Source organism: Tiliqua scincoides, chromosome 3 (genome assembly GCF_035046505.1).
Source record: "Tiliqua scincoides isolate rTilSci1 chromosome 3, rTilSci1.hap2, whole genome shotgun sequence".
Lineage (NCBI taxonomy): Eukaryota > Metazoa > Chordata > Lepidosauria > Squamata > Scincidae > Tiliqua > Tiliqua scincoides.
In genome coordinates this window covers 85701082-85773170 of record NC_089823.1, presented here as the reverse complement: position 1 = coordinate 85773170, position 72089 = coordinate 85701082, and the positions used below count along the sequence as shown (strand labels likewise).

General features: G+C 43.3%; 1 protein-coding gene across 2 annotated transcripts; it reads left to right on the top strand.

The window, feature by feature from the left end:
- The first annotated feature begins 34968 nt into the window (after window positions 1-34968).
- LOC136645729 (CD99 antigen-like) lies at window positions 34969-70563 on the top strand. 2 transcript variants are annotated; one of them, XM_066622117.1, is made up of 11 exons: window positions 34969-35271; window positions 50501-50539; window positions 52531-52572; window positions 53990-54031; window positions 57021-57089; window positions 57577-57636; window positions 58867-58890; window positions 62050-62088; window positions 63706-63816; window positions 64079-64132; window positions 67076-70563. In XM_066622117.1, the coding sequence occupies exons 1-11, from the start codon at window positions 35211-35213 to the stop codon at window positions 67102-67104; spliced, it is 570 nt and encodes a 189-aa protein (XP_066478214.1). In that variant the 5' UTR covers window positions 34969-35210; the 3' UTR covers window positions 67105-70563. The 2 variants fall into 2 exon arrangements, with proteins under 2 accessions (XP_066478214.1, XP_066478215.1); XM_066622118.1 differs by lacking the exon at window positions 58867-58890 and having other exon boundaries at window positions 34970-35271.
- The last annotated feature ends 1526 nt before the right edge of the window (window positions 70564-72089 follow it).

Here is a 72089-nt window from a genome sequence, read left to right as displayed (position 1 = left end):
TATTTAAGACTGAATTGCCTAAAAATAAAGCATTGAGAAAGATACAATGCTAGGAAGTTTCATAGATGCCAGTCTCCTAGTTGTATGATTTAGGGCCCAATCCTATCCAACTTTGCAGCACCGATGCAGCTGCAATGCAGCCCCGAGGTCAAGGGAACAAATGTTCCTTTACATTGATGAGGCCTCCATGACTGCCCCCTTCCAAGCAGGATGCAGCATATGCTCTATTGGCACGGCTGCATCAGTGCTGGAAAGCTGGATAGGATTGGGCCCTTAGGGCGCCTAAACATTATTTGAGGGATGCAAGCAGATGATAGCCACAAGAATGACCCTTGCAAAATATGGGGGGAAAAGTTGGCTCCAATCATGGAAGAATGGAGAAAGATTTTAGAACTGGCAGAGTTGAACAAATCAACTGATTTCAAATGTATATGAAAATGTGCACAAACAATTCATTAATAAATAATACCTGTCATTTGATTTTGGAAAATGTAGGACGAAGCACAGGACCATATTAGAACGTACCATTAGCAATAATATAAGGTACGGTTAACGACTTCTTCTTCTTCTTCTTCTTCTTCTTCTTCTTCTTCTGCCTTATAAATAAATGGTATAAATGGTTTGGACTTTGGAAACCTGGAGGTACTAATTTGATAGACTGTAAACAGAAAAGCAAAATTAGCTACTGATGGTCATATTATTCTGCCTTATTACTGCATACTGTCAGTGCTTATGTCTTGTATTACTTGTTTCAATTATTTGTTTCAATTCTTTTATTGAACACATCAATAAAACATTTTACCCTGGGGCATGGTTCTGCTGCCTAAGTGCTTCTCCTCAAATCTGAGCCAGCAATGCATTACTGAGGAGAGTAAAGAAGAGAAGAGGAGAGGGAATAGGGATAGGATCCTGGCATATGCCAGTGGGGCTGGGATCCATGCTCTCCTCCCCTGTTCTGCCTCTCACTCCCTGACTAGCTCCTCCCCTCCCCTCCTACCTCTTCCCCCCTTCCTTCCACTACCCATTCCTCATGCTTACTTACCAGTACTCCTGTTGGTGTTTGTGGCAATAGTTCTAAAACTTTTGCTGGAACTGTGTTGCACGTGCCATTGTATGGCCATTTACAACAACAGAGCCTTTGTTCTATTGTCATAAAGCCTTAGGATCAGGCCCAAGTTTTAAAAAAAATCCTTCATACTTTTGGTAAGATATTTCTGCCTTCTGCCTTCATACTTTTGGTAAGATATTTATGTCATTATTCACAAATGTGGGAATTCAGTTGCAAAATTGGTTTCAAGGTGATGTATTTGCCATTACTACAGTGAGCACTGGGTCAAGCACTCAAGCAGAAATAACTAGCTATTTCTGAAGAGTGTCAGCAGTGATGTATGCATTCAATTATAACATGCATTAATTAGGCCCAATGTGAAATATGACTATAATTTTCCTAAAGGGGAGGCGGGTAGATCAAAGCGAAGACGGGGGCAGTATCGGTGGCAGCACCACCACTGATATCCTATCCTCTCTCCTAGCCTCAGTTCCCCAACCTGTGTGAACATGCGCCAGAAAAATTACTGGTGCAAGTCCCAAAAGACCCAACAGGCTGGCATGGGCTTGCCCCAGGGCAAAGGAACAAATATTCTCTTACCCAAGAAGCCTCCAGCGCCTGAAATTTCCCTGTGAGTACAGCGCATGCCCTATCAGCACAGCTACATTGTCATGAATTGGGCTATTCAATAATTCGACCCAGAGGCATTACTAGGGTTTACATCACCTAGTGCAAGAGCTCATTATGTTACCCCCATGATGGACATCCTCACTTACCAGATCACACAGAATCAGTTACAATATCATAAGCACAGCCTAAATACAGTGACATCACCCATTAACTTTATTTCATTTATTTATTTATTTATTTATTTATTTATTTATTTATTTATTTAACAGTATAGGTCACCCAACAAATCACTAACCAACAAAAAACCAGTGGCCAACTTGATGGTCCTCATATAGCTGAATAAGAGCTCAATTCTTAGCTCTGATACATGGAAATGAGGGCTAACTTATACTAACATCTCATTGATTCCTTGCTGTGTCATAACACCTCATTGGTAGAACAATCAGTCTCACTGGTCAGTTTTGAGTTTAAAAAATCCACTTTTTGTTACATAAGGCAGTTGCGTTTTCCTTTTCTAGTTATTAGTCCATAACGTTTGATAGAATACAGTTACAGTATATAAATGCTGTTTGTTTCATTGCATTCTCCACTGAATGATATATAACATGATGGTATTATTCAAAAATACCAAGATTTCATCATTTTGGCTAGTACTGGTATCTCTCTGTCACACACACACACACACACACACCCTGACTACATCACCCAGTGTAGTCTGTAACTCCTGCACCCCTTAGCAGTGCAACTGATATAACCCAGCAGTGTTACAGCTTGGTAATTTCAGTTCTATAATTTAACTATATTCTAGTAATTCCAGGTTCCCACACAGAATGGTTAAGAGACAGTACTTATATACTCTTTGGAGCTGCTTAACTCCTCTGCCTTTCAGTTAACTCTTTGGTTCAATACCAAACTGTCGTTCCTTCCATTTTTTTAAACTTAAGAGTTTTGAAGGGAAACCCATAGCTGGATTTCTAACAATTCTTTAACCTTTTCCAAGACAGTAAATCTTTAAATGCTCTTGGTTGCACTTATCTCTTACATACCACTTTGTGGTTCGGTATCTTAAAGGCAGACAAGCAATATTACACTGCTGCTGCCTCACAATGAATACAGGAGTTTGGAGAAAGCCACCACTGTGTTACTGGCACACCTGGAGGGGTCAGGGGGTAAATGCCACTGGGCGCCACCATGACTGTCTCCCCCTGCCACTCCCTTTTTTGTTTGCCATTACAGGGCCTTAGAAAGCCATGCTCAGCAGGCCTACTGGAGACAGGGGAGGCTGTGCACAGTTTCTCTGGCTCTCAGAAGGTCATTTCCAGTCTTCTCCACAAACTGGAAGTGATATTTTTAGGCCTGGAGGTTTGGCAATTTAGGTGGCACAGGATCCTGGGCGACACAAGGGCCAGGATTGCAGTTGCAGGGTGCTGCTTATCAATAACCAGTGCATTGGTGAACGTTCTAAGGAGAAAACACAGTAGGGATAGCAAAACACTTCTCAGTTTCTCCAGCTTTTTCCTCCACTGTTTTCGTCAAGGTTTCAGGGGACATCTGAAAGACTGACATAGGCCACTTGTGGTTTATGGGTTTACCTTTTAAAAATTACTTCTCTGTAGCAATTTAGGAGGATAACAGCTAGGCAAATAAACAAGAGCTAAAATGAAGAGAATAATGTGCAGACTGTATGAATCCGAAGTGCATTGGGGGGGAGGATGCAAATCAGAGTCAGATGATTGTAAACATCTGAGCAGTTCTATAACCAAGTCCAGTTTAGCAGCAGAAATGCAGTACAGAAGTGCTCTAAAAATCTTATTTTCTATTAATCAGGTAAACTGTATACCAGCTGCCTAAAGACTTCCCTGATGGCTTCTGGGGATTGACTGTTGGCAGCCAGGGTTAACATATTGCCATGTTTTATATGGATTTTAAATATGCGTGGGTAATTTATCTCCCATTGCAGCTGCCTCATTCAATAACTGCATTTTTTTTTTTATCATCATGGTTCAGAAAGATCCATTTTATTTTTTTAAATGAGTTTGGGAATTGATTTCAGTCCAACACTAATCTATTAACAACAATACAAAAGTCACATGTCAGGTGATGCTGAAGGCAAGGTTGATGTATGCAACCAGAGCCACCTTATCAGGAAGTTTAAGATTTCTTTTGGACCCTTTTCCTTCTTCCTTCAAATATGAATTTGACACACAGCCCCCTTTCTGACCCTGGGCCCAGCTATGATGTAACCCCTGCAAACGTCCCCCCCCCCCCGGCCCTGCATATAATTGTAAGGGGCACTTCACAGTTTTAGAGGGTACAATGGCATGTGTATTTCAAGGGTAGCCAGTAATGTGTGAGAACCCTAAGAAGTCTTTTGGAGGAGCCAAGGCCAAACATGGCTTCTCCACAGCATATGCACCCAATTTGTTTATATGAACACCATGGCTAAACATGGGTACAGGCATTTACAGGTTTCCATAATATGTGAAGTAGTCCTAACACTTCTACAGAAGGGAACACTCAGTATGAAATCATCAAATACAGTGGCTAATGTGCTGCTCCTCTCTCTCTTCTTTGAGCCATAAGAACATTAATAACTGGTTCACTAATACAATCTCCTTTTACAAAGGGACTGAAACACAAATCCTCTTGGTAGCATCTGAAGCAAGATTCAGGTCTGGGAGGAACTCAGCTCCGGATCACAACAGCAAGCAGCATCAGGGCTTAATCCAAGGATTCGCTAGAGAAATCCACCAAGCCAGAAGAAGAAAGTGGAAAGTGATATCAAAGGCTAGATCAAGAGATTTGCCAGGCTGATGGAGGATTTAGGGGCTGTGTGATCAAAAACTGGAAAGGCCGTTGAAGGGGATTCAAGGTTGGAGTAAAGCTGATGGATTTGACAGGCCAGAACAGAGACTTCTCTGTGTGGTTTGAATATATCATGAAACGATAGGCAAACAGCACAAGCCTGTGCATGTCTACTTAGAAGGAAGTTCCATTTTGTTCAATGGAGCTTACTACTGGATAAGTGTGTTTAGCATTGTACCCAAAGTCTACAAAAGTATGAAACTGATATTCTAGCTCAGGGGTGCCCAAACCCCGGCCCTGGGGCTACTTGCAGCTCTCAAGGAATTCCAATTTGGCCTACAGGGAGCTCCTAGTCTCTAATTGGTCCTCTCAAAACTTGCTGGGAGCCTGTGCTGGCCTGATGCAACTGCTCTTAGCGTGAGGGCGACTGTTCAACCTCTCGCCTGAGCAATGGGACGAGGGCTCCCTCCACTGCTTGCTGTTTCACATCTGTGATGCTGCAGCAGCAGCAAAGGAAAGACTGGTCTTGCTTTGTGCAAAGCCTTTTATAGGCCTTGAGCGATTGAAAGACCTTCATTCATTCATATAAGTTCTATCTCTAATATATTCATTTATGTACATTCATTCAAATTTTGAAATGTAAATTCTTTCTTTTCTTTTCTTTTTTTCCTGGTCCCTGACGCAGTTTCAGAGAGGTGATGTGGCCCTCCTGCCAAAAAGTTTGGACACCTCTGTTCTAGCTATAGTGGAACATGTACAGTAGAACATGTACCTATATAGCTTAAGGTATATAAGGGCCTTGGACATGATGCTATGCAGTTTTTTTTTTACAGTAAGTTACTCTCAAGATATTAGATGTATAGGGTCACACCAACATTGCAGATGAAATGGTGTTGCTGCACTTCCAGTTTTACAGAACCACCTTTCTGCATAATTTTTGTATTCTACATTTTGTCTTTTCAGCCCATCCCACCTCACTCTTAATGTGACTATTATTCCCCTTTGCTCATTTCTAGGTCCAACATCCCTTGAGCCACTGTACTAATAAGTATACTAAACAGTCAATGAGCGCAGTGCTTAGTGCTGAGTCTGGATGTGGGAAAAGATCAGTTTCAAATCACTGCTTGGCCATGAACGTTACTGGATGAACTTAGGTCAATGTGCTGCATTCCTAACCTACCTTAGAGGGCTGTTCTGAGGTTAACAACCCAATCCTATCTGGTGGCTGCATCGTGGGAATGTGTGCCCAGCAGCACAGTGCACTGTATATAATAATATAATAATAATAAACTTTATTTCTATCCTGCCCTTCTCCCTAAAGGGACCCAGGGCGGCTTACAACATATTAAAAACAGATTAAAACATAATTTAACAAACAGATAAAAACATATTAAAAACACATTAACAGAAACCATAAACAGTAGTCAGATAAAAGTCAGAATAAAAAAGAGCATAAAACAGCAGTTCATAGAGGAATCAGGCCTGTAAAAAAAACAACTAAAAGATGTATAGCTATTGCAGAATGTGATGCGCTATAGATCTCAGTCTGCAAAGAGTGAGAGGTAGTGGCCAGGTGACGAATAGGAGCCCCAGCACTGGTAGTTGGCACAGGGGGTGGGTGGAATGAATGGGGGTTGGAGGAATTGGCTGGGGACAAGGAGGGGGATGGGATGTGTTAAGGGCGAAAAGTGGTGCTTATCAGAAGTAGTAGTTTCACTGATATCCTATCTCCTATCCTGGTGGCACTGTTGTAACCCAAACCTCTAACCCAGGGGTGCCCAAACCCCGGCCCGGGGGCCACTTGCGGCCCTCAGGGACTCACAATCTGGCCCACAGGGAGCCCCCAGTCTCCAATGAGCATCTGGCTCTCTGGAAACTTGCTGGAACCCATTCTGGCCTGACAACTGCTCTCAGTGTGAAGATGCCTATTTGATCTCTTGCATGAGCTGTGGGACAAGGGTTCCCTCCCCTGCTTGCTGTTTCACATCTGTGATGCAGCAGTGGCCGTGAAGGAAAGGCTAGCCTTGCTTTGTGCAAGGCCTTTTACAGGCCTTGAGCTATTGCAAGACCTTCATTCATTCATACAAGTTCCATCTCTAATATATTCATTTATGCAAATTTATTCAAATTTGAAATGTAAATTAATTCGGCCCCTGACACAGTGTCAGAGAGATGATGTGGCCCTTCTGCCAAAAAGTTTGGACACCCCTGCTCTAACCCAACCTGGATATGCCCCTAGCAGACCTCTTAGAGCCATGGCATAGATCTGAGGCGTCCCATTAGGGTCCATGTGGCAGCCAGGAAGGTAAGTAAGGTTTTTTTAATTTCTTGCCACGCTGAACAAGCCTGATCCCTGATCGGCACACTGGATGCAGTGAGATGTTGCATCAATGGCCCAGAATAGGATTGGGCTGTTAGAAAACTATCTTATTTCACCAAGTAAGCTGCTAAGTGTCAAGGATCATGGTGGCTATAACCATTTCTGGACCAACCTTAATATTGCAAGATATCATCACAAACTATAGAATTTATTATTATTATACAGGTGGGACCTCGGAATCCACTGATTTGGTATCCACTGATTTGACTTACCACTGATACCGAGGTCCACCTTTAAATGCCTCGTTAGAAGGGGGAAAAGCACCAAAATTCAATTTCCTACCTTTGTGCTGTTAAATAATTATAATTTCATTCCATTAGATTCCATTGTTCACCCCATCTAGTGGCTGAATGCAGTATAGTGTCTATATACCAATGCATTCTGGGGCGAAAATAGAGGAGCAAGTAACCTGGAAGTGGAAGCTATATTTCCACTGATTTGGTAGCCACTGATTTTTTTTTTTTTTATCCACCAGGGGTTCCAGAACAGAACCCCAGCGGATAACAAGGCATGACTTGTATTTATATACTGCTTTGCAACAAAAAAAATTCACAAAGCTGTTTATAGTGGATGTGTTGGTTGCAAACACAAATATGAGATGGTGAGTGGATTTTGAAACTGAAACAATTCCAACTGAGTTCACTGACAAATAGGAGTTCACACTTATTATGGCTCCAAGCGAATCAATAGGTCACATAATAGAGTCAAACACTATCAGCTTCCAGAAGGGGGAAGCAAAGAATAATATATAAAAAATAGTGTGTTCAACTTGTTCAACTGTTGGCTATTGATTATTTTGCAGGAGCGGGTACACTTGGCCACAACGTCATTTTTGTTGGCTTTTATGGTAAGTTAAGCATCCTGATGTGGACTTGCAAGAATTCTGAGGTCTTGCAAGACCAGCAACAATGAAACAAGAAACTCAACTTTCACCCATTTTTGCAAAAACATGTTTGTAAGACAAAAGTGATCATTTTGTAGCAATACTAAGGGTGCAATCCTAACCCACTTTTCAGTTCCCACATAAGGGCAATGCAACTCCTAGGTAAGGGAACAAACATTCCCTCCATGAGTGTCACCCAACTGCAGGATGCAGCACATGTCCCATTGGCACTGCTATTCCCGTGTTGGAAAGTTGGTTAGGATTTAGACCCAAGTGATGTTCCACATATGCTGTTTCAATAGTCATGAAACATGCAACATTTCCAGGATCACAAGCTTATCCTCTGCCAAACAAACTGCATGAGGATGCACAAACCCTTGTTGGCCCAACATAGGCAGAGGCTATGCATCTATCTATACAGACTTTATGCATCAGTACAAGGAACCTAGGTGGGGCAATCCTATCCTGCGCTGGAACAGGCAAGCCAGGAGACTTGTGCTGTATCCAGCGCAGGATAGTGGCCAGAAGCATTTATCCCTTACCTTTAAGGGAAAATAACATTTCCCCTTACCTCCAGGTAAGGGCTGCTGGCCCCTATGGGTCTCCTTGGACTTGCGCCACCTCTTGAGGTGGCACAAGTCCAAGGAGAGCAGAGCGACTTGAAGCCGCTCCGTTTTCCCCAGGAACGGGGTTGGGATCATAACTGCTGGATCCCAGCCCCACCTTCCATTCCCTGCCTGTCTGCCCACCACCCGCCCTCCCCCACCCAGGAATACCTCCCTCCTCTCTCCTCCCCACCTCCCCCACAGCTACCTTTTCCTCTTGCATCAGCTTCCTCCTGAAGAGGCAACCCTTCAAGAGGTTTGCGACCCTCCTGGGCCAGCGCAAGGGACTTGCGCCGGCCCAAACCCGGGTCAGGATTGTGCCCTAGGTCACACAACACACCTGTACAGGTCCAGCTCCACAATACAAAGACTTGGATGGTTCAGAAGTGGAGAGGAAGGGACCTGGGTGTGACCAGATTAGTCAAGATCCTATTCACCCTCAGAGAGTCAGTTTTGACCTTACTGACCAGACATGACAAAGAAACAGTACTGGAAATGTGATTCACTTATGCATCTGGCTGGCATTGCTTCCTGTAGCTTCTGAAAGCATTCTAAGCCATAGCAACAGTGAAAACATGACCCAGGACAGTCTTGAAGGGAAGGCTAAGGAAATGATGTGTGGCAAGGCAGGACCTTTGGAGAATGTAAAAGATGGAAGATACAACAGTAGTTATGCTGTTGCTTTCTTCTATAACAGAACTAGTTTACACAATCCTACCATTTAAGGCAGCGGTTCCCAAACTTCTTTGCACTGGAACCCACTTTTCAAAACTACACTCTATCAGGACCCACCTCGCCACACAGGACTAAAAAAAGTTTCACTTTACTAGCCGCTCAAGCCTCTATTTTTATTCTTTTTACTTATGGGGGTAGGACCATCTCCCGGAGCGTTGCTGAGCTCCATGTCCATCTGATTGGGAACATTCTGGTGGCCTTGCGAACCCCTTTGCAGTGGACCATGGCAAGGTCACCTCATCAGGCACATGTGTTGCTCCATTTCGGCTTCCATAGGGCTCAATACATTTTCCTTGTCAGCTCTCAGCTTGTCAGTTTTGCGAGCCACCAAAAATCAGGTTGCAATCCTCTGGTGGGTCCTGACCCAGAGTTTGGGAACCACTGACTTAAGAAGTTTTCAGTACTGTTATTGCCAATAGTAATAATGTAGATTTTGACTTCGTTTTATGGGTATATATTTAAATTTATTCTATTGTCAAGTTGTTTTTTTTCCCTGGATATGTGACTTTTACAATACTGGTTATTATAGAATTTATTTACATCTACATGGATAGATGTCTTATTATTTTTCTTGCTGTTTCATTTATTTAGGAGACTAACATATGCCATGTTCACTGGCATAGCTAGAGGGGGGTGGCACACTAAGTTTTGCAGGGAGCCTCCCTGCAGCATGCAAGTGGCTCCTCCCCCTCCCATTGGGAGCCATTCACCTCCGTCCGTCCGTCCCCCCGCCCATATGGCTCCAAAGGGAGGGGAGGAGCCGCTTGCACGCTTCAGTGAGGCTAAAAGGAGGCAAATTGCTCCAAAAGGAGGGGGAGGGGCCTGTTGCACTCTGCGGTGAGGCTCCCTGCAAAACTTAGTGCCCCACCCCCCTCTAGCTACGCCAGTGGCCATGATTTACAAGCTTTATTGAATAATGAAAACACAATCCATTTGGTAACCTCTGCCATTCATTAGTTTTCTTCTACCACTAGATCCAGATTGTGTGAATAAAAAAATTGTCAAGAAAATAGATTAATAATTATTCATGTGTCCTGAAGAAAGGGTGCGGAAAGAAGTACAAAAACCTGAACCATTCTTTAAAATATCCTTCTTGAAAAAATAATGTAAGGCACTGGCTGCGTGGCATTTCATCCACCTTACCAATAAATGTGAAAAATAGTCAGTTTTCATTCTCAGACATTCTCAAAATGTCATGTTTCTGACATCTTCATAAATTGCCACAGGTTTCTTAAATGCCAGTTGATAAAATACACTGTTGAGGCCTGAAATTTATGAATATATTTCCAAAAGTGAAGGTTTCTGTATTCATTGATGAGATTTAATGGAGTTTCAGGGGCTGGTCGGCTAAGGCAAGCCGCAAGAGTGTGTGACATGGTCCTGCCACATGTTCTATATGGAAACAACTGCCGCTAAACCACATGAAAAGTCACTCTGAGTTCTATTCCAGGCTCTGCTGCAAAAGGGTCTTACACCTGATGGCTGACGGCTATTTCACTACATGAGTTTGCTTACATAGAGAAGCATTCAAATGTGAAATACTCCCACCTGGGATCTAAAATGATACATCAGGTCCTGGAAGAAGCATCATGTGATTTCTCTGCAGATTGCTTTTAGAAGGGACCATGATTTTTTCCCCCTCCTACTTGCAGCCCTGTTGGTCACATGCTGAGCAGCTTCTGAAACTTGGGGGAATTTTACAAATATTTTGTTGTATTTTGGGGTACAACATGTTATGAGGAGTGGGGATGGGGGAGACTGCCTAATGGGGGAAAACCTTCCCTCCTGGACATCCCTGACGAAGTTCAGTGGATTCAGGGCACAACCCTATGAGCCATGGCGCTGGCGCTCTGCCAGCGCTGCTGACCTGGGCTGTTGCAAAAAGTGCCATAAGGCACTTTTGTGCCAGCACTCAGAACACACCACTGGCACTGAGCTCAGTACCAGTCAGTGCTGGGCCTCCCTACCCAAAGACAGGCACCGAGAATTCCCGGAGGTAGGTACTGCCGCCAACCAGTGGCAGGGCTTTTGGGGCTGGAGGACAGGAAAGGGGCAGAACTGGGCAGGGGGGGGAGCATATCCAGAAGGGGGGTGGAGACAGCAGCAAGCTCTGCCACCTATCCTAATCCCTCCCTCGGGTCAGGAAACCCAACATGGGTCTCCTCAGTTCTGCAACTGATCAATAGTGGGTGCAGGGGCCGCCTGGGTGTTACACGGGATAAGGGAACATTTGTTCCCTTACCCTGAGGAGACCTGGCACTGCTTCCCTGCCCCAAAAGATAGAGCAGTTGCCATTTGGGCACTGCTGTAGCCCTGGGTTCTAGGGAGGTTAGGATTGGGCTGTAAGGCCCATACATTTTGGAGGGATACACATTGGTCATATTTTGTGGGTGGTCCATAAGAATATTGTACCACAGTGCAAGTTGTTCACCAGCTGTTATTCTGCACCTGCTAACTACACTGATGTGAATGTTAAGGTCGGCGTGAGGAGGGCCCTTCGCCATCTAGCCCTGGTTAGTTCACAGGAGTTAACTATAAACTCTGATAAAACAAAGGTGCTGGTTTTTGCTAGACGTTATAAGGCCTTTCGATGGCTCCTAAATGGGAAACCCATTGAGCAGGTTAAAGTAATAAAATACCTGGGGGTGATCTTTCACTATCAAGGAGGCTGTTTGGCCCATAAAAACTATGTTGGTCAATCAGCACAGAAAACATCTAGTGCCATTTATCGTTTTTATTCATCTAAAGGCGTCAAATTTCTCCCTGCGGCTTTAAGGCTGCATACTGCCAAAACTAGGGTTCAATTGTTCTATGGTTCTGAGATCGCCCCGTATCTAAATAAAAGGTCTTTGGAGGTGATCCAGACCAAATTTTTGCGTCAACTGATGTGTGCCGAACACTGTGGTCAGGCTGGAATCCAGTACCCCAAGTATAGAGATGTCGATGTGGCTAAATGCCTTACATTATTTCTTGAAGACTCTCTCGAGACAGGATAACTTTACTTATTTGATCCTTTTGGATCCTTTCGCAGGCGCCTGGGAAAGAAGGTGCTTGGATCATTTCAAACTCTGCGATCTCTCCCCAGAGTCTTTAATGATGATGAGCCCGGGAGACGCAAAAGAAATATTGCATCAGAGGTTGGTGGACCTTGAAATGAGATCTGTGAGAGCCAGTCTTTCTGTGTATGTTTTTCTTTTGTACTTTCACCTGCCAGATATTTTTATAATATTGTTATTCCTAAATTTAGGATTGCTTTTACCAAAGCTAGGTGTAATGCACTTTTTTCAGCAGTTCTTTTGGGGCGCTATGCAAGGCGTCCCTGTTCAGAGAGACTGTGCCCCTGCCCTCAAAATGTGGTGGAGACAACTGCTCACATTGTTTTGCCATGTCCATATTACGATGATCTGAGAGCTAAATTTATCTCCTCGATCTTCGGTACTGGAACGGGGATGCAGGTGGAGGAGCAGCTTGCTTTTCTGCTTTCTGACGTATACTCTTCATTATTCAGGGTATATTATTCAGGGTTGCCCGCTTTTGTTATGCTGCACAGTTGGTAAGAAAGAAAATTGAGAGTGTAAACCTCTGATTTTATATATATGTAAAGGGGTGTTGGTTTTAAATTCTGTGTATTTTGTTTTGCTTGTCTGTCTTTAGCTGGTCGGATGACCATAAATAAAGTATCTATCTGATGTGAATGTTATGTATTTTAATTGCCAGCGACTCTCATTCATAGGTTTAGAAGTATATTTCTGACATGTCCCTCAGGACCCATTGTATGCTTTATCACATAGGATTGTGTCAACATAACTGAAGACGACTTCATGAGACCATTAATTTTCCACCAGTGGTGACTAATGTCAGTATTTCTCACTACCTCTAGCATCAAGAATCCAAAGAACAGTTTTTTTTCTTTTGGTCAGACTGGATTGATGTATGGCAAAGTGGTCATCTGAGCTATCTTATCACATGCCTATTTCTCAGCTGACAATGCCATATACCACTTTTTCAGCATTTCCATTTGGTGACAACTTACAGATATTGCCATCTGCCTGCCTTCAGAACTTTGGCTGAGTGGCACTGATGTCTTAAGCTGTCTGTTGTATCAACTCAACCTTTTAATGTGAAGACTACAACTAATGAAAAATTCAACGTTATCTGGCTTTTTTGATCTTGTTCAGTTATGATTCCACTAGTATGATTCCACCAGTCTTTGAAAACTATGCACATGTGAGGAGTGAAATAAGGTTATAAGTTGACAGGCCTGTTTGTCATACACAAACAGGTGTCAGGAACTATGGCAGCGTGAAGTACTATAAAATAATTATAGCTTGTTTGTTTGCTGCAATAAAAAGTAGCTGGAGTATTCACATATCATTAATATTTACTGAATGTTGAAAGAAATTCAGCCATCAGCATTAAAAGCACAGCAAAATATTACTGTACGAACACAATACATTATATTTTGCCTCTGCTTCTCTTCTCACCACACCGTGAAAAAAGACATGATATGCAGAAATAGAAAAGGGAAATACAAAACCATTTAAGTCAATCGTGTGCCATGGAATGAATGATCGTGTGCAATCCTGTCAATGGAATCAATAAAATGAATGAAATGACACGTCTGCTGGTTCATATACACTTGTAACAAGAGAATTTGAAAATCCAGAATTTCTTGTTTCAGACAAATAGTCCTTGTGCCAGAGAAAGAGACACTGTAGATGCCAGGAATGGGCGAGTCCAGTGCAGCTTGACTTGAGTCGAGTCACGAATCCCTGCTCCCAGGACTCGACTCGACAACAAGTCCTAAAGGACGGACTTCTGAGTTGCCCAGAGTGTTTTGGCGACTCAAAAAGATTTGAGTCATGAGTCTTTCCCTTTAAAAATCCAGCTGCAGTTCCACGGAAAAAAGTGAAGCTGCTGCCGGGCTCTGTGTGTGTGTCGGAGTTCTCTTTAAACACTCCCCTGATGTTCCCATCCAATCTGTACACAAGGTGGTACAGACTGTGTGAGAGTAGGGCAGAAGTGGCAAGACGGAGGAGAGTCATGTGCAGCAGCTGAGAGGCTTACCAGTATGACCCAATCCTTTGCAGCTCTACTCAGTTGTTCAAGGAGGCTTCCTCCTCCCAAATAACAGCAGAGCCCAAAGAAGCTATGTGGTTGGAAAGCCTGATCGCTACAAACTGCCTCCCCCCAGCTTTTTTGCCTCCTTCCCCCCCCCCCCCAGTTGTCCAGCCAATTCTAAGGCCAGAACCCTATTGGACTCCTCCTTTGCACTACCTCACCCAAGGAAACAAATCAGATCATCCATCCTTCATCCAATGACCATCAGTTCCTTCAGAAATGGACAAGAGAGCCTGCTCCCACCTCCTCACCCCTGCTTGATGCAAAAGCAAAACATTAATCCTTCTCTGCCTCCTGGCTGGAACTTTCCCAATGCTCACCTGGTCTGAATGATGGCCCCACAAGGTCTTTCATCCCGCAAAGAAAGTAAGCAAGAACACCCAGACACAGACTCCAGACTACATGTGTGGGGAATCAGTTCTGAGTCAGTGGCCTCAGACTCAAGTTAGTGCCAGAGTCATTGACACAGGTGACTTAAGTCTGCATGAGTCAGTGAAAAACACGTGTTCTTGCAATTCAGACTCAAGTCACCTAACTTGAGTTCCCATCCCTGGTGGATACTACCCCAAAAGTCCCAGTTTCAGTATTAGGGTCAAACTAAACATTCCATTAAGCCAGAATTGGCCTTCCTGATACCAGAGATGGCATGCCAAATGCTACCTATGTGGCAATATGCTAGTCATTGCTCATCTCGCTCCCTGGAATGGAAAAGGAAGCAGGAGATGAAGTGGAAAAGAAAATGGGGAGGAGAGGAGCATTGGAGGTGCTCTAACTCACTATTCTCTTTTCTTCCACACTTCCTCTTCTGTTCTGTTCCCTTATTCCTTTTCCAATCCAGGAAGTGGGAGGAAGAGGCAGTAGAGGCAAGTGGGTGGATAGTGGTAGGTGCCACCAGCTAATTGCTGCCTGAGGCAACTGCTCATGGATCCCATAGATGGACCAGTTCTGCTTGAAGCACATGATTTGGGCTAGCATGCATGTTTTTTATTCTGTAAATAGGGATTGGTTAGGATTCCCTGTAGATGAAGCTTGCAGTTCAGGGGAGGGGAGGAGGGATTTAAACCTTTTTCCTTCTTTGGTCCCTCACACACACACTTGCTATTTCCCTGGAGGGGGGAAGCTCCCATTGGCATGGCCATGGTCCCAATCTATAGGGAGCATGATCTAGTTGTTATTTGCAAAATAAAAACACAAACACTCAACCCCAATTGACGCTGTACTGCAGAATCCAAACTATTTTTTTTTTTGCAAATGCCGCTTCTCTAAGTGTCATCTTTGTGGGTACCACTGCCACCAGAGGTGACTGCTGTGTGCAGAAATGAGCAGCTTGGCCCCTGCCTCAAGGAAAAGATTTCTTTTGTTGTTTCTGACTTCTGCTCTCTCCTCTGCTCCATAGCCAACGCTTGCCCAACCCATGCCTCTTTTTCCAAGTCTGGCAGCTACCCAGCCCGCTACTGCTTCTGGTGTACCACCTCCCCACTTCGACCAGGTTTAGGTCAGGCAGAATAGTATTGACCAGTCTGCAAGTCAGCAGGGTCAAGCACCATCATTGGTACTAGTGCTACTGTTTGAAAAGCACTGCAATCACTGCACTACCCTGGCTCAATTTAGGGCCCAATCCTATCCAATTTTCCAGCACCAGTGCAGCTGCAATGCAGCCCTGAGGTAAGGGAACAAATGTTCCCATACCTTAAAGAGGCCTCTGGGACTGTCTGCCTACCCCAGAATGCAGTGCATGCCCCATTGGCATGGCTGCACTGGCACTAGAAAATGGGATAGGATTGGGCCCTTAGGCACCCAATTCCTGTGATCCTTTATCTCCAAAAAGGGGTGGAAAAATCACAGAAATCTGAGCCATCAGATGCTTTGATGCATGAGAGTGGTAGTTAATGAATTGATCTGTGTTTAATATTAAAAATGAACATTTTTAGAGTAATGAATTGACATACTTTATAAGCTTTTCATGGGTTTCCATCTGTTGGACATTTTTTTTTTGGTCACCCATAGTATATTTTAACATCTACAATATCAACTCATTTAAATGTATGCAAAAAGACTACCTTTGATTGCCGCTTGAAAGTCATTTTCCTGTTTCATGATGGAGTGAACTCTGCATCAGGACAGCCACATTGCTGCAGCAAAACTGCATAGCCAATCTCTTTTTAATTGAGGAAGGATGAATATTTGCCACTGACAGTGTGAGTCAGTCAAACTAATTAAATCCGAACAGGGGTATTCTTCCTTTATGCAAGCAGAACTCCACTGTTTAGGATTTTCCCTGATTTTTTAAAATAATCATAATAAAAAAAGACAAGCTCTTAGTGTACAGTCAGGGGAATGCTTAAATGCTGCAATCCAAAAAGCAAACATATTGACATGAATTTGGAATTGACTTCCAAGTATCATGATATGATAAGTCATATCATATCATCAGTATGATGGATCAGGCTTTTTAAAAGCTTACTGATATCCTACATGATATGTTAAACTTTTTGAAAATCACAAGACAATGGCTCTCGGTTTCAATCTTGGCAGATGTCCTAGAAAAATACTTGTGTTAGGTATTGCAGATACTATAAAACTAGCACACAAACCATTAAATAGTAAATTCCCCCCTTTAGCTCACACTTTTTCAGTGGGAGTAAAGGCAGATGGATGGTGCACCTGCAGTATATCACGTGTAAACCTTGTATTTTTGTCTGACCAGGAACTTACACTCTTTGCCTAGCGTTGGTGTGCGGTTTGTCACTTCCTTATGGGGCCTCTTTCATATCCACAAACTTACATGCCAGTCAGATGCTGCTCTGCATTTCAGCTCAACCCTCCTTCTTTGATCTTTGACTGCTGCAATCCTATTGGTAGGATTTGGGCCTACTGGAGTGTTTTTGGGCCGCAAACTGGAATCACCTGACACAAGTTGTCATCCCTGGATATACATCAGTTACATAGCTAGTATGGATCCAAGAAGACACATAAGTAGCTGGAAGGCCTACCAAGTTTAAAAAGTAGGTTTTTTACTTACCTCTCATTGGCCTTCTTATTGCCCCTCCACCATAGCATGCAGTGTGTGCTCTGTTGGCATGTTTGCATGCTGGAGCATGGCAGGGGATAGGATTGGGCTGTAAGGGCCCAATCCTATCCCATTTGCCAGCACTGATGCAGCTGCAATGCAGCCCCAAGGAAAGGAAATAAAGGTTCCCTTGAGGAAGCTTCTGTGACTGCTCCCCCACCACTGCTTGCAGCACACACTCCATTGGCACAGCTGTATCAGCCCTGGAAATGTGTATAGGATTAGGCCCTAAGTCAGCATAAGGGGATGCTTATAGTCACCTAGTAGTAAGGTTGGCCCTTGGACAACAATACACTGCTGAAAGAGCAATGAAGGTATATATTATGTATGTAAGTTATGCAGGATCAAAACCCTTGATGTGACCGTGGGTGGTCATGGTGGCAGCTCAGCAGATTTATCCTCAGCAGACTTATCCAGCTGATCCTTCTTTCTTGTCTGGGACAACAATTCCCAAGTGGTGAATCAGCTCTTGATTCTGGCGTTGTTAAGCATGGAGGAATCAAATCCTTCCCTTGTCGCCAGTGTTATATAGTGGGTCCATGCGAATAAAGGAAGGCACAGCGATAACAGCTCAATACATTTATTCCATCTTCAGAACAGAAGCTGGCAATGAAACACAAGGCAAAGACCCCTGGCTTTTATACCCTTTAGCTCTCTCCACACTCCTCATGATTGGTGCAGTTGAAACATTAACTAGGGGGGCCAATCGGATGGTAGGATTTTGATCCATCACCCAATTGGCCAGCCATAAGTCTGGGCCAATCAGTTATGCAGGATTTCGATCCTGCATGACTTACATACATAACAGTATATATCGTCAATACTGCTGGTTGACCATCAGTTTCTTAGGCAGATGGTTGGCTCATAGTCCAGGATGATTGTTTCATCAGTGGAAGCTTATGCTCTTCTGAGAGCATCTCTCTCTCTCTCTTTCTCTCTCTCCCCTGTGTGCATGTGTGTTTTGAATTAATACTCAAAAGAAGGCAAACAAAACAAATATAGTAATAAACATCTTTCAGATCTTATGTAAGAAGTGTGGGTATTCTGATTTTTTTTTTAAAAAAAAAAGGTGTCCAATTATCTATTAAATTTAGAGTTTAGATTTACCCAGTTCCTGTACATTAACCCAGTTTTCAATAACTGAGGAGGAAAAGAGTTTTTCCTTTTGATGAACTCAGACAGTTTTGGCTGCTAATAATGTTACATGAAATGTTGACACATACAGAATATTGTCTTCTACTACATGGAGTATTACCACCGCACAGGCCAAATGTTGCTGATTATTACGGAAATAGTTATTTCCACTTGAGTCTGATAATTTTGTGCAATTTTACAACTTTAGTACATATGAAAGAGATTTGCAGGAACAGAACTGGCAGTGAAAATGAGCTGCAGAAAACATCCGATTCAATCTCACTGGAGTTAAGTACCAAAGAAATATATGTTAGATTGAGTTAACTGTTCAATCTAATATATGTTAGATTGAGCTTAAAGCAAGGATGAATTCTAAATGGATATAGAAACTTGATTCTTTCTTCCTCTTAACTAATACTACAATATCTCCTTTATAGTCTCTTAAATGTTTGCCTGCTATGCCTAAGATTTATTAACAATGCATTAGTTTTCTTTCAGTTTTGTTCACGACTATCATTCCATGATGATAAATTCCTGATTGAGCTGTGGGCCAATTTCAGAACAGACAAAAGCAAATGAGTAGGTTAGTTGAGTCCAATAGCAGCAGCAGTTGAATAACCAAGCAACAGTTAGGCTCAGTCTTTAAAAGGCTTGCCTTGGAATCTGCATGGTGTCTTCACCTGTGAGACAGCTGCCTGTGGGGATAAAGATGTAATTCAGAGAAAGTGACTTGAAAACAGCATCAGTCACACCTGTTCGCTGGCTTGATATCCATACTCAGTGTTTGTGAAGGATTGTGGTGCTACCATACTGTTTATGCAGTGGTGCCCTGTAGGTGGGCAAAATCATAGTAGCTTGGAACATTACCTTTCCCCTGGGTGGAGTGTAGAGCTGCAGTGGAACTCTTCAGAGGATCCCATATCCCCCATGTTTCTGTCCCCCATGCTGTTTAACATCTACATGAAACCACTGGGAGAGGTCGTCCGGGGATTTGGAGTAGGGTGCCATCAATATGCCGATGACACCCAGCTCTATCTCTCCTTTCCTCCAGACTCCAGGGTGGCGGTTGAGGGCCTGGAGCGCTGTCTGGAGGCAGTGAGGATCTGGATGGGGGCTAACAAGCTGAAATTAAATCCAAATAAGATAGAGGCTCTCCTGGTTCGGAAATCCTCAATGCAGGTGCTGGACTATAGGCTTGCGCTGAATGGGGTTGCACTCCCCCTGAAGGAGCAGGTCTGCAGATTGGGGATCCATCTGGACTCACAGCTGCTCCTAGATTCCCAGCTGTGGCTGTACTTGGATTGTGCAGACCTGGCTACAGTGATCCATGCCACAGTGACATCGAGGTTAGATTATTGTAACACACTCTATGTGGGGCTGCCCTTGAAGACGGTTCGGAAACTGCAACTAGTGCAGAATGCAGCGGCCTGTGTAGTTACTGGAGGTAGGCGATTTGACTCTGTCAGTCCGCTTCTCTAGCGGCTGCATTGGCTGCCCATTTGTTTCCAGGCCCAATTCAAGGTGCTGGTTTTGACCTTTAAAGCCCTATACTGCTCTGGGCCAGGGTATCTTAGAGATCGCCTACTCCCGTACAATCCGGCTTGTCCTCTTAGGTCATCAGAGAAGGCCTTTTTACAAGTGCCGCCACCTAGGGAGGTACGTGGGGCAGCAGCAAGAAATAGGGCCTTCTCAGTAGTGGCACCAATACTATGGAATTCCCTTCCTGTTGACTTAAGAACTGCTCCCTCTCTTGAAACTTTTCGGCAAGGCCTGAAGACCCTTCTGTTCAAGCCTTCTGAGTTCCCGGCCTTTTTTAACATCTTTTCAACATCCTTTAATACCTTTTTAAATACTTGGTTACAGGCCTGATTCTTTTATGATTTGCTGCTCTATGCTCTTTTTACCTGCCTACTTTTTTATCTGACTACTGTTTTTATGATATGTTGTTAATATGCTTTTATCTGTTTTTAAATTATGTTTTTAATTTGTTTTAACCTTGTTGTAAGCTGCCTTGAGTCCCTCTGGGGAGAAAGTCTGGGTAGAAATAAAGTTAATAATAATAATAATAATAATAATAATAATAATGATGATGATGATGATGATGATGATGATGATGATGATGATGATGATGATGATGATAATTTAGCCTCTGTGGCAATGGAGCAGTTCTGAAAAACAAAAGGGGTTCTGGTAAGTGTTGGGCTGGCAGTACCAATTGTTGGAGCTCCTGGCATTTCCCAAAAGGGAGCAGTCACCCCCTGCTTTAGCTGTTGCAGAAGGAAGTGATGGTTAGACAACACAGGGTGCAATCCTAACCCCTCATGTCAGTGTTTTCCAGCACTGGCATAGCGATGCCAATGGAACACGTGCTGCATCCTACAGTTGGGTGTCACTCATGGAGGCCTCCTCAAAGTAAGGGAATGTTTGTTCCCTTACCTCAGAACTGCATTGCCCTTATGTCAGTGCTGGAAAGCACTGACATAAGGGGTTAGGATTGCACCCACAGTTGATAGCAGAGACTTATGGCCCAATCTTATCCAAATTTCCAGCACCAATGTAGCTGTGCTGATGGGGTGTGCACGGCATCCTGCAGCAGTGGGGCAGACATAAGAACATAAGAACAGCCCCACTGGATCAGGCCATAGGCCCATCTAGTCCAGCTTCCTGTATCTCACCGCAGCCCACCAAATGCCCCAGGGAGCACACCAGATAACAAGAGACCTGCATCCTGGTGCCCTCCCTTGCATCTGGCATTCTGACATAACACAAGGAAGCTTCCTCATAGTAAGGCAACATTTGTTCCCTTACCTTGGGGCTGCATTGTGGCTGTACCGGTGCTGGAAAGTTGGATAGGACTGGGCTGTCAGTTGATAATTCTTGGATGGTCAGAATGGGGGGACGGGGAATAATGAGACATCAATTATTGCAGCATCAATTCATTGCAACATGGGTTCCCTCCTCTACTTTGCTTACCTGTGTGGGGTGCGATGTGCTTGCTTCCCGTGTTTGAATGGTGAGGCAGTTAGGTGTTTGTGTTTTTATTTATATGCAATAAAAATTCTAAGAAGATGAAGATATCTTGCCATACATGCTGGGAGGGACAAGACTGTGCAAAGTGCTCCCTTTCTATGCCAAGTGATTCCCATCACCAGTTCCCTTTTGAGAGACCAGATAGCCACATGCCGTGCATCTTCTCATCTGTAATCTCTTTGGAAGGGGCTTTGGTGCTGGATCAGAGTACTGCATTTGGTTTCCAAATGTAGCCTGCATCCTATGCTCCACTGTAGCAAAGTGGGCAGGGCAGGAGGATGGCAAGAGGTATAATTTTCTACGGTTTTTCCTTTCCCCATAGTTCCTTGTGGAGTTCCTCCTACCTACACCGGCTCTCTTATTGGCAGAGCAATTTTCCAGCATCAGGGATGTGGTCTAAAGGGGCCACACCAACTCCTCCCTCCCCTATCCATCCTATGTACCTCCCATGTCTCACCCCAATATTGTTCCTGTTTGGGCTTCTCTGCTGGCAGAGTTGCACTGGCATCTGAGCAATGTCCAATCTAGGTTGACATGGCCTTTTTTGTGACATTGTGCTGGTGTCTGAGGGGTGTCCATAGGTGAACAGACTTCTACACTGGTGGGGCGGTCATTGTGTCAGAGTACATGGAGATGTACTGCCATAGCTTGAGGATAGGATTGGGCCTGGGCAGCCCAATCCTGAGCTACCTGGGGCGTGCGGCAGCCCTAGCACCAAAATTGCTACCATGGCATCCTGACTGCACAGGCAGCCCCCAGTGGCTCCTCAGCGGAAGGGAAGTAGCCGTGCAATGGGGCTACTCAATTCTGTGGTGGCTCTTTAGCTGGCACAGAATCAAGGAGTCCCATGTCGTGCCACACAGCCTAACATGGGGCTCTGGATCTGGTGCAGCTGAGCTTTTCTGCTCCCGCCCCTCCAGCCCTGCTTCCTCTCCTGCTATGTCTTTCCCTGCCCTCTACCCAACCCCAGATCACTTCCTCCCCACCACCCTTTGCCCCGTCTTACTTCTCCAATGTCCTGTGCTTCGCACAGAGCGCTGGGCAGTGGACTATGGGCCCAGCACCAGAGCTGACCCAGCACGGGGCTCGTACTGGGCTAGCTCCAGCACTAGGCCCATGGTAAAGCTTGCAAATGCACCCTATGGCATGTTTGCAACAGTGTGTGCCGGCGGCACATTGAGTTCAGAATTGGGCCTAAGTGAGGAATGGGTTTGAAATCATCGTCTCTTCATAAGCATGCCCTTTTAGATGATTTCTTATGATACACTGAACAGGGTGAAGGAGGCAGCAGTCACAAGACCAAATGTCCTTCAGTTCAGCTATGGCTCAGCATCACTGTGAAAAAGGCATTCTGACTCTCTAATGCAAATAAATTTCTTTATAAAGAATTATAACTTTTCCCCCACTGCTGCATGCTGATGCCATCTTTTCTATAACACCTATAGATCATATTTTTAAAAAATAACAAAAGGCATGCATGAGTCATGATTTGATGACTAGACTAATGTGACTTTGATCACCATGGATGGCTCGTTTCCGCACTGAAGTCAATGGATTAAAAATATCACAGATCAGCCCTTTGGAGCACTTTGTACAATTGTGGTTATGCTCGCTATTCAAACTTGGTCGCGGTTTGATGTCCCTGGAATGTACACTATCTGTATTTTTCTTTATAAACTTTTATCTGGCTTTGGGCAATAATTGTGTGCAAAAGAAAAGAAAAGCTGCAGGGTTGCTTTAGTAATGATCTTCTGTGCTTATCATTACTTTCTAGTGTAATGTGTACGGAAAAGGTCACCGGGCATTGTGCTGTATTTCTTCTTCAAGCTGAACAACTTGGCAATTTGCGTTCAGTAGCTGTTTGTGCTCTGCTCTTTCCGGCTTAAGAAAAAACAACAACAAAGGAACAAAAAAAGTAAAATGAAGGTTTTACAGCCTTCAGAACGTTCTGTATCTTTGTTGTGGTTTAATAGCAGATGAAAAAAGATCTCTTCACAATATTGGCACTAACGACAGCATTATTGTGGGACTAGCAAAACAGCCTGTCTTGCAATGAGAGAAGCCAGGAATTAAGCCATATTGTATTCTTCCAATTGCTTTAGGAAGACACTACAACAGTAATAACATAACTTGTGTTTCACTCTTTAACGGCTGATAGTACATCCAGCTATCTCGGCCTGCTTTGTGACAGGACTGGCTCTGCCATTTTCGTCATACATTTATACTGCAATATTGATTACAATTTCCTTAATAAATTCTGGTCTAGAGGTCTGGTCTAGAGGGTAGAGCTTCCGTCTGCCTGAAGATAACATCCACAAGGTCGCCAGTTCGAGGCCACCGGCACCGTGCGACCTTGAAGCAGCTGACAAGCTGAAGCCGAGCCATTCCATCCGCTCTGAGCGTGGGAGGATGGAGGCCAGAATGTGAAGCCAGATCGGAATGAAACACCTTGAATGTAGTAGTTCTTGAAAGAAAGAACCTTCTTTGAAATTGTAAAAATCCCTATTTAATAAGGGATTTAAATAAAGCCTGCCTACGTAAACCGCCTTGAATAAAGTCTTGAATAAAGACCAAGAAAGGCGGTATATAAATACCTGTTGTTGTTGTTGTTGTTGTTGTTGTTGTTATTAATACTACCTGGCTCTAACAGAATAGCAGGGACAGTGAAGATTTCAAGACTGCAGGGGTTGGGTAGATAAAACTGGGAAGCTTATTTTTCTGCAAAGCAAGCTGGGAAGCTGTTTAAGGCTCTCCTGCAAAGTGCTAGACTTGTGGGAGTGAAATGTTTATATTTCTGGATTGGTATTTATTTTTGCCTTTTCCTGCAACACTTCTCTTCAGCATGGTGCCCCAAGTGTCTCAGAGTCCTTAAAAAACATAATATAATCTCATAAAATGTGCGACAGTCTTAATATGTGACACGGCATAACAAGTCAGCAGAAAAGAAGCTCCAGGGGACTCCCTTTCCTTCAAACAGGACAGAATGTTTACCAAATGTCTGAAGTCCAGGAGGGACAGGGCAGCTCCAACTCCCTGGGGCAAGGGACATTGCTTGTACTGCTCCTCTTCCTCAGTTCTTGACCCTTGTTCTCGCCGTCTTCTAGAATAGGCTCTCAGTCTGCCAAAGACCTTTAATTATATCTGTTTCTGAGGAAGCAGCAGCGCCAGGAAAAGGCCTGCAAATTTTAGACTCTCCTTGTCCTGAGGCAGCCTCTCAGCTTGCTTGGTTTAGTGCACACTGTGTGGGGGGTAGGACATTTGTGGGGAGGTGAAGAGACATAGAAATGGGAACAGGTGGGAAAAAGTTATGCTTTATTTCAGTCACTGATACATCCAGAACATTTCGCTCCAGAGAAGTAAAGTCTATCCCCTAAACTTTCTCCAGATATTCTTAAGTACTGCCCTGAGCATTAGGAGAAGTGCAGACTCTAAGGCAGGACCTCCAAGAGGAATTTTAACAGGGGGTCCAAAGTTTCTTTTGGGCCCCTTTCCAAAGGGGGAGGAGAGGGGATGAAACAGAGTAAGGGTGGATGGTGACAAGAGTAAGCAGAACAGGAGTGACGACGGGGCAAAACAGGGCAGGGAGAGGATGATGGCAGCCAGAAGCCTAGATCTACTGGGCTTCCCAATGCAGAGCCCAGGTCTACCTGCCCATGCAGTGTTGGCAGCTAGATACAGTTATATGAAAAAAAACAAACCAAATGCACTCCTAAGTCTCTCTAAAATCTTTTAAATACAGCAAATCATTGCAGAAAATTAGCGCCTTCGTATTTAGGCTCACACTAGAATGGAAAGTGTCCTGTCTGCACCACAATATACTTCTGCAGCAGCTGTAGCCACTCTGCTGTGTCCCTGATCTTCTATACACTGCTTCATGACAAGCGGATCTACATGCCAAAGAGCTACTGCAGCAGGCCAGTTTCCTCCAGATTTGACACTGTGTTAAGGAGTGTCATGTATGCCTAGCACATATGGCTTTCGGTAGCAGCAACAACCACGCACGCAGCATCCTACACTGGCAGTGAATCCAGGTGGAATAGGAAAATATAAGATCCCAGGAAATTTCTGAGCCCCCATCTTTGGCTCCTGGGCCCCCTTTCTGACCCTGGGCCTGGGTACAAATTACCCCCTTTACCCCCCTCTCCTAGGCCCTGCTCTAAGGCCTAAGTTATATTAACTCATGGGCTGCAACCCTTCCAATGTCTTTTCCCTTGTGGGGTCCTGGATCTGTATTCTTCCTTGCAAACATCTCTGAAACCCTCTCGTGGCAGGGAAGTAGCTTGGCAGGGGTGGGAGGAAAGGAGACAGACACAGAAAAGCAGGGCAGAGATTAGGCATTCCCTTGCCCACCATATTGTCACTGAAACCTACTCCCTTCCTTCCTACCCTATTTTTCAGCAAAGAAGCCAACTGACTGCATTTCATGCTTTGTGTATAGCATGTATTTATTTATTTTTATTTTTCACAATTTAATATGTGAAAAGAGCTTCCTCCAAAGCTCTTCCTTCAAAGAGCTCAGGGCAGGGTACACAGCTGCTTCCCTCCTTTTGTCCTTACAACAACCCTGTGCCGTAGGTGAGGCTGAAAGTGACTGGCCCAAGGTCACCCAGGAAGCTTTGTGGCTGAGGGGGGCATTTGAATCTAGTTCTTCTAGGCCTAATTCCACCTCCTAAACCACTACACCACCCTGGCTCTCATGTATTGTGGCTCCAAGCATATCAATGACAAAAGAATCCTTAAGGTGCAGAATTTTCCTTTCTGTACAACTCTGGAAGGCATAATGTCCAATATTTCAAAGCTGGAAAATAGGAATGCTCTCTTACAGTTGTCCTCACACCAGTGCTTGAGCCTGCCTATTGCATCCTGGGGAAGGCTCTTCACTGCTTGCTATATTCATTGCCTCTGCCCACCTGTTCTGACTTCTGAAGCAAAGGGGTATCCATCAACTGGCCACAGTTTCCTTTTCAAGAAATGTTTATCTCCAAATGGCTCCACTTGTGGTTTGAGAAGAGCTGCAGTTCCAACACATTCAGTAACGTGTTTGTGGTTTTAGAATAGCTGCAGCTCCAACACGTTCAGTAACATTTACTGCCTTAATAGAGTGGTGGCAGAAGGGAAACAATAAACATGGAGAGAATTTAGGAACAGGCACCTCCAAAATCTTCTCAAGGGGCAAAAATAGGACGAACATTTACCAGGGACAGCTCAGAGAAAACAGAGGCTGTCCCCAGGAAAGAAGGACATTTGCAGCATGCACCACAAATACTGCCACCCTTTCAGGGTTTGGTCTGGAGTTGATAATCTTTCCTTTTACTGTGTGTGTTCACAAATTCTGACATGCTGAGCTTCTCCAAGATTCTCCTCATTCTCTTGTCTGCCTAGTGAGAGACACAGAGAAAAACCCTTCCCAACGTATCCTTTCTTGGTTTTATGATAGCAGCTTGTGATAGAAAATCCTCCCATGAGACAAGGCCTGCAGGCACTTGAAGTTGTGCTGTGAACAACAGTCAAGACAAAAACGTTCCCCAAGGAATATTACAATTGTTGTTCAATCATGGCTGATTGCATAGTATGCCTTACATTAAAAATCAAGTGCGTCAGCTTTTCAGTAGAGTGTCAGGAGCCCTGCCTAGAGCATCCTCTTTCCCATCAGATTTCGCCAGTTCTGAAGCCATAAATCTACTCTTCTCTACCTGGCTGGCAAGATCTGGAATGCCAGCGTGCTGATTCTAGCATCTTTTTGTTTTCAACAGTACCCTGTGAAAGTAATGTCAGCTTAGCTCTTTTGCTAGGTAGATTGTTTGTATTCTATAACAGAAGCTCTAATTGTGCTCTAATTGCTGAGGCCAAATGGTTCCCCCAATTTTTTCAAGAGCACATCCTGGAACGAAAAAGAAAATGCAGAAGCACAAAGAGTTTGCAATGACAGTACAGTTGTTTTAAGGGGTGTATGTGTGTGTGCATGCATGTAGTGGTAAATCAGTTCCTGCTGTTCATCTATTCTTCATCTAAGCAGCATTTTTAAGCCTTCACTATGACCACAACAGCCAAAAAGAATTGTTGCTAAGGGAAAATATAACAATGCTGGCAGTAGTCTGAGAAGTCAGGGTGAGTCTGCAATTGCAACAGGTTTGGCAGGAACTGAAGGGAAATGAGTGTGGCCCCAGCACTGGTTGCATTTCGCCCATACACCAGTGAGCATCTGGTGTTTGCCAACAAATGCACATTGATCAAGTTAGCAAAAAGAACCTCAGAACCTGTTTTGTTGTTTATTCATCTATCATGTGCTGTTGGAAGTCTGTGAAAGGGAACCCATCAATTGTGCCTTAAGCAGTGCTTCTCAATCTTTTTACTGCTGTGACCCAATCCTCTCCAACTTTCCAGCACCGGTGCAGCCATAATGCAGCCCCGAGATAAGGGAACTAATGTTCCCTTACCTTGAGGAGGCCTCTGTGACTGCCTCCCCACCAAAGGAGGCAGTGCATGTCCCATTGGTACAGCTGCACCAGCACTGGAAAATTGGACAGGATCAGGCCGTTAGTCAGCTGCGGTGTGCCCCAGAATGCTTTGCACCTTCCAGGTAGCACCCTAGAATGCCTTTTGGCTTCTAAGTAGCTCTGGCAAGTGACCCACCAACAATCAGTCGTGATTCACATTTGAGAACTGCTGCTCTAAAGTCATTGTGCCTACGTCTGTTTCACTTTGAAGTAGGTTTGAACAGATCCTATCGCAATCCACAAACCTTACTGGTTCTGTTGTAAAGATTTTTAGAAACAAAATGTATATACAAGCATGCCCCTGTATCCGTGGGGGTTCGATTCTAGAACCCCCCATGTTCCAGAACCCGCCCCCCAGTTTCAGTTACCTGAAACTGTAGATATGAATGAATGCCTGCCCCCCCCTCCAGAGCCAAGAGGAGCTCTGCTCACCTTGCGTCCAGCAGTTTTAAAAAAGCGCAACTTCCAATTTCATGGTGAAACAGGAAGTGATGTTTTTAATGCCTTATAAGGCATTAGGAGGCCCAAAGAAACCATTCTGGAAATGAAAGCCCTCTGGGAAATGAGCCCTTCCACAGCTCTGGGGAGGCGCACGCAATGGGGCACCATGGACCCGATCCACAGATAACTGAATCTGTGGATACACCCCCCCCGTATAACATGATTTTTTAAAACCCCAGAAAAATGCAACATTAATTGTATAATGGCGAGCCAAGTGCCTGATTACTGAATCACTTAATTTGCATTAGTTGCCACTTTTTTGTGTTGGACAGCCCAGGCACCCAGGGCTGCAGCGGCATCAAAATGGCTGCTGCTGCAGCCTGAGTGCATCAGGCAACCTTCAGCAACTCCAGACATCTCCTCAAGGGAAGGCATTAAGCCCTGAAATAGGGCTCAGTGGTGTCATTAGGGTTTGCGTCACCTGGTACTGGAGGCCAGAGTGTCACCCCCAAGATGGATCTCCTCCCATGCAGCGAACGGGGCAACAACCCGGGTGGTGGGCGTAGAGATGTACCATCATCTCGCCCCCACTGTTTTTTTGGCCATACCTTTTGATAGAATAGAAATATTTAAAAGTGGTGTGTTTCATTGCATTCTGCTGCAAATTATGCATCAAATGGTATAATGGTATTATTCGTACAAACTGCAATTTTAGCAATTTTGATCACTAGTGGTGTCACCCCCAGGGCGTGCCACCCCACCAAGCACATCACCTGGTGTGGACTGCTTCCCCTGCACCTCCCTAGCGACACCACTGATGGGGCTACTTGACTGTGCACCAGCTATTTAGCTGGTGCAGAGTAAAGCAGCCCTGTGTTGGGCTGGGAGGCCCAACGCAGGGCTATGGATCCAGCGGAGCTCCTCTTTCAAAATTCCCACAGGATATTTATCAGCTATGCTGCTGATCCTGAAGCAGCTGCTATTGCTGTCATGATGCAACCACCGAGCAACCTCCCTCGTCTCTTTCCTCTTGGGTAGGAAATTCCATTCACCCTCCATGGAATGGTATTTTCAGAAAGGAGCCTGGCAGTGTAGAAGCTCACTAGGAATTAACTCTTACTGTGGCACCATCATTTCCTTTGAAGAGATGTGAAAGAGGAATGGCCTGGCTGGCATGATAGCTGTTCTAAGAGCTGCACAGCATTTTATATGCAGTGAGTTGAACTTCTCCCTACTTTAATTAGATCAATCCTGGGATCACAAAACTCAGGATCACATCAAAATACACGTGCACACAATCCTGCGGGTTAAACTGTAGCATCTGACACAGGCTAACAAAATCTTCATTCAGTATTGCTTTGTATCTTAAGTGGTACAGGCCAAACTAAATCCCGAGCTAAATACTTCATCAACAGATGTGCTTAAACTTAGAAGTTCTTCTTATTTAAGAGAAATTTAAGAAAATGTTATTTCTTATTTAAGAAATAGCAGCCATGGGGTGTGTGTCCAGGACTGGGAGATGCCAGGGGATTAATGCTTACTCTTTGTCCCATCTTTCAATAAAAAAATCTCCCTTTGGAGTAGTTATATGCCCCAAAGGCTTCAAATAACTCCTTGGAGGCATACAGAATTTCTGAGGGAAGATTTTCAATGGGAAAATGTCAAGAAAACTTGCCTCTTCTCCCTGAACCAAGGTCCCAACTAGGATCTGTTCCCCCAGGTTCTTTTGCTTAAATAGGAGGAAGTTTTGCGTTTAAGAAGTGTGTCGAAAGCATAAAAGCAAACATCTAGTTTGGTCCACAGACTTCACACATTGGATACATTTATAAAACGTTGCATAAAATCTAAAAATGCCTTTATTGATGTAATAGGGCAGCCTATGCAAATGTTGAAAGCCCACAAGCGTTTCCGCTACCCTGCTTCTCCATTCATACTATCTGTAACCACAGATAGTGGTTAAATAATCAAAAGCACATTTCTCTTTCAAAATATTAACTGCGAACATGCTGAAGACTGAAAAAAAAGAATGACAAGTCTTAATCAGGCCCTGTGAATCATTGTAGCTCAACTCTGAGCTGGTCTTTACTTGCTTGAATCCCATTGTGCTGAGTTTCTCAACTGTTAAAACAAAATGTGTGTTGTTTTTAATCTCAGATATATACTTATTTCCCCCTTTATTCTCCTCTCAAGGTTTCCCTAAGGAGTTGCTATAAGAGCCTGTTTTCCTTTTCAGGAGGTAGAATTTAGCATAAATTGAAACTACTACAGTATAATGGTGTATAAAGGAGATATGAGAAGGACCTGCCTTTTTGGCTCAATGAGGTAAACCTCTGTGGTGCAAGAAAGACCCTGACTCATGTGATACTAGCACAAACTCTGAAAAATGAGTTCCTGAGAGGAGGGGCATATATAGTAGGAGTGGTGCATTCCAGTTAACTTAGCTGGCAGCAAAACACAAGAGTAAAATGCACACCTGCCAGATTAAAGTTAGTGAAACTCTAGAGCGTTTCTAACATTTGTTGAGGGCAAACAGAAAAAAAAGTCAGATGTCTTTTGGAGCTGGAGAACATCAGATCCTTCACACAGAGAAGAGCTTAGTAAGATTTTCAAAGCTGTATCTTTATAGAGCATTCTGGTTTAAGCAGAATTTGTTTGCTTAGATTTTTAAAAAATTATTTTAAAATAATTTCCTATTATTCTTCTTATTCAGAAGAGACACATCTCTTCTGGGCTCCTAAAACATGTTAAATTTGCAGCCCCTGAAAACTGAATTCTGTTTTTGTAACTTAGAGGGTTTGAAAATGGACTACGAAGTGAATACAGGTGGAGCCTATTTATCCGCGTTAGTTCCGTTCTGTGACTTGGCGCGATTAACAAAAAACAGTTGTGCTAAATTCCATAGAGTTACGCAAATACACTGCAGCCTGACACTTCCGAATGGAAGGAAACTAAGGCAGCTGTTATCAATCCCCTCCCCTCCGCTCTGTACTCAGCCCTCCCCGTTTGCCAGCTGTCCGGCTTCTTTCACAGTTGGGATGCTGATCTTTTGAGAGTCCAGCCCTATGTGTTTCTACTCAGAAGTAAGCCCCATTCCAGTCAATGGGGCTTACTCCCAGGAAAGTGTGGAGAGGATTGTAGGCTATACCTCATGCTTTGCTTGGTGGTAATGCTTGCTTGTGTCGGTGATTGCCTGCATTATGGGGGGGGGGTTGCTTTTGTCAGTGATTGCCTGCACCATCTCAATGGGGGGGGGAATTTGGCAAGCACTCCCTGGGTTTTTTTAAAGCAACCCCCTCTGTTGCTACCAAACCTGCCCCTGTTTGAGTGAGAACGAGGGCAAGCTCCACATTGCTGCACTTGTTCTGGCTACAGAGATTTTTGCCCCCCCCTTTCCTCTCTTCAGCCTTTTTGCTGGCTCAGGGGCTCCAGGAGTGTTACTGTTCTTTTGCAAGGGGAACCTCTTCCAGGGCTATTCCCTGCCTGGGCAAGGCAGAGCCTTTTTGCAGTATTTTGGACTGCCTGGAAATGGAGCGAGACGCCAGTGCAGGGCAAAGGAGGCAAAGGTGTGTGTGACTTTCGGTTCCCCCACCCCAATCGTTGACACAAATCAGTAGATAAAAAATCCGTGGATAAATAGGCTGTACCTGTACATCACATTTTCTGGGCCTAAAAGAAATAGCGCTGTGGCCATACTAAACTTTTTCTGCTTGTCACTTGGCAGAGGAGGATGGGGAGAGCTTCGCCCACAACTTCAAAGTATTTCAAGGCTCAGTCCTAACCATGAGTTAACCATGTGCTCAGTCCTAACCACCAGCCTAGGAGGGTTGCAAATGTGCTGTACAGCACGTGTGCGCCTCCTCAAGAGCAAGCCATGCCAGTGCATGGAGGTTCTCTGGCACACAGAGGCTGCATCCAGCTTCCGCGGTGGCTTGCAGAAGGAGCCTTGTGTCGGCCAAGCTTGGCCGATGCAACACTGTGGGGTGGGCAGGGAGAAAGAAGGAGGTGTTCTAGGGGCAGGCAGGAAGCAGGAGGTGGGGCTGGGGTCTGGCTGTTATTCCGGATCCCAACCCCTGTTCCCAAGCAAGCTTCCATTCTCCTTGGACTTGTGCCACCTCCTGATATGGCGCAAGTCCAAGGAGACCCAGAGGGGCTGCAGTGGCTTACCTGGGGTTAAGGGGAAGAGTTTCCCCTTACCTAACCACTTTGGCACCCTACCTTGTGCTGGATACAGTGCAAGTCTCCTGGCTTGCCTGTTCCAGTGCAAGATAGGATTGTGCTACACAAGCATATGCATAAAATCACTATCGTTCTGCATCTAAATGCAAACTTGTTACACACTATTTCTCTGGTCCTCCTACAAGCTGAAGGATGTCACCTTCCAAAGAGATTTCCTGCCATTAAAGAACATTAATATTCTTTTGTGAAGTGCCTGACAACTCCTTCATTGTCCAGTAGTAAGCTTATCCACATTCATTCTAGGCAGCCAATCCCATAAAACCATCTATATTCTTACCACAGTGAATGTACAAGATGCCTCCACATTTGGGATTAACATCAACTTCAGATCCAAGTTTAACAGTGCAGGAGGAAACGTCACAGAAGGTGGATTGTGTACAGAACTGCAGTCCAACACACCAAATTTAACAACAATCTGTGGAATAATTTAAAGAGCAAACTGTGGAGAGAAATGGTTACAGGCTGGGAGCAGTGATTTAGCTTAGCTGTGATCCTCCTGTTTATTAATGATGCTTGAAACAGATTACATCCATGTTCAATCTTTCACAACACCCTGAGGAAATACTATAAGCTTTTCCGTTTCCCTGAGGCACTCTTATTTTTGATACAATTCAGTGAGTTCCATAATTGGGTAAGGGCAACATACCCTTCCTCATGATTTTTTCTTCTTCATAACATTAAGAACGAAGGAGCCAGAAACATGGCATACTTTTAACACTCATGACTCGCTTTCTAACTTTTTTTTCTTGTCTCTCTGACAGAATTGCCAACACCAGAAGATCATGTTTCAACTGCTTAACATCAGTGTAATTTGCAGCACAAAAGATACTTTGCAACTTTCCCTGATTTTTACACTAGATAGTTACTCTAAAGTTGTAAATGTGCACTCTAGGAATACTTAGTGACACAAAGTATAGGTTATTTTGATTTAAAAATATGCAATTATCAAACAATCAATGCCAGAGGCAGGTCTGTGGGGCCCTTGACCAAGCGCAGTTGGAAGCCCCCAAACTGAGTGGCTTGGCAAGCAGCTGTACTGGCAGCCATCATCCTCGTTTATTACCAATAATGCAGTCTCACAGGCCCTGTTGCTCTGTCCAGGGATGAAACTGCAGAGGAGGGGTCACTGCAAAGTTGGTGACTGCCAAAGAAGCTGCTGAAAAGCACTCTGGGATACTGCTGCTGCTAAGGTAAACAAGAGTTTAGGGAAGCTTTCTTTGCTGTGACCACTGCAACATCTTGAAGTCATTCTCTGTATTGACCATTCCTTTTAGGGCATTAGAGATGGTTGTAGGTATTGCCTGACAACATTTTTATTTTCTTGAGACACATGATGTAAATATACATGTATGTGGCTCTGGGTGCCTGCCAGAAGAGCACAGTCCAAAATGTACTGTACTTTACAACTGGACTGACAACAAGAGGTCTCAGATCCTGCAGGACTCAAGGAAGGCCACACTAAATTTGCCAGATCAATCACTCCCCCACCCCAGCAGACTGGCTCTGGAGAAGCCTTGCCTGGTTTGAAAATTCCATGAGCAGCCATACCTTACACAATACATCTAAGGGCACAAGCCTAACCAGGTCTACTCAGTCCTATTTTGTTCAATAGGGCTTACTCTCAGGAAACTGTGGTTAGGATTGCAGCCTAAACCTGAGAACAAAAGCCACATCCCAGGAGCTTCTTAACAAAAAGTTCTTAGTGACAGAAGAGTCCCCACCTCAAGCTGCCCTCACCAAATCCATGCCTAAATTCAATCAAAGAGACCATGCCAATTGAGCCATTGGCCTCCAAAGCTAACAGCTGCACCCTTGCCAGGGTGAGAAATAGAAGCATCTATTTAAGGTAGGGGGTGAGCAATCAAAGGCCAAGGGGGGGGCATTAAGAGCCTCTTTGTTGTGCTTTGACTGCCGCGGCCCGTCATTAAGTGGAAGGTTGTCAAGCGGCGCATGCCTGTACCACCAGACGCCGCCTCAAGCTCCAGTGGTGCCACTGGTTGAGAAGCACTCTTTTAGAGGGTCCCACCGCCCTGCTGCGGGCTTGCTGCCTTTTCCTCCAGCCCCTGTGAACTCAGCGGCACTCCTGCCTCGCAGCCGATGCAGAAGCCCTCCCTCCCGCGTCCCTCCAGGCAGGCAAGCTGCGCCGCCACACCCCAAGCGCCTGCCCGCCAGCCCGCGGTGTTCTGTTACTCCTGGGCATGACTCAACGCTGGTGTGTGGCTTCTGTGCCAGGGGGTGGGTGGGGAGCGAGCATCCCCCGCGCCTCCCTCACTGGCTCCCTGCGCCCGTGCCGCCCTCCCGCGATTGGCTGGCCGCCTGCCTTTGGGGAGGGCAGGTCTGCGAGCTTGGAGCGCGTTCAGCCCGAGTCCTCTTTTGGCTGCGGGGTGATAACTTCGGGGCTGCTTGTTTTCTTGATTGCGCTGCGGAAGAAGGCGGGGGGCGTCCCTGGGTCCTCTTGCAGAGGCAAGAAGGGGCGGGCCAGTGCGCAGCGGCTCTCGGCAGCAGCTTCGGTGACGCGATCCGGGAGGGCTGCGAAGTTTGGCCTCGGCGCTTGGGACGGGAGCAGCTGTAGGGCGCAGCAGCAGCAGCACCATCATGCCGAGACTCGCCCCCTTGGTCCTGCTGGCTTGCGGGCTGCTGGCAGCCCTTTGCAGAGGTAAGAAGGGCGCCCAGGGCAGGGCAGGGTCGGTGCCTGGGGATCCCCTTTCCTCCTGCGATGGTTGCACCGCCCTGAGTCAGTTTCAGGCGTGGTCGCAGAGAGAATCTACCTTTGGGCACTCCTTGTGCAGGCTGGCTGGCTGGCTTCCCCTCTCCCCTTACCGCCTGGAACAAAGGCTTTGGCATAAGGAGAGAGAAACCCCGGGGGTGGGGGAACTGGCAATCAGATGGAAACTTTCTTACTGGGAGAGGTACCAGGGCTCAACTTCTGCCTGGGAGCCAGCAGGTTTTGGGGGGCTTAGGAAGGCACTCGACCCATGCTCTCAGAAGACCACCTCTTCTTCTTTAGACTGTCCAAGGCCAGGATGACCAGATGTTCTCTTTTTTAGCCTTGTGTCCTGGAAAAGAACTTAAATGTCCTCCTTTTCCCTGTGAGCAGCCCCTGCAGGCAGCACATAGCCTTCTTTGTAATTAAGAAATTATGCGTAATATAGTTTTAAATTTAATAATATGTAATATTATGCTTAATCACATGGTATGGATATATGAGTGTTTTTAGCTTTTATTTTCTCTTGTTCCACATTTTTCTTGGATGTCCTACGTTTTGGGATGCCTTGTCCTCTTTTTCGGTTATGATATCTGGTCACCCTGTCCAAAGTTCGCCTCTGCTGCTGAAAATAGGTTCTAATTGCCCCTTAGAAGAGAGGCTGTTTTGGAAACATAGCAGCTGCTTCAGTGGGAGATAAGCAAAAAGGCACTGAAGCTAAATTTGGTTAGCACTGGCATAGGATTGGGCTGTTAAGGCAGCTCAATCCTATGCATGCCTACTCAGGAGTAAGTCCCACTATAGTCAATAGGGCTTGCTCCCAGGTAAGTGTGGATAGGATTGCTCCCAGGATTGTGGATAGGAAGTGTGGATAGGATTGCTCCCAGGTAGGTGTGGATAGGATTGGACAGCCTATCCTGTCCACACTTTCCTGGGAGTAAGCCCCATTGACTCTAATGGGACTTACTTCTGAGTAGACATGCATAGAATTGGATTCTAAGTCAGGATCAGGTGGTAACGTCCCAGGAGAATAAGCAAGGGATGTTTGCCTTTTAGCTCACATGGAAAAGATCCTTTTCGCTACAGTTAAGTAATCTGGAACCATTTTCGTAACTCTATCCAGCTACTGCAGTGTAGAATCCCACTTCACCCTTAAAGTAGACATTGGAAGCAAAAGCGATAATCTAGCTATGTTGGGGCTACATAGATTTTATGTGTATTGTATATCTGTTCCTTTCTGGGAAGCACATCTGCAGGTCTTTTGATGGAGCTATACAGCAATTAACCTGCGAACCCCACTTCCACCTCATTGTTTAAATAGCCAGTGTAAGGAATATGGCAGTCCATGTCCATAAAGGATAAACAACCATGGTCCAGAGTTCTGGAGGCAGTGAAGAAAGAGCTGGAGGTGTACAATCCAAAAAGACCTAGTTTTGGACAGTTACTTGGTCCATTGCCCAACTCTTGGCCCTGTGGAAGTCTTGTGTCTTCTGCTAAATCTAAATTCAGAACTTTCTACTTTATAGAAGCCTTTGGAACTCAGAACTTTATAGAAGCCTCTGAAAATTCACTCTTCCTGTTGGCTGGGCAAGCCAGACTCTGACTGGCAACAGCTTTTTCTGTCTTTCTTTTGATAGCCTCTCCCTTTGATTTGCTCCCAAATTAGATTTGGAAAGGTAGCCCTAAAAGTTGATTTGCTTTATCTATCATGCTTTGCTTTGGACAGGCTTATAATGCAAATTATGGTCTTTGGACTTGTACATTTTCAAGGATATAAATACAGAAGAGGTCCAACTAGTCAAACTCTGATGTTCAATAATGCTACATTTGGCTTGATAATGTAATTGTTTAAAAGTGGTAGTAGTGGCAGCACTAGGGACGGATTTTCCATGGCTGTTGGCTAAGGAATTGTCAATATAATGGCAAGTAATGGGTTGATTATGACTGCCACCCACATGTTCCTAGAAGAAATTCATTGTGAGGTTAGGAGTTACCCTTTATGTAATGCAATAATGGGACAGGATACGCTGCAGCCACATGATGCTGCAGTTCCACCCTTTTTGGACTTGTGGGAGATGCTGTAGACATGTTTTCCTACGCAGAATTGCCTCTCTCATGGGTAAAGAATGTGTATGTGGCAAAAACAGTGTACAGTTTGCTGTTGTTTGGAAGTGATATCGGTATAGGAAAGAACTCATGTCTGGAGCAACCCTTGCACCAAAACATTCTTGGTATGTCACTTCTTTAAAAAAGAAATATGAATTAGGCATTTCTTCCCAGGAGCTCAGAGCTGCAACTAAGGCTGAAACTGCACATGGTGTTAATCATGTAGATTTTGCTCCAACTTTTCCTCCTCTTATGGAAAGCAGCTCTCAGTTTGAAGACATGATGGGAGAAGGGTCATGTTCTTAACCCTTTCCTCTCTGCTGCATTTTCCCCCTAAAGTCACTGTTTTTAGATGCCCATGCTACTGGAACTAGAAGCAACTTGTGGATTGGGTAAGCTGAAGCTGGAAAAGCAGCAGAGAGGATAAGGTTAACCCATTTTTGCCTGGCCCACAGTTGTACACTTTTGGTCCCCGTTGCGTATATATACGCTACGTTGGGCAGAAATGGTTAAGTTGACCTGCCTGCTGTTTTAGATAAAGAGAGAGAGAGAGAGAGAGAGAGAGAGAGAGAGAGAAAACACAGTTTGGGGAAGGGTGGGCAAAGAACCACCATGTGCTTATCATCAGTCTTGGCTAAAGCCACAAGTTGATTGGGTAAGAGATATTGAGGGAAACCTTTTTCAGAGCTTCACTGCTAAGTGAGCATTTTCCCCCATCTAAGTCTCCCATTGGCTCCACCATGGTTCCTGTATAATTTGAGAGCAGAATAGGCAGAATAGTGTCTATTGAACTGGACACTCTGATGCCAAATATTTACAGAGCTGTTTTCAAGTTACCAGCAACTGGCAAGAATAATGAAGCCATATATTTCTATAATTATAAGCTAATAACTAGGGGCTATTGTGAGAATACCTCAAAGAGAGGAAAAAGAAAAGTGGAGACTATGCATTTGGGGTTCTGTTTTTTTAAAAACGTGTAGTTAAGAGTAGACTAATTCACTGGTAACTTTACAACACACCTTTGCTGGAGCATAGAGCTTTAATTCCTGGAGGAATGGCCCAAAATAATGATGTTACATTGTGAGCCCTTTTGGGAAATGGCACCTTCTTATTCTTTTGCTGTGTGGCATGCTCTGAGGATTTGTTTAAAAGCAAGATATAAATATTCTGAATGAATAAATTAAATACAGTACAGTGGAACTGTCAGGAGAACCAATTTTGCAGGCATGTAGAGAAATAAAGAAAACAGGATTTATTCTGAACAGTTATTTTTCTTTTCTTTTCAAGTGAACTTATTACCAGACTAGTCCCCTAAGTGTTAATTTAAAATAACCTTAGAGGAGACAGTTCAGAGGAGGGGGGAGGCATGCTGAGTACAGTACTATTAAATCAGTGAAGTTTACGTGTGCAGCCAAGCTGTTAAGAATCCTTGATTTTGGTGAGACCTACTTTTGGGATTGTACCTGTTAATTGGTACTGTGAAAACATGAGCAGCCACATGTGAAAGTAGATGTATGAACTGAGCAGTTTGTTGCACTTTACTGTCATTGGTTTAATTTTAGAGGCAATGCTTTCTTTGGAATGCTGGCTATGTTAAATTTCTGTTTTTGGCAGCACTTGGCTATACCCTTTCAATTCTATGATGAAAGCAAGTTTTAAAACACCATATTTGTTTGTAGCTGTGAGAAGGAATTTTTCAGATCTGAAATTAATTCTACGTTACAAGTTTGACTTGGGAACAAGGCTGCATTGTTGTGAAACGTTAATCTATAATATGTTTAGGATCACTGCATTGAATTCTTCAAAATTGCTTCCCCTTTGGTATATGTATATCCTGTGTCCTGTTGCCAGTCCCACCCTTTGAAACCTACACCTCATTTTTCAGTAGACTACTAAGAATGCTTTCTCATACCCAGAAATACATAGCACCACTTTTTGATCTCCTGTATGAAATGGTATGACTGGTATAAATGACGGATGTTTATGTTTGTGTATTACTCGCTTCCTTAGCAACTAGAAGTGTCAAAATTCTGCAGTGTATGAGTTGCCAGGGAAGTACAGACATTTGATATTATATTTTTTGATATTTGGATTTGATGTTAGAGACTTTATAGCAGGGGTGCTCACACTTTTTTGGCTCAAGAGCTACTTTGAAACCCAGCAAGGCCCGGAGATCTACCAGGGGGGAAGGAAGCGTCTGACAGACACCCCCTTTAATGTATGGAGCCCCTGCTGGAGTCTAGTCAGTTTCGTCAGTTTTGTTGCTGCATGCCTGAAGAGCAGCTAAAGTGTCAGTTTCAGTTTAGCTAAATATGTCAGTTTTGTCTAGTCACTAGACAAAACTGACATATTAACAGTTTGGAGAGACAGGGCTCCGCGATCTACTCATTTTGCCTCGCGATCTACCGGTAGATCGTGATCCACCTATTGAGCACCCCTGCTTTATAGTAAATTAGGATACTCTCCATACTTGCGTGACATTTATAGGTTGGTTAGGCCGACATTTATAGGGTTAAAATTTTTTTTTGTTTTTCTGTAAGTAGGTTTGGTTGTGGTGTTTAGTTGTGTTAAATTTTTGGTATTGTGTATTGATTTTATTTGTTTGTCATAAATAAATAAAAAATTGGAGCAGGAAAAAAGGAAGTATGGGCATTCTCATGTAAATATTCCATTCCAGACAGACTTACATAAGTTGAGTTTTATGTAAGTCAGAAGTGGGCTGTGCAAGAGGACAGCTCTCCACTCCGTATCGCTTGTCTCTCACTTTGCCCTGTAAGCTGGAATTGTTGCCACAGCACCCCACATTTCCTCTTTTGTTCAAAGAGCCTGTGTAGAGGAAGAGGTGAGAGAACTTTTCTGATAACTCTGAGGATTGTAAAGTAATCCACCTATTTAAAGGGTACTGTCCATGCTCCCCTTTGCCCCCCCCACCACACACTTGGGAAGGAGCGTAATCCATTTTCAGGGCATAAGAGTCAATGAGTAGAGATTACAGAGGAATGTGGTAATCAGTGATGCAGACAACGTTGTACACAGGTTTGAGCTATAGAATCAAAGCGGAGATGAAGCGCTGACTGTAGTAATGTATTGCAGAGCCATACTTAGGCCTGGTCTAAATGATACACTCGCCATGTGGTGAATATAGAATTCATGTGATACAGCAATTAAAAAAATCTCAATATCACATGAGATTTCTGTCCCATTCCATTTCAGGAAGCCAGCACATGAGTCATTCCTCTGAAAAAAAAATAATGGCATGACATTTGTATCATTCGGACGGATAGCGTACAGTGGAGATGTATTTCTGTCTACTTTCAGAATGAAGCACTACCCACACTGAAAACTGCATCAGTACTAGTATGGGGAGGGCTAGGATGAAGGCTGCCAAGTTAACAGCCTTGGTTGTAACTTATTTAGGATCTCTTGTCACACTTCATGTGTAGTCAGACCACACTCCACCCCTATTATCTCTTGCTTTTGATCCTGTGCTAGGTTTCCTGTTCACAAAGGAAAGGATTGTGGTGTTCATGAGTGAAAGAGAACCCCTGTAATTCTTTGCACCTGCCATATTTGCTTGGAAACAGATTTCATGAATGTTGTCTTTACTGTATGCTGAGTAATAGAATTGAGCAGTGGAAAAAACCAGCCTTCTGCTCTTTGGTGCCAAGTGTGACTTTGTGTATTCATTGCCATCAACACAGAAAAGCATGTTAGTTTTGATGTTGCGCAGATTTGGATAAAATGACCCAAATACTGTAGTTACTATTGCTGAGATAAAAACGGACAAAATTGCAATAGAATGCCACCATTCAATACTTTCATTCAACCATAGTGGGTCCAGACTCAAAAAGAGAGTCTGGTCCAACAAGAAGCTGACGGAACATACCAAGATCCAGGTCTACAGAGCTTGCGTCCTGAGTACACTTCTGTACTGCAGCGAGTCATGGACTCTTCGCTCACAACAGGAGAGGAAACTGAGCGCTTTCCACATGCGCTGCCTCCGACGCATCCTCGGCATCACCTGGCAGGACAAAGTTCCAAACAACACAGTCCTGGAACGTGCTGGAATCCCTAGCATGTATTCACTGCTGAAACAGAGACGCCTGTGTTGGCTTGGTCATGTCGTGAGAATGGATGATGGCCGGATCCCAAAGGATCTCCTCTATGGAGAACTCGTGCAAGGAAAGCGCCCTACAGGTAGACCACAGCTGCGATACAAGGACATCTGCAAGAGGGATCTGAAGGCCTTAGGGATGGACCTCAACAAGTGGGAAACCCTGGCCTCTGAGCGGCCCGCTTGGAGGCAGGCTGTGCAGCATGGCCTTTCCCAGTTTGAAGAGACACTTTGCCAACAGTCTGAGGCTAAGAGGCAAAGAAGGAAGGCCCATAGCCAGGGAGACAGACCAGGGACAGACTGCACTTGCTCCCGGTGTGGAAGGGATTGTCACTCCCGGATTGGCCTTTTCAGCCACACTAGACGCTGTGCCAGAACCACCTTTCAGAGCGCGATACCATAGTCTTTCGAGACTGAAGGTTGCCAATATATAAAGTGGGTCCAGAAACAAGTTTCTTTTGAACTTGAAGATTATTGGTGTGTTCTGTTGAGTTGTAAAAAAGCTTTGCCTCAAGGATCAGCCCATATTTCCCCAATTGTTTGTTCTCTTGTGGCAGATTTTATGCTGTATATTATAAATGGACATTTGATCATAGGCATTTTTCTTTGTAGGGATTGGGAAAGAAGGGAAGAGCTGCTTATCTGCGTGTTCATTTAAGTTAAAAAAAAAAAAAGGCAAGATGTTTTAATGTTCTGGCCCAGGACTTTGAGATGCTTCATGCCAACCCAACTACAGTTGTCATTTTTCTGCTGCCACCAGTGTCTAGCTTGCCAAGGCCTAGCTTTCTCAAGGTCTTGAGGGATTTGGGATACTCTCTTCCAGATTCTGCACTCCAGAGCCTAGTTTACCTTCTGGTCACCTGGCACTCTGTTGGAACTTAGGACAGGGTTGATGTAGAAATAACCGGCTCTTCAAACCAAATTGCATTACTGTAATTTACAAAGGAAAATTTGGAAGCAATTTTTCCCTCAAATAGTTCAACAATGCAATTCAAGAGTGATGCAGGTCACTGATTTTTAGCTCCAGCTGCAATGTCCCACACTGAATAGGTAGGAGCTAGCCCTTAGGTACACTTTAGGACTGCTTGGCTCCACCCCTGTTCACTTGTCTGTTTGGAAGGAAATTTCAAACCAAATTGTCCTTGCACTTTTTAAAAAACTTAAATGGTTTGGCAGGAAAACCTGTAGTTTGAATTCTAACCAAGGTCACACAAATAGAAAAGGAAACCATCTCTGCTTGTGATAGATGGGTACTAGGCAAATTGCATTACACTAAGTTCCCAATTTACATACCACTTCCATTCTGGAGGTTTGTAAGAACATATGGAAGTCAAAACAGAGCTGGTCCAGTACTTTGGCACAGGAACAAAAGCACAACGGACAGATTGTGCCTGTGTGAAAGCACCAGTGCAGACATCTGTAATTTGAATGTCCATTACTCGGGGACCCCGTATATAATGAAATACATCATGGTGGTCTGAATGTACATATGACTGAAGATTTGTCGTTGGAATCTATATATTCAATTTAATTGGTATTCATGGTTATGCTTATATAACTACTTAAAAAAATGAAAGATATGGGAATTGGAAAATTATTTGAGGGAACGTTATTCAAGGCTCTTGCTTTTCTTGATATAGAATAAAGGAAATCTATACAAAGAGATATTTCATCAACTGGTGTAGCCAAGTTCAAGCCCAGTTTTCAACAAATAGCATAAGCCCTGTGGGTGCTAGTCATTTTGAATTGCATTCTCAAGACTTGCAGCCCAAGCCTAAGGATGTGTACTCAGAAGTAAGTTCCATTGAGTTCAGTGAGACCTACTTCCAGGTAAATGTCTATAGGATTGCAGCCTTAATAAACTACATCAGTCTGGCATGCGCTATAACTAAATGTATCACATTCTGTGCAAATTGCAAGTTTTAATTAGTAATACTGGTTAAAATCCACATCAGTTAATCAGAAAAATTGAGTCTGAAAGAGCAGATTCTTGAATACCCACATTCCAAGAGAATAAAGAACTTTTTGCCTAGTCACATCAGTGCATTTGGAGAGTGTTCAGTACCATTAACAAACTAAGCACATCTTTTAATTCTGCTGATGTGTTCTGAATTGATGACTGGAGAACTCTAGTTGGGAGTGGAGAACTGTAGCATTCACACATTTCGGAAAATTTGCAATCCGTTAAGACAGATTGCAGTTTGCTTTGCAAAGTTCATGAGAGCAATGCATGATGTTTGTGTCTAAATGTACACAAAACTGCTAGTTGAACTGCTAACACTTCTTTTATCCTCAGCTCATGCTATTTACTGATCCTTTAACCCGTCTTGCAAAGTGCAGCTTCTTTCCTAACCTTGGCAACAGCCAGCAGTGCAGCATTTTCAAAATTCCACAGGTGGAATGGCATATAGTAGGGTTTTTTGTTTTTACTTTTTACAGAGGTTTGGAGGTGTGGGGTGCGCTGCAGGGTGTCTGCAGGCTCCCCTACCCCCCACCCCCAGGAGGCTGGAACTGGCTGTTGGAAAAAAAACACTTGTCCCTGGCGGCAGTGGCATGATCCTGGGAATCGTGTTGCTGCCTTTCCCTCTTAAGGGCCAGAGGACAGGGCTTCTCAGGCAGATGGGTCATGACGCACCAGTGTGTTTAGGATTCTATCCAGAGAGCACTTCTGAGTTTTTGTGTAATAACACTGTATATACAGCTTCTAGTGGTTTTTAAAGAAAGGTGCAAATGGCAAGACGCCCATGTCAGCTAAGTTTCAAGTGTGTGGGATGAAACGGTCAACAAATAGAAATTGTTAATATTCATTTTGGTGCTTATTCTGCTCAGAAGTGGGGAATCCCAGAAGTGGGGAAGCCCTGAAATAAAGGAACCCTCCAGAATACTTGGTAAACGTTTTTTGGTTTTCCTTTGTACCATTGATTCTTGCAAATTTGTCATTACTCTGATTCTTCAGTATGTATTTTGAAGATTGCAGTCAAGTTGAAATGTAGTTTTCTATTTCATTTAAGATAAGCTTCCAGGTAATCTGTGCCATAGTGCTGAATTGCATGTTTGTGAGAGATGTGTGGTCTTCAATCCCGTGTTTACCAAGATAATGTAAATGCAGGGACAGGGGACTTTACAGGGTGGGTGGTGAGGCAGAGAATTTGCAGCCTGAAGGCTGCTTCCTGTGCTGCCTTCTACTTGGTGAGATTTAACTTAATTTAAATCTCATTTAATATGCTAGTATTTGAAAGTGGTATTGATTTCATTAGCCAAGTTGGGCTTGTTTTTATATAGAAAAAGTGGGATAAAAAGCCAGTTAATTAATAATTCTCTGCTACAAATAGGTCCCCATCCCCCATGCTGGAAACAAACTTGACTTGACTTGGATGAGTTTAAAACTAACTCTGTGCAGCACCTAACTTCAGTACTTTACTGATAAATGGTAAATAGAAATGATGACTCTGGTTAAACACTCCTCTCCTGTCTGCCTAGTGTCACTTGCCCAGGAGGAAATATCGTTCTGCTCTGAGTCTTCCAAATGTCACTGTGTGCTTTTCTAAAACAATTTTGTATTTGTTTTCACACAGTTCTATTATCTTACCACTTGCAATTTAAATCCATAGAGACAGTGTGAAAGGAAATGGATTATAAAGGCAGGAAAGCAATAATATTAGCTTATACTGAATGGTTCATAAAATGTTTACAAATAGACATATGAAAAAGCGTATTCTTTTTCCATTGCCATGACAGAAAGTGTGTGTGTGTGTGTGTGTGTGTGTGTGTGTGACAGACAGACAGACAGACAGACACTATTGTGCCTCCTTGCAAGTAAATTTTAATTGGAAGGGGCAGTGCACCATTTTAATCCCAAAGCAATTAATCTGTGTTGCCAAAATGGGTCTGGTGGATCTTGGGACTTGTTTACCCCACTGCAGCACCACCTCTTGAATGAAGTGGTGTTGCCCAGATTGTTTGCATCCTCTCTTCTCTTTCCCCACCCCAAAATCTGGATTTCAAATTTGAGCCAGTGATTAAAAAGTAGGTTATCACCAATAGTAACATCATATTTTTGAGTCTTGCTTAAACTTGCAGTATCACAAAGCTCTCCAGTGTTAACAGAAAGGGTGGTATCCTAGGTTAAGTTAGTCATGACTAACCCATTCCATTGAATTCAATGGGATGTAGTCATGACCACCTTCCTTGTTCTTCCTGAGTAAACATTGGATACAGCCTACTTCTCACAGTCCCAAGAGGGAACTTCAGGCCATGAGAGCCACAATTGCTCTTCTTTCCCAGTAGATTTTGGTGCAATCAGATCTATATGTGTCAAGCCTGATATAATCTAATTCAGTGTAACACCATCTTCATTCCATTTCAAGACAGAGTACAGACTTGGGCTTTTACTGTGTCTAACACCATCTGTTCTCTCTCCCTACCCCATGCTTTTTTGGTTGGTTTTGCTTTGCATTATGTCCTAGAAGAGTCTTGGTGAACTTTCTCACTGCTTGTGTGACTTTATAAATGTTACAGACACTTTTGCTATTTTGGATGGTGTTCCTGATGGACCATTTATACTAATGGATCATCTTTATGAATGGTTCTTTTCTTTTTTTTGCCTATTCTAGTTAAATATAGGCTGTTGTGTGCACTCACCAAATATGGTATTTGGTAACGGGTGCAGAATTCTGGCTTCATTTTTTTAAAAGGTATGTTTCTAGTCCTTATGACAATTACAGATACACTTGAAACTGTGTGGGCATTGCCTGGGGAAATCGCAGAAGCCAAAGGGACTGAGCAGAAGCTTCAAGGCTTAATATTTTAATGCTCTGTTTATCTCTGTCCCATGATTAGCAGAAGTAGAATTCCATTATGCAAAATGAGAATTTGTATGAAAGTTAGGTAATTTATACTTTAGGATAAAAAAACTAGGTGGTTTGAATTTAGAACAGAATTTTGAAGAGGGTCTGTGCTGGATGAATGTGGTAGGGCAGGAATGTGTGTGGCTTTCATTATCTCCTAGGTAGAACTTCAGGGTCAGAAAAATTCTTGTCATTCTCTATGGAAGGATGTTCCTAGAAGCTATTTTTTTTTTCCTACAAAGGTTGTTTGAATACAGGCAAATAAGTCTGATGTGTAGATTTGTCCCAGTGAAATATGAGGTTAAATTTGGTATAGAGAGGTGTTCCGTTCCCTTGAAGTCCAAATGTGAGCTTTGGATGGCTTGAGAGAGACTTCCTGTCTTGTGCATTTGAGAGTGGCTCTTGCAACCTTGAATCCCTGCAGATTGTTCTGTTGCTAAGTCCTACTGCTTATTACATGAAATGGGGAAGGGAGTGTGAGCTTTCCAAAGATAAGAAAAGAGAGGGAAAATTAATGTGTAGTGACTAGGAAGAAATGGAACCGATGAGGAATGTGTTGGGGTCGGGCTATTGGGAAGGGGGAAGGAGCTGGCACTGTTGTGGTGTGATAAAATGAGAAAAAAGTAGAAGTTTTGAACCTGAACAAAGGTTCAGTTTGACGGGAAGAAATATAAATACGAGGGGATGTAACACTACATCCCCTACATGTAACTACATCCCACTACATCCCCTACATCCCACTACATGTAACATCGTACTAGGGGATGTAACACAGCTATATGAAAATTTATATCTATTTCTCATTGACTTCCAAATTCTGACTTCTGCTTGTTTAAGACTAGTCAGGTAGAATGTATTATTTTTGGTCATGCACACTTGAGAATGGACTTTGAATGACTTTTTTCTTGGTCAGAAACTGAAATCTGTGCTTAATGGTGCTCCTGAGGGAGGCTGTCAGTCTGATGTGCTCTGCTGTAGAAGCTGCAGTGCAGCATTAAGTCTTTCTAACTTCATGGTATGTTGCTGCAGGGCTAATTATAAAGGGCTGCTTGGCAGCGCATGTAAACATCCTGTCAGGGCTTTTGCCTCATCCGGAAGAATTATGCCCACAGTTTTCTGCTTAGTATGAGATGACTAATGCTGTTGCAAGCTGTCTGTTCCTGTCATGAGTCATACTTGTATTCTAGTCCATTTAAAAGAACTTCCAAATGTCAAAACCTCCATCGAGCAGTTTTGTGGGGCGGGTCCTGCAAAGGCACCTCAGCCTGTGGTGATACATGAGAGGAGGGAGGTGATCAGCACTGCATCTCTCTTCTGACTTCCCATACACAATAGATTTGGTGCTCATCCACACCCAGGTAAATGAATTTTGAAGGGCCTGATAGAAGGATGTTCTTTTCCCTCTTGCACAACACCAGAACCAGTGGACACCCACTAAAATTGAGTCACAGGAGACTTAGAACAGACTAAAGAAAATATTTCTGGACCTAGCATGTAATTAGTGTGTGGAACTCCTTTCCCCAGATGTGGTTATGGCACTTGGCTTGCCTTTACAAGGGGGTTGGACAAACTGATGGCGGAAAACTCCATCACAGGTTACAAGCCTCCTGGTTTTAGAAGTAGGCTACCTCAGAATGCCAGATGCCAGGGAGTGGCAAAAAGATACAGGTGTCTTGTTGTCTTGAGTGCTCTCTGAGGCATCTGGTGGGTCACTGTGAGATGCAAGAAGCTAGCCTAGATTGGCCTTTGGCCTGATCCAGCGGGCTTCTTCTTGATGTCCTCTGCTTTTTCTCAGCTAGGAAGCATGTCATTTAGCTAGTTATCTCAGTATGTGAAGTGGACCCAACCCTCTTTCTTCCTTTCTTCCTTTCCTTTCCCTGGAAATCACTGCTTTGGTAAAACTAACAAAACTTCTATTTTGAATCAGTAAAAAGCACCCCAGACTGCCAGAACTATTTCAACTTTTTTTTTTTTTTTTTGCATATACCTGTGCTGCAGTTGATTGTGTGTAGCTTTCAAAAAGAAACAAACATTCATCCAGCTGGCTTGTGACTTCTTACTGCTGCTTCTAATGCTTGTATCACAATCTTAATTTTTCACCTCTGGGGTTAACTGAGCATCAGAGAAGTAGTGTTTATTGTGGAGTCTGACTTGAATCCACAACCTTGAACATATCAAGGGATTTGATTTTGGTGTGTGTCCTACCCAGAATGAATTTGGGCCAAACTGTAAGATGGCTACAGGCATTCTGGAAGAATCTTGGCGTGGGGGCAAACTCTGTTCGCAGACTGGCATTGGCCTGGCTCAGCAACTGATCCTTCAGATGAGGCCAGCTCCCAGGTATCAGCCATTGTTACTCCAGCTCTTGAAGGAAAAGTAATGGAGCATGTCACTTATCCTCCTGTTTTGAAAATCTATGTGTCTGCCCAAGAGAAGTAACACTCTTAGGGTGCAATCCTAACCCCTTATGTCAGTGCTTTCCAGCACTGGCATAGCGGTGCCAATGGGACGTGTGCTGCATCCTGCAGTTGGGTGTCACTCACAGAGGCCTCCTCAAAGTAAGGGAATGTTTGTTCCCTTACCTCAGAGCTACATTGCCCTTATGTCAGTGCTAGAAAGGGGTTAGGATTGCACCCTTAAGGGGTGAGAGGGAGCTACTAACAGCTGGACAGGGGCTCAGTGTGGCCTGAGTGATAGGCTTGAACTGTTTTCAGAAATGTTATGAAAGTGAACCTGTTGAAACTGCCTTGAACTGAATCAGACCATCTAAGTCAATAATGTGAATGTGAGGTGGTAGCAGCTCTCCAGAATTTCAAATATGGTGAATCTTACCCATACCTGAAGAGTGAATCAAGGACCTTACCTGTGCAGAGCAGATCCTCCATCACGGAGCTACATTTCTTCTTCTCTAGTGGAGAATGAGAACTAGTGGAAGCATGGTCTTACTCTATAAGAACATAAGAACAGCCCCACTGGATCAGGCCATAGGCCCATCTAGTCCAGCTTCCTGTATCTCACAGCGGCCCACCAAATGCCCCAGGGAGAACACCAGATAACAAGAGACCTCATCCTGGTGCCCTCCCCTGCATCTGGCATTCTGACATAACCCATTTCTAAAATCAGGAGGTTGCGCATACACATCATGGCTTGTACCCCATAATGGATTTTTCCTCCAGAAACTTGTCCAATCCCCTTTTAAAGGTGTCTAGGCTAGACGCCAGCACCACATCCTGTGGCAAGGAGTTCCACAGACCGACCACACGCTGAGTAAAGAAATATTTTCTTTTGTCTGTCCTAACCCGCCCAACACTCAATTTTAGTGGATGTCCCCTGGTTCTGGTATTATGTGAGAGTGTAAAGAGCATCTCCCTATCCACTCTGTCCATCCCCTGCATAATTTTGTATGTCTCAATCATGTCCCCCCTCAAGCGTCTTTTCTAGGCTGAAGAGGCCCAAACGCCGTACCCTTTCCTCATAAGGAAGGTGCCCCAGCCCCGTAATCATCTTAGTCGCTCTCTTTTGCACCTTTTCCATTTCCACTATGTCTTTTTTGAGATGCGGCGACCAGAACTAGACACAATACTCCAGGTGTGGCCTTACCATAGATTTGTACAACGGCATTATAATACTATCCGTTTTGTTCTCAATACCCTTCCTAATGATTCCAAGCATAGAATTGGCCTTCTTCACTGCCGCCGCACATTGGGTCGACACTTTCATCGACCTGTCCACCACCACCCCATGAGTGGTCAAGATCTATCCCCTATGATAGATTTTGAGTCTTTTGTTTGTGACATACAATGTATTTACACAAATTGGCGTTAACCCTGGAGAGCCACTACCAGGCAGTGTAGACAGTGCTGAGTTAAATGAGCTAATGGTCTGACTCGGAATAAAGCAGCTTCATATGTTCATAGTTAAGGTTAAGGCTGAAACTCTGGTTAGCCATACTTTAATATTAACTATGCAGAAGTGCTGTGAAGCCCACTCTAAGTGTTTCAGGCACAGTTAAGACTTCAACCACATTACATCTGCATTGATGATGTAATGCTGGATGGAGCCATAAATGCAAGCTTTCAAAGTCAATAATATATACATTTTTTTATTTAAACAGGACAAGACTTCGACTTGGGTGAAGCGTTAGAAGACCCTCGTAAGTAACAGCAGACTTCTAAAACCAGTTGTGGGTTTGTAATAGTGATGATATTGCAGCACAGTGAGAATTCTAGTCCAAATCAAATCGTAACTCCACCTCTGACTTGAGTAAGGATAATGCTGAATTGTTTCGGTGTGGAATTGTTAAGGTACGTGAGTATAAAATAAACGGATTTGGGGTCACAAGAATTAATCAGATAAGTAATATCATACAAGACTTGAACTGGGGTGGGGGAAAGACAAAGTGCCAAAGTCCTGGAAAACCTGTAATATATAGATAGTCCCTGACTTATGTACAGGTTCCATTCTAGACATTCATCTGGAAGTTGGAACAGTGCTATCCTGAAGGCATGAAAGCATAAGGCCAGACAGACTGCGTTTGTGCTAGAGTGCCAGCATGGCGATTTGGTCAGCAAGTGGTGGTACTGAGGGGGTTGGGGGCAAAAACATCAAAGCACCACACTTGTGGGGTCTGTGGGGGTAGCACCACTGCTCCTGCTACATCTGCCTAGCCTATGGAGCTGTTCCACAGGCCAGGGAGGCTCCATGCTGCATCTCCGGGTGCTCCAAAAGGCCTCCAGAGCACCATTAAACAGCACTTCTGGTTTTCAGATGAAAACCGGAGGTCCTGTTTAACGGCATTCTGGAGGCCTCAGAGGCTTTTGAAGCTCCACATGAGGCTCTGTATGACTGGGTGAGTCTCTTTGGGGGAGTGGCATGTTGCTGAGGAGGACATGTTGCAGTCTTATGCCCTGGGGCGGCACAGGGGCCAGGTTCATAACTGGATTGGCACTTGTTGGCACACAAATGCAGCTATCCATAAGTTAGGGCATCTTTAAGTTGGATGTCTATCTGTAACTAATTGTGATACCATTAAAGCGTGTGTTATGAATGATACTACAGTTCAGCATAGCAAACCATGGCCAGGTGTAGAGGGCCTTGAAAGTAATTCCATAAGCCAAGGGGGCTCTGCTCTTGCTTTTTCCCCAAATAGCAGCTTTGCATGCCATCTGGCCAGTGACTTTTAAAAGTGTCAGGAGTTTTAGAATCAACATGATCTGGAGGGTAGGGAAGAGAGTGTCAGCCATTAAAAGCCCCTCCCCCCCAAACTTTCTACTGGTCTGGCACAAGTCCCTTGCTAGAGCTTAATGGAACCTAAAAACCACAAAGACAGAGACTGGAGAGCCATACCGTACTTGATGGTGGCAGCCCTATATTTTTAAACTTGCATTTGCTCTATTTGCATAAAGGCTGAGTGTTTAATTTACAGCACTGAAAAAGTTTTGCAAGCAGAAGACTTGCTTGCTTTCCCCACAAGTTTCCCCTGAGCCCTTCCTTCAAACAGCCCCCCCGAATAGGTTCACTTTTGATAACACAGGCCAACACACATTTTGCTTCCTTAAACGTTACACCAATTCCTGGGTATATTTGGGGTGCTGATTCAAAAAATTGCATTTTTTGAATCGGCACCCCAAATTCATATCGAACCACCATAAAGTTTGGGAAAAACTTTTCTGACCCTCAATTTTGTAGGCCTGTGTAATTTGGTTCCAGCTGGGATAAGAAACCTTGAAGCAGGACAGACTGAGAGAGTATGTTGCAGGCACTAGGAGAGAATAGACCCATCTTCAAACACCAGGGCTGCTGCCATTGTACATGGTTTGACCCTTGCAGTTCCTGCCCAGATTGTGCCCTTCCCAGCTGTAATAAAAGTAGGAAAATAAGAGTAGATGTGTGTAATTGCATTATTCAAAAAATAGTTTGTATTTTATTTATGTCCCGGTCTTTTTTGTTTTTTGGAAAGTGGAGAATAACTTACATGGTGCCCTTGGTGGTTGCCCATCCAAGTACAGATCAGATCCACGTGTGTTTAGCTGCAACAGAACTAGAGGGTTGTCTCCTCCTAGGCGGGTTCACTGGTTCCCTTTTTCTAAATGCTTGAAAGTGATGGGCTTCAGATGCTCATTACTGGCTGTGTTTCTATCATAGAGCCCACAAAGAAGCCTGCTTCACCAAAAAGGCCACCAGCAGGTGAGTAATAAGTGTATTTCTTACCCTTATAGTAATCATGAAGTTAGTTTGATATGCATGTGTATTCATAGTTCTTTAACATATGGGACTGTATTTGGTGAATTAATAGCTTCATCACTACTAAAATCAGCTGGGCTGAAAGTATACATGGCTTGCTTATAGCATTGTGGACATAGGTCTCCTTGTAGTCAGTATGACTGACATCTGCTTAATCTTTTTTTGGGCTGGGGTAGTGTTAATAATGTGAGCAACGCTTCTTAAAGAGATTTGTTTATTTTTAACTTATCTTTGGAATTGGGTGTCTTGAGGAATTCTCTTCTAACAATGTAGTCCTGTACATGTTTACTGAGAAGTAAGCTTCATTGAGTTCAGTGGAACTTACTGCCAGGTAAGTATGTCTAGGATTGCAGCCCAGCACTATTTAGCAAACCAGTGACTGTTCTCTGTAACTCTTATTACAGGTTGGGCATCCTTATCTGAACTGCTTGGGACCAGAAGCATTTTGGATATCAGATTTTTCTGTATTTCACAATACAGGCGTGCCCCCGTATCTGGGGGGGAGGGCGGGTTCTGTTCTGCATATGTGAATCCATGGATACAGGGGGATGTCTCCCCCCACTCTCCGGAGCAAGGAGGATCCTCTTTGGACTCTGCTGGGCTCAGAAGAGAAAAAAAGTCACTTCCGGTTTTCTTGGCAAAACCCTAGGAAAGCTTCCCTGGTCCTCATAATGCTTTTTAAAGGCATAAAAAGTCACTTCTGGTCGTCGTCCCCTTGCAAAAAAAAAAAAACAACACCAGGAAGGGACATCTCTTCTTAGTCATTTGGAGCCTGGCAGAGGCTATGAGTGGATGTGTGCAGCCTCTACTGGGCTCAGAAGACCCTCCAGAGAGGAGTGTGGGGGACCCTGCAGATTCCCGATCCACAGCTATGTGAAACCCAGATATTAGATCCACTGATACAGGGACCCTCCTGTACTTTCATATACCTAATGAGAGATCTTGGGGATGGGTTCTAAATCTAAACAAAAAAAATTATGTTTCATATACTCCTTAAATACATAGCCTGAAGATAATTTTATACAATATTTTAAATAATTTTATGCATGAAACATGGTTTGTAATTTTATTTCTTTAGACAAAATTTAAAAAGTCATGTTGGCTCTCAGAAAAGTTCCATATTTTGGAATACTCTGTATTTTGGAATTCTGAATAAGGGATGCCCAACCTGTAGTTAGGGTGGAAGGGAATGGCCTTGGTCATTCCCCTTGATCTCTATGATGTGACTGTACATTTCCCTTGTTTTTTCTTTTTTGCCTGATTTTGTGTGTTTATCTGTGTATGAAAAAAATCTAGTAATTCTACCTGAAAGCTTCATCTCTGGAAAAAAAAATTGAAACAGTATTGTTTTTCCTCATAGGTGGTGGTGATTTCGATTTAGGAGATGCTGTTCTAGGTGAAGGCAAGTATGACAAGTCTCTGCAGTCATTTGTATGTGTATTTTTCAGTGTTGATGTTTTATATTGAATGTGAACATAATTGATAACATAGCAGCACTACTGTCAAAGGCCCTGCTTAAAAGCACCCTGATAATCACCCTTCCCCCTGTTTTATTTAATTTTAGGAAAGTGTATGCCAAAACGTCTGGCAGTCACTCCTCCTGGCACACTGGAACTACTGCAGTTGTTTCAATTTCCCATGCTCTTTATGTGTGTGCAGTAACCTCAGCTGGCTATTGCACCCAGTACCTGGATGCGTTAAGGGATTGTGGGAGGTGACTGTATGTAGACTGTGAGAAAGTAGTACATACATTGTAGCAATTTATTGAGCTTCACCAACACTTTTTGGAGCTCAAAGAAGAGCTGGGACTAGGAATGAAGTGAGAGAAAACCCTGTTGTCCTGAAGTTGGTCCGGAATCCTTCCCCATAGAGCCAGTCCCCTGTGGAAGTTCTTCTTTGTGGTGTTGGAGAAGAAATTGGGGTGGCTTATTTCATAGGGGCACGTGTGCCATTCTTTTTGCCCTCATATTCCTAAGTCATGGTTGGCACTCTTCAGTCTCGAAAGACTATGGTATAAGCCTACAGCACCTGGTATTCCCAGGCGGTCTCCCATCCAGGTACTAACCAGACCTGACCCTGCTTAGCTTCCGAGATCAGGCATGTGCAGGGTAGCATAAGCTTATGCGTAAGTTTCCTAAGCAGTAATCATGGTTAGAAATGAGTAATTGGTTATCAAAGGTTTTAGAATGGGCTTGAAAGTGTGCTGGCGGTAGTTGCATACCCTGAGGGGGTGCAAAGCACCAGGGTTTGCACAGAGCCTCATCATAGCACGCAAACTGCTCTTCCCCTTTGGAGCCATTCTGGGCCGCTAGAGCAAAAGCTCGAAATGGCACTGAAGGGGAGGGCAGTAGTGGACCTGCCATTCAATGAATGGGGTAAATACCCTGGTTTGCCAGAAGCATAGTTTAGGAGTATGGGGAAGTCTCAGATGGCTTCTCTGGTTCGTCCTGGAGCCACGCGAGGCACCGTTTCGCTCCAGGTGAGGGGGGGAATTGTGTGCAGGGGGGCCGGCAGCATCTCATGGGGGTGCCATCCCAGACCTTTGCCCCAGGTGCAGGTGTGGGGAAGTCCACCACTGTGGGAGGGACCACTTGCATGTGGCAGTGAGGCTCCATGCAAAACCTCTGGATCCACTTCTGGCTGACTGAGAGTGTAATTGAAAAAAGAGGTTCACTTTATTGTCTGTCTTCCTGTTACGATCCCTAAGTCAGATGAATGTACTGTCTTTCATATTATTAATCAAAAAAACTACAGCTCATGAAATTGTGGCCAAGCCATTTAAATTTCATTCCTCTATAATATCAGAGTTTGTTGAAATCCTTTTGTCTGCGTTAGACCACTGACATGGTTCTCACTAAACAAAGGTCACTATGCAGATTTTAATATGCGTGCATTACAGTGCAGTCTTGTACATTTTTACTTACAGCTAAGTTACACTGTGTTCATTGGATCCTGAATAAGTGTGCATAGGATTAGAGCCTTTGTTGTTTTTGTGTGTTGTGTATTTTAGATCTTTTCTCAGTACAATTGTTCCCAAGTTAATTTTCAGGTAGAAAACCTAAGGCTAGAGAGCAACTCCCTAGAAAAATATATGTGGCTTTTATGGTAGAATTTTACTGAAAAAAGTTGCGACACCCCTGGGTGCTGTTTTAACTAGAAAAAAAAAATCAGTTTGAAAGCCAGTGGAAGCTTTTTTCTCTTAATTTGAATGGCACAGAATCCAGATGCCAATCACAAACTGGTAAGGGCACAGACTGGTAAGGCCCTCCCCCATGCTCCACTATGGTTTCAAACCGTTTTGTGCACATACACAGACATGATGCGCTATTTCCCACCCACCCCCCTTTTTTTCCTCTCCTCTGGGAACAATGGGAGTAGAAGGGGTGGGTTTGGAAGGTGGGTGGGATTTTCTCTGAATTAGAAAATGTTCGTTAAGCTTTAAATATTAAAAGATAATAACTTTTGTAAAAGGGGAAAAAAGTCTGAACCAATGCATATGCATTTTCTGTAATGTGTAGTTTGGCGCATCAGATAAACTTTTGGAGATTGAGTCCACAGTTAAGTCCATCTCTCTGTCCTGTTTCTCCCCCCCCCCCCCAAGAAAAACAGCATGTCACATCAGTTTTACCCCTCTTCTGTGCATGGCTCTAGCATGGAGGTTGTACAGATTATGGGAGAAAGTGCCTATGTGTAAATACCCTACACATTGGGGCTGTTTGTGAAGCAGCCATACATTTAAATTGTTTCTAGCATGTGGAGCAGTCTCATTCTTGATACATAGTGTTGTGCATTCTAGCTTGCCCCATTCACATGCTGCCATTTTTCACTGAAGGATTAAACCAAGCATGGGCACTCTTGTTTAACTGTCTGCCTGCCTGCCTGCCTGCCTACCTACCCATTTGAGTGCTGGGGCCAGTATTTTCAGTAGATATTTCCACAGCTCAGTAAGGTTATACAACTAAACTCTGAGGAATTTTGAATAGATGTGTCACATCTGAACACAGCAATGTTACACTTGGGACTTTTCTGTCATCTGTTTAGCAGATTCCTGTCCAAATTCCCCCAAACTCCTTTTTAAATTTGGGGGTTGAGGGGTTATGGAAGCTGTTGAACAGAATAACATGGGAGAGTTCTGTGGATGTTATGTACATTCTAGACTAGTCTGTATGCTAGCCTAAATTCAGATCCCTGCCCTTTTATCATTGTCGATGTGGCTTGTGAAGGCCAGCATTTGTTGATGAATATGGATAATGTGAGTAGGCTAATGTTGAGGAAGAAGTTTGTCCAGGTAGAAAGTATTTGGCCTCCGTAGCAATCCTCTAATACCAGACCCCCAAGGCGGTTCCTACTTTTCACATATTGAAATTTGTTCTATCAATTTTGGTTACTAGATGACTCCAAAAAACAAGCAACAGCAGCACCACCTCCACCGAATCCTGGAAGTCATGGCAACAATGGGGGTAAGAGTTTGTGTGTTAAGGAAAAAATGTGAAAAATCAATAAGTAGAGATGGTTGTACATGTTTTCTGAACTGGCAACGGAATCATTGTAAAAGTTATTTATAGGAAAAGACAAACTGATCTGCTTGCTCTAGCTTACTGTACTGCTGGGACAAAATTCCCTCATCCCCCCCCCCCCCCGAACTTTGGTGCCCCATTTCACAGATGGTGAAATTAAGGAGGCGGCTTCAGAGATGTTTTGGGGATAAACAGGGCAAATTTACTGAGCCACAGCAATGCTTTTCCCAGTTCCGTATATATTTCTTTATTGTTATAACAAGCCTCCTATAATAACATGTCTGTAAACCACTTTGTGAATTTTTTTTGTTGAAAAGCGGTCTATAAATACTGTTAATAATAATAACTTGAAACCCCAAATGTGCCAAAAGCTTCATGGCAAACAAATGGTTGTAGATATAACCCCCCCCTTTCCCCCCTGTTTTTGTAGATGCATTCAGTGATCTGGATTTAACAGATGGGAAGCCTCTTCCAGATAAGCCAGGAGGTGGTAAGTGTCTGACAAATGAATTTTTAAAACATTTATAAATTGTTTTGTGGGAAGAGGAGATTTATTAAACTAACAAGGGTGTTTGATTCAGAAGTGGTCTTGAAAGAGATTTAGAACTTTTGGTCTTTTTGTTTACATCAATGGTTATACAATAACATAAAGTTGAACTGAGTAGGTTTTTCAAATCCATTTTATGAGGATTGTAGCTGGAATTATCCTTACTGGCAAATACCAAGAACTTGACTGGTTTAGTTGCCTCTTTTCCAGCACCCACTTTGCTTTCGCTTATGACTTAGATCAGCTGTTTTCAACCAGTGTGCCATGGCACATATTCATATGTTGAATAAATCCCAGCCCAAATCCGCTACAACTTCCCCCAGCATTTTCATGTAGATCTTACACAACATAGAGGTAAGATGGAACCCTATGGGGCTCCAAAGGCTATAGGCAATTGGGCTGATAATGATCCCTTAGTAACCCCTTCTGTACCTTCCACCTCCAGGTAGGTCCATACCTGTACAACTCTATACTTCCCAATCCCAAGCCTTAGCGGTAGTCCAGAAGGACACCATGATCGATGATATGCCAGTGATGGATCCAGCAGAACGAATGAGGACACACTCCCCTTGACTAGTTCCTCGTGGTGTCATCAAGCAGGATAACCCAAGCACTTTGAGTCCTAAACTTAGGTTAGAAGTTAACCTGGAATGGGTCACAATGAGGTTGTGTTGTGGTCCCCAAATGGATGAATGTGATTTGAGCAAAAAGACCAAGAGCCCAATCCTATGCTTGTCTCCTCAGAAGTAAGTTCCATTAGAATCAGTGGGGCTTACTCGCAGGAAAGTGTGGATAGGATTGGGCTGTAAATTAAACACTGCATGAAACTCTTCATGATTTTCCTTTTGGGATGTGATATTTCCTTTTGGGATGTGGTTTTTCCTTTTGGGATGTGATATTTCTTCCCCATGCTCTTAATGGCTGTGTATTTCAAAATGGTTTAATGATCTTGGCATTTTAACTTTGGGTTGATTTTGCGAGATGCATGCATTCTTCACAGGCAGGTTTATTTTATTTTTTTTAATGCTATTTTACATAAAAATTGTTTGCAAAGGCTGAAACATTGCTCAGTGGACTTGCACATGCTTCCTTTGTACATCGAATTGACTAATTTATTTTGGTGATTTGATTTTGCTTCTAATACTGTTATGCACAAATTGTTTCTTAATTTAGGGCGTGCTTCTAACCCTTCTGGAGGTATGTAAGGCTGTGCCATTGTTTGCTTAAGTTGAGATTATAAAGCCTTATTTGGAACTTGTGTATGTCTGCACAGATACCCTGTGTTGCATATCTTTATTTTGACATACAAACTGGGATTTTATTTATGTGTTTATAGCCTACATTTTTTTTCCTATGGTGGAACTCAGAGTAGTGTACGTGCAGGTTCCCAGGCAGTCTTCTGACACTGGCCAGACCTAGACCTGCTTAGTTTCATCAAGGTGGTGGCTGCATCATGTGTCCTTAGACAATATCCTGGGATTATGAGTTGTTTTAAATAGATACAGGATTTTCATTGTGGGATGCTGTTTAAAGAGCATGTGCCTTTCTGTTTTTTTAACTGAATGTGTGTGCATGTGTTACTTTCTCTTACTTAGCCACAAAATAAATGCTCATATAAGCATATTGCCCAGTCTAATCTGTTCAAGATCTAAATGTGAGAGTGCAGACTAATATTAGATGCTGCTACCAGCCTGCCTTCTTAATTATGTAAGGAGAGTAAGAATGATGACATATAAGCCCTTTTCAGGTGTTTCCCCTCTCAAATGCTTCTCAGGCACACAATACACTAACCTTGCCAATGATGCACATGCTTAGCCCTTCCCTCCATGCATTCAGAATTTGTCTGTAGGGATAGCTTCTCCATGGAATTTCAACTCTGAAACAAGGGGAAGCCCCTTGTGCAGGAGTTCTCAAACTCCTTGGGAGTAAAATTCCTTAGGTAAGTCTTGACAGAGAAGGGGGAAATGCAGCAGTGCGATCCCCAGGATCACTGTCAGGGGGCCCTGGGACTTACCTTTACTTATAACAGAAGCAGCAGTGTCTCGGGTGCAGGGAGCCCCGCAGATGCCTCCGCTGGCCTCATCAACATGCGGAGAATGGAAAAAAAGATCACAACCCACTTCTGGTGTGTAATTTAGCAGGGGGAGAGTAACTGGCCCTCCTCACCCCAGCAGTGTCTTTTCTAGTGGCTGTCTGCTGGTGTTTTGCATCTTTTAGATTGTGAGCCCTTTTGGGACAGGGAGCCATTCGTTATTTGATTTTTCGCTGTAAACCGCTTTGTGAACTTTTGTTGAAAAGCGGTATATAAATACTAATAATAATAATAATAATTGCGAAACTGGAAGTTGGTTGCAATATTTTTCTTTCATTTTCCACACATTGGGGAGCCCTGCTGAGGTGTCTGCTGGGCTCCCCGCACCCTGAGATGCTGCTGCTTCATGTGTAAGTAAAGGAAAGCCCCTGCCCCTCCTCCCAACAGCAGTGCCATTCTGGGGATCATGTCACTGCATTGCCCCTTAAAGGGGTAAAGGCAAATTGACTCAGGCTTGGGCAGTGTGATGCCCCAGTTGAGAACCTCTGTCCTTGTGTGTTCTTCACAAAACAGCAAATGCCTGAACAGGACTATAGAGCATGGATAACCTGCCATTCTTGGAGTCTTACAGCCCAATCCTATCCCCGGACGTACTACAGCAGGGGTGCTCAATAGGTGGATCGCGATCTACCGGTAGATCGCGAGGCAAAATGAGTAGATCGCAGAGTGCTGACCCCCCCTTCAGGTGCCTCTGGGAGGAAACGCTGGGAGTAAGGCCCATTGTACTCAATGGGGCTTACTGCCAGGTAAGTGTGGCTAGGATTGCAGCCTCACAGCCTAATCCTAGGCATGTCTACTCAGGAGTAAGTCCTGTTATACTCAGTGGGGCTCAGGGTACACCAACATACATTGTACACATAAATGTTATATGTTATGATGGTGCGAACATTGTAAAAAAAACTCTGGTAGATCTCCGGGCCTTGCTGGGTTTCAAAGTAGCTCTCAAGCCAAAAAAGTGTGAGCACCCCTGTACTACAGGGTGCAGTGGTGCCAAAAGGCTACCGCTGCATCCAGTGGCATCACCAGGACAGCCAGAGGTCTCCTTGGGGGATGGAGACTTTTGCCCCCTTCCACTGAGGAAAGTTCCAAGCACTTTTCAAATCTGCTCCAGCTATTTTGCTGCTCAGACTTGAGAGCCTCTGTGTCATGCTTTGCAGTCCAACACAGTGAATAGGATATGATGAAGTGAACTTACCTTGCACTGGTCTGAATCCGGCAGGAGAAGGTGGTCTGCGTCCTTCTGACAGTGTGGACTGCTCCTGAGTCATCACAGAAGTGCCATATGACACTTCTCTGCAACACTCTTGGCCCACATAAGTGACTTATGCCGGCTGAGTGCAAGTTATAGGATTGTGCTCCTAGTCTTAAGGCTAAGTTATAGTTTTGTGAACACCAGGGCAGTTGGAGAGGACGGGTACAATTTTGATGACAATTAGCACTAGCTAGCTTCAAAAAATGCCATACCCGATTCAGATCTGTCATTTGACTAATATAAGGGTGACCAGATGTCATAACTGCAGAGGAGGACAGGGCACCTCAAAATGTAGGACTTCCAAGAAAAATGTAGGGCATGACAAAATAAAAGCTAAAACCACTCGCATATTGATTTCATGTGGTTAATTTAAACACTATACAGTGGTGCCTCGCAAGACGAAATTAATTCGTTCCGCGAGTTGTTTCGTATTGCGAAATTTTCGTCTTGCGAATTGCGATTTAAAACAAACCCCCCCAAAAAATGCAAAAAAATTCATCTTGCAAAGCACGGCCATAGAAAAATTCGTCTTGCGAGTCACCAAAAAAAATCACAAAACGCTTTCGTCTTGCGAGTTTTTGTTGTGCGAGGCATTCGTCTTGCGAGGCATCACTGTATTATTAAAAACTGTATTACATATAATTTATAAATTACAAGAAGGCTATGCGCTACCTGCTCACAGGGCAAAGGAGGCCATTTAAGTTCTTTTCCAAGACACAAAGCTAAAACAAAAAGGACATGTTCTGGAAAAAAGAGGATGTCTGGTCACCCTAATGTGCATTTTTCGCTACCCTTTAGAGATTAAGCAACAAATGGACAGTAGCAAAGTGACTCAAGAGCTTTTTTCCCCAGTATGCATCTCAGTAGTAATGTTGGTCTCTCAGGTGCTACTTACAAGAACCCTGTTTCCTAGCTTTTACTCTGTTAGTATAGTATCAGAAATTAGTAACTCCTGTCCCCCAACACCATTAGCCGTTATATGAAGTGTATCCTGACCAAACTGTTCTTATAGGTGGACACGACTCAGACTCCAAAAATGAAAATGCAGAAGGTAAGCTTGTATATTCTTGTGATGATATTGTAATCTCTAAAATAGTCCCTGAAAGTTAATATTGTGCTTGTATAACTGTTCTTCCCTGACCTCTATATTCATACTTTAAGATCACGCTCTTAAGTTTTTATTGGTACCACAGAAAACTGAGCCATAACTTCCTGCTTCCCTCTCACGAGATGGGAAAATGAAAATTTTTGCACTTACTTTGATTTATTTTAACAAACTAGAGCTGAAACAAACCACAGTTGTCAGTCTATATAAAACAGAACTGTGGTTTTTCTAAAGTGAAAGCAAAAACTTTCATTCTGCACTGTGCATGCAAGAGAGAAGAGCACACAAGCCCATGCCTGTTTTGAAGCTCATTCATGAATCATGGTTTAGTGTTATGTACAATATTTGTGATGGAAAAATTAGTATCTGTTCTAATATAATCTGCCAGGCACAGCTTGAGTAGTGGGCAGCTGGGAACCCTTTTTCCCCCTGCCAAGCAGGCAATAGTACTGGATAATAAATATTTTTCAAACATACTTGGTTTTTTTTTTAAATTGTAAAACACTTTGGTTCAAATTTTCAATTTTTAACATGCAAGAACAGTCTTTCTTTAACCTGCTTGTTCTCAATTGACTTTCAGTAGAACCTGGTGCTAAAACTCCAATCCTATGTACACCTGAGCAGCAATTTTCAACCTTTTTCATCTCATTGCACACTGACAAGGCACTAAAATCGTCAATGCACACCATCTGGTTTTTTGACAGTTGACAAGGGGGCACACCATGCTGCCAGTGGGGGGCTCACATGCCCCATTGGCCCTGATAATAAATTACCTTCTCCCAAATTCCTGTGGTACACCTGTGGACCATTCGTGGCACACCAGTGTGCCACAGCACTGTGGTTGAAAATGGCTACACTTGAGATTAAGCTCTAATGAACCGTAGTATTTCTTATGAGTGAATGTGTTTTGGATTGAACTATTGCTTTTTCTTTGTCGCAGATGCCCTTATTACTGTCAGAGTCAGTGACTAGGCAAAACTGGTGCCCAGTGAGGCTAGTCAGTGTTAACAGTGGAATCCTAAATGTGTTCCTCACTTAGAAGTATGTCCCATTCAGGTCAGTGCTGCTTACTTCCTAGTAAGTGGTCTTAGGATACAGCCTAAGGGTCCAATCCTATCTGATTTCCCAGTGCTGGTGCATTTGTGACAGTGGTGTGTGCACTGCACCCCATGGTGAAGGGGCAGTCACTAGAGCCTTCTTAAGGTATGGAACATGTGTTCCCCTTTCACGGGGCTGCATTGTGGTTACACCAGAGCTGGAAAGTTGGATAGGATTGGGCCCTAAATTTGCTACCTCCTCTTACATTCTATTTTGAGATGATTTTTGGTTTGCCAAACACCCAGCCTCATCATGAATTCATCAGGATCGTATGACAGTTAGCTGTTCAAGACTCAGTGCCATTTTGGCTGGTCCTAATAAAGGTACTATTATGGCTCTGGGCTTTTTTTTTTTAACCCTTAGTAGACCTAGCTGCATTTGAAAGTTATGCACACAGGTGTATGTGTGATGAAGTTCTGTTAGACTAACCTTGCTTTCTAACTGAGGAAAAATATATTTTCACAGGTTCTCAAGGAATGCTAGCCGGCATTATTAGCTCAGTAGTTGTGGCAATAGTTGGGGCTGCGTCGAGCTTTATAGCTTACCAGAAGAAAAAACTCTGCTTCAAGCAAAGTGGTAAGTTTGCTGTTTTGGTGTTTGCGTACGTGTTTGTGTTTCAGATGTTACCCATAATGCTTTGCCGTTATGGAACATCAAAGTGATAAAATTCAGGGGAAAAATGTCTTCCTAGAAAAGCTACCTTGTTCCTTAGGTGCTGTGCTAGGATTCTTTCTCACTTCAGCTGGTGGTCTAAGAATAAGTCCTGAGCATTTGATGACGTGTGTGTCAAATACTTCTATGTTAATTCCAGAAATCTTAACAATGTTTATCTCTGCAGATCAAGAGAACGTTAATATGGAAAACCAACAAGGGATACATGCTGAGCCACCGGGTAAGGAAATCTCTTCATAAAAAAATGGATTCTGATTCTAGTTACACATGTAGTTGATTTTCCTCCAGTGAGTTCAGGGTGGCTTACATGTGGGTGTCAGTGTGGTCTCCCATTCAGGTAGCTTACAGGGCCAGACTTGCTTAGCTTTAGCACTAGGCCTAGATGGTGTACTTTCTGACCATTGTCCAGAATCTTCACAGTTCTTTTTAGAACAGAGTCTTCCCTGCTTGCCTCATTATCTCCACAGACAACTGGTCTGCTTTACAAGATTATTGTAAGATTATGGAGATAACTGTATGAAATGCTTTGAGCTCTTGGGGAAGGAGGGGAGAAGTGCAATATATATACTAGCACAGGGGTGTCAAACTCACTGCATACGAAGGGCCACATAGCATTCAATGATGCCTGCTGAGGGTCAGAAGTGATGTCATTAGGCAAGAAGTGATGTCATTAAATAGATCATAACCAAAAATAAACACTTTTTCTCACTTAGGAACTTATTAGCTGCTAATGACAAAAGAGAAAATATACGAATCTTGATCATATTTCAAGATATGGGAGAACCCAATTTTCACGTGGGTTGCCCTTTCAGCAGTAACACCTCAGCACTACACAGCAACTGAAAGCATGAGGGCTGTATTAAAAGCTTCCGTGGGCCGCATCCGGCCCCCGGGCCTTATGTTTGACACCCCTGTGCTAGCAGATCTTATCATCACAATAGATTGTTTTGTGGGGAGGGCAAGGGAAGACATCGTCATGCTTCTACTCCTTTTTCAATTAGATTCCCTCCTCCATTCCAGCAGGGTACTATGAGTTTTCTTAAAAATATATTATTTTATGGAATGTTTTGAGTCATTTTGAGGACACTATATCAGAAAATGGTCTGTAGATAAAATATTTACTTTCTCCCACAGAAATCAGTTTTAGTTGTTGACCTGTACGGGGAAAAAATAAAATGGCTTTGATCAGGGATGGTGTCAGTGGGCCAGTTTCAACAATACATTCAATCTGGCCCCATCTATATATGAGTAGAGACATACATCACTATGTCCTTACTTCCTTCCCGGTACCCATTTCTGCTTCTAATGATGTGTGAACCACAGCTCTCCTTCCCCAACACACAATCTAAATATTGTTTTAAAGTAGTCAATTGCTCCCATGCAGTTAGATCTTATCCCCATTATCCCCCCTTTTCCCAAGGAGCTGAGAGTGGCATACACTGTCCTCTCCCCTCCTCCACCTGATCCTCACAACATTCCTGTGATTTTGGTAAGGTTAAGTGATAACGTGTGTGTGTGTTAACATTTTTCATATTTTTACATATAACATTTGTCTATTCTAAGCTTTTTTCATTTGCATTTTGATATATATCCACAAAACTGCAAAACCTCTAAGTATCAACTTGAGGATTTTTATTTTTTCAAACCTAATTTGTTGAACAAGTGTAGCAAGAAAATAATGGAATTTGGAAAGTTATGATCAGGTTTATATGTGTTTAACCTGAAGATTACAACACTGCAGTGACAAGTAGTTTAATTGGAGGGAGAAACATACCAACTGTAATTAGCTGGTGGTCATTGTAGTCGAATGTTTTGGAACTCTGACAGCTGCACCCTTATTGTTGTACTGTGGATTAAACCAATAAAGCAAAGCTTAGCAGGAATTGACATTTAGGGAAATGTTAACAGAATTTGGATAGAGTTGAAGTTGTATAAAAGCAAGCTGGAAGCAGGAAAGATTAATTTGGCTGGTGTGTAGTTATGTGGAACAAAGAAGCTTTCTGGAAAATAGAGCGAAAGATAGCAACTTTTCTCTTTTGTTTGTGTTCATTATGGTGGGGAGAGAATTTTTCTCAGTGGGCTTCATCTCCATAGTGCAGGGTTGTTGCAATCCCTGTGAGTGCTTGCAAGGTTTAGTTAGGATGATTGAGAATGAATGTATTGTCCAGGTCTGTGACTGCTGGAAACTTTTAACCCTAGATCAGATTGATAACAAAATGTTTTTGCCAGTTCTGTCCTTAGTGACTGGTTAGTGAAATATTCTGTGCAATGGGAGAGCTGGACTTAAAGTGCAATAACTATTTTGGACCTCCTTGAAAATCCAGTCTGTGCCAGGGACATTTTGCCTGGAAAAACAAAATATGTGCATTTAAGTACATGCCCATATATTTAATAGTTCTGTAAAATGGTATCTGCTCTAGATTTTCAAACAACAAAACCACTGTTAATGTTGAATGAAGTAGAGTTTCTGGAAAAGCTATTGGGTATAGTGTGCTTAGGTTAGAGAGAGCTGCACAGAGAAATGAAGTTCAGCTTTCTGATGCTGTGAGCTGATGTTCTGCAGGGGGTACATTTTTCTGATGGAAATGCAAGCAGGAGCTCCTTGCAAGCAGGAGCTGGCCCTTTCATTTCAATAAGTTGGGGAAATGGGAGGGCTTCACATGTGCATTAACACCTGTGTGTACATTGCTATGGTGGTATAGTGGTTAAGATGTTGGGCTAAACCAAGGAGGTCTGGGTTCAAATCCCCTCACAATCCTTACTGGGTGACCTTAGGCCCATAACTGCTCAGCTGGATCTACTTCACCAGGTTGTTGTGAAAGTTAAAGGTGGTAGTACTATGTATGTTATCCACAGCAACTTTGAGGTATAGTGGCCTAAAATGTAGGAGTGAAGCTTGAATGTCGATTCTGCTCATCATAATTTTTTGGAAATACAGTTTGCTAAACAACTTTGAAGACTTCCATCAACCTATTTGACCTTTGGAAGAGGAAAGGGATGTCAGCCTAATGGAAAGAGGATCCTTTGGAATGCAGTGGAACCTATTAGTATGCTTAGACTGTAAAGAATTTTAGCTACAGCCTGTGTGCTTCCAGCTTTTCTCTATTGGAGTTTTATTGGAGAAGAGAATTCAAGTAATAATCAGTTTTTCTTTCCCTTTTAGTTCAACGCACTCTTTTGCAGAAACAGTAGTGGAATTTAAGATGAAGAAAAGATCCAAAAAAACCGTACAGAGAACTTGCATATTTCCCTGAAGAATTAAAAAAAGAAAAGTGAAGTTGCAAAGCAGAGATGTTTTGTTTTTGTTTTTTTTTCAAAAAAAGGGGGGGCCTGATTAAAAGTTTCTAAATGCTCTAACAAATCAAAGTATTTATATCTGGTTTGACCTTCTGATGCTCAAGTGTTGCGCACTGGCTGATTATCGACTTTAAAACAAAACACATTTTTTTGGTTGAAATTGTTGCTTTTGTATGAAATCTCATCTTTGTCTTGTGTCAAGAGCCTTAAAAGGTGATTCTAGTCTACCCTAGCAAAAAGCCTGTCATTTGATGGACAGGGTGTGTATTGAGGAAGGCTTTAGGTATTGTATAGACCCTTGAGAGGTACAGTGCAGACACAAATTGCACCCCCTCCAAAGACCCCTACAAGACAGGAGCAGGACACCCAGCTGTTAGGGTTGGCGGACATGTTTTGCCCTCCTGTCATTTGCGTCCTGCAGTACAGTGCTTTTCTTTTCCCCTAGGGGAATATGGCAACCCATCCACTTAGCTGGGGAACAGGAAAGGGTTGCTTTCAGGGATATCACTGGGATGAGGGCTTAACCTACTTCTACTTGGTGATCTCAACCATTGAGAACCCACCCTGTTTTCACATGCAAAGCCACAACTTGGTTCTGTGTGTTAGTCTCACTACAGTGTGACTATGCTTTACATATAGATATTTGCCTTCCACAAAGTCCTTAAAATCAGATTGTGATCTTGAAGCATCTCTGACATTGTGCCTTTGCCTTCCTATAAAATACATGGAAGCTGTAGGTATTAAATGTGCATTGCCTTAATATTTCTTATTTAGAAATGGTCTAAGCAAAATTCTGTCTACTCCATGTTATGCTAGTGGCCTTCTGGATGCAAAAAAACATACAGTGGTGCCTCGCAAGACGAATGCCTCGCACAATGAAAAACTCGCAAGACGAAAGTGTTTTGCGATTTTTTGGTGACTCGCAAATTTTAATGACTGTGCTTCGCAAGACGAATTTTTTTTTTATGCTTCATGCCAGTTTATGCTCACATTCACCTTAAGGAAGGGGGAGGATCTTCGTGCCAGTTTATACTCACATTCACCCTAAGGAAGGGGGAGGATCTTCATGCCAGTTTATGCTCACATTCACCCTAAGGAAGGGGGAGGAAGACAGCGAAGAAAGTGATGTCAGTGATTGTGAGCAAATGAGCTTCATAAATTCTGACTCTAGCGATGATGAATTCTTGGGGTTTCCAGAAAACTAGAGTACTCAAACCTTTAAGTCTCTCCATTTGTTAATGACAGTGATAATGGTTCTTAATGCCACTGTTGACTGCTGTTCACTTTACATGGAGCGAAAAATATGGTATGCCTTTAAAGAGCACTTAATAAACACTTTGTAAACCAAATTTGACTTTGTTCTGACTTTTTTTGCCCATAGGAACGCATTAATTAAATTTCAATGTATTCCTATGGGAAACCGCACTTCGCAAGATGAAATTTTCGCAATACGAAACGACTCGCGGAACGAATTAATTTCATCTTGCGAGGCACCACTGTACTTCACAATAAAATTTAGATAGTCTCCCTCTCCTCTGCTTTTCTTTTGGCAGTAAAACCATGCATATGCAGCTACGTAAAGTGGCTAACAATTTAAATACTTGATATTCCTTAATTTACCCAGGCATCCATCTCCAAGACCGTATTGTGTCATATAAGAATTCCAAACTTAAATTCATTAGTTCATTTCTTAGCTGAAACAGTGTGACATGTGTCTGTGGGATTTACTTTATTATTCATAAGTGCCCAGCCAACTCCTCTTTTGTATTTCCAAAAAGTCGATCTTCCTGTCACTAGTTGGCTATACACTTCAACGAACAGATAATAAAATTCTTGTAATAAGACTCATTTTGTCTAATTGTTTAGGTGCCTTAAGCAATACATCTTTAAGTGCTTTTTAAGATAAATAATCCATACTTGATCAGAACAGAGTGAACTGAATACCCGCTTTATTTAATGGGGCAAAAGGCCTTGATGATAGCTGTTGAGAGCATGTAAGTGGACTATTTTCATTAGATGGAATCATTCTTAAAGAATTCTTGCTTCTGTGCTTTCAATTTCAGGATTGTGGCCTAAATCTATCACTATCCAACCACAAAAATGTAACTTGCTAAGTCATGAAATGTAATTTGATCCTAATTATAACTTGCTGATAACTCAGATAATTTCTAGCTAAGCATTGTGCCAGTACAAATTACATTCTAGCATAGAATATAGTTCATGAGAATTTCTATACACATGGTCCTCTAGGACAAACAATATCAGATAGCAATTTCCTCTTGAAAATTAGTGTTGAAATAAGTGACATGTGGATCCTATTTTTGTTTCCCTTTACAATACATGCAAATAAATAAAAGGCAATTTTTTCCATCACATTATGAACTCAGGTAGTGCATATATTCTATATATTCTACACCAAATATGTGTAGTCTGGTTCCAGGACACACAACATGAAATGTGTAATAGGCTGCTGCAAGCTTAGTTTTTCTTTAGGCAAAATCAACTGCAGAGAAGCACTTGATCAGGATCAGGTCCATTGAGTGGGGTGGGAAAGGGGAATTTTAACTCTTCCCCCCCCAACCATGGCTGCAATCCAGACTGGGGGCCCTTACAACTGGTATTTGCTCCAGGAGGAAAACTGCCAGCGGCAGCTATGGAAAGCCAAATCAAATTTAGGATCATGGCAGAGGCAAAGGATTAAAGCCCAGCTGCCCTGTGTTTCCAATCAGGCTATCCCAAACAAAGCTGATATTGGTTAAAGAAATACTGAGACTGTGTTCAGATGATTACAATATAGTGCCAATATTTTGCTTTTTATTATGAAATGAATTTTTTTTAACTAGGTGTAATGCTAAAGTTTCATTTTGGTTTTTTTAAGCATTTCAATGCTGCTGATTCTGAAGATGTTTCCTTTGCATTCCTGAACAGCAGAGTTTTATCCCAAATTCACTTGCTCATATGTCATAAAAGCTGTGAGAAATCCATGTTCTGAATTTGTGGCTATGAGACCAATCCTATGCATGTTTTAGTTGGAACAGAGTCACAGAATTCATTGTGATTTACTGTTCAAGTAAGTGTACATGTGATTGCATATGGAAATGAACCAAAGAACTTCTCAATAAACATGCATATGATCAGGCCATTGATCTCTAAAATAATTAGTCTACATTCATCCTAGAAGCATTTCATGTATATTGTTATGTGATAAAACAACTTTATAATATGTCAATAGCTGATTTGATGTATTAAAGTACACTTTCAACTAGAGTTATGAATACTTGAGTGTGAGAATCAAGAATGGGTAATTAAGACTTAATTGTGATTTCTTCTTTTTTAATAAACAAATTAAAACTATTTGTTTGCTTGCACTTTCTAAAAGAGTAGCCTAACTGCAGAAAAAAATAGAATGTTTAGAATGGGTAGAACGTTTAGAAGATTCTTTGGAATTAAAAACTCAAAACTGTAATCTGCAGCTTGCAAGTGATTTGTCTTTCTCTCTCTTTAATTGAATGGGTGTATGGAAATTTTGAAAGGATGCAAATATGCTTGAGAGAGACAATTATGACCTTAGTCCATAACTCTAGATTGCAAGGATAATGCAGCTACTTATCTCAGCTGCTTTCCTGCAGGGAAGTTAAGATGCAGAGAAAGCACTCTGTCCTTTTCCTGAGCAGCAGAGTTCTTTTTTTATGCACTTCAACCTCTCTATTTCATGTACATCCTGCAGTTCTTTCATGGAGCTCAAGATGGCATACATAAAGTCTGTAGACAGTCTTTCTGTCTAGAAGTGCTTAGCTTCAGCTAGTGTACAGCATTGTGTGCCTTCAGATCATGCCCTGGGACTTCTGTTCAGTTCCTGATCTTCTCAGTTCCTGCCCATTTGGCCCTCATTAAATTTAAAACAAGCCCCTAATAGAAATTAGCAGGAATGTGCAAATCCACTGCAGCTAGACTCAAGTCCTGAGCTCCCTTCCCCCTTTGACTTGAGTCATGCATGAGTCTTGGCTATGGGAACTCATCCTGAGCATTTTCAGGACTCGAGTCAAGGCATTACCTCAGAATGCCAGATGCAAGGGATGGCACCAGGATGCAGGTCTCTTGTGTGCTCCCTGAGGCATTTGGTGGGCCACTGAAATACAGGAAGCTGGACTAGATGAGTCTATGGCCTGATCCAGCAGGGCTGTTCTTTTTCATACACGTGTCAGATCAGATACACACAGCTCTGTGGAAAAAACTGAACTCCTGGTGGGGTGGGCGTATTGGAGTTCTCATTTAACACTCCTGATGTCCCCATCCCATCTGTAAACAAAGTGCAGAAAGCGCTGATCAGTTCCTGATGAACCCCAGCCACAAACCCCCTCCCCCTTCACATCATGCCTTCAGAAGGAGCACCAGGAATAGAGGTGCCTGAGATCGGCAAGGGTGGGAAAGGGTGGGATGAACTCTGTGAGAGTGGGGACAGAAGTGGCAAGCAGGAGGAGGGTTGTGCTCAGCAGCTGGGAGGCTTACCAGTATGACCCAATCCTTTGCAGCTGTACTCAGAAGTAGTCCCACTGTAGCCTATCATTCAAGGAGCCTGCTGGACCCATGAGTTTCTCTTTGAATGTTAGGAACCCCATCCCCCAGCTTTCTCTCCTTACTTGTGCAGGGAAAAAACTTTTATCCAAGGATCATCCATTCCTTCAGAGATGGACAAGCAAATCACCTCCTGTCTCCATACCCCCCTCGTGCTCAATGCAAAATCAAAACATTAACCCTTCCCTGCTTCCTGGCTGGAACTTCCCGGCTACTCAGTCTGAATGATGGCCCCACAAGATCTTTAGCACACCAAAGAAGGTAAGCAAGCACATCCAGACACAGACAGACTTGGGTCTGCATAC

Excerpts from the sequence above, each read along its gene's own strand:
- LOC136645729 (XM_066622117.1), top strand. The coding sequence starts at position 35,211 with ATGCCGAGACTCGCCCCCTTGGTCCTGCTGGCTTGCGGGCTGCTGGCA. Across the intron at positions 35,272-50,500 it reads GCTGGCAGCCCTTTGCAGAG|GACAAGACTTCGACTTGGGT; the intron begins GTAAGAAGGGCG and ends TTATTTAAACAG. Across the intron at positions 58,891-62,049 it reads TGCTTCTAACCCTTCTGGAG|GTGGACACGACTCAGACTCC; the intron begins GTATGTAAGGCT and ends CTGTTCTTATAG.